At 35.5% G+C, this 64,369-nt stretch overlaps 6 protein-coding genes across 15 annotated transcripts; 3 read left to right on the top strand and 3 right to left on the bottom strand.

The window, feature by feature from the left end:
- Positions 1-33,951: 33,951 nt before the first annotated feature.
- Positions 33,952-36,852, bottom strand: LOC131666296 (ankyrin-2-like). 2 transcript variants are annotated; one of them, XM_058938830.1, is made up of 4 exons: positions 36,701-36,852; positions 36,524-36,623; positions 35,935-36,460; positions 33,952-35,803 (listed from the first exon to the last, which is right to left on the bottom strand). In XM_058938830.1, exons 3-4 carry the CDS (start codon positions 35,935-35,937, stop codon positions 34,280-34,282), a joined length of 1,527 nt encoding a protein of 508 aa, XP_058794813.1. In that variant the 5' UTR covers positions 35,938-36,460; positions 36,524-36,623; positions 36,701-36,852; the 3' UTR covers positions 33,952-34,279. The 2 variants fall into 2 exon arrangements, with proteins under 2 accessions (XP_058794813.1, XP_058794815.1); XM_058938832.1 differs by having other exon boundaries at positions 35,935-36,205.
- Positions 36,853-36,984: 132 nt separating this feature from the next.
- Positions 36,985-39,162, top strand: LOC131666297 (uncharacterized). Its single transcript, XM_058938833.1, has 2 exons — positions 36,985-37,285; positions 37,575-39,162. The coding sequence occupies exons 1-2, from the start codon at positions 37,229-37,231 to the stop codon at positions 38,019-38,021; spliced, it is 504 nt and encodes a 167-aa protein (XP_058794816.1). The 5' UTR covers positions 36,985-37,228; the 3' UTR covers positions 38,022-39,162.
- Positions 39,163-43,289: 4,127 nt separating this feature from the next.
- Positions 43,290-45,147, top strand: LOC131666344 (uncharacterized). Its single transcript, XM_058938945.1, has 2 exons — positions 43,290-43,470; positions 43,614-45,147. The coding sequence occupies exons 1-2, from the start codon at positions 43,468-43,470 to the stop codon at positions 45,006-45,008; spliced, it is 1,398 nt and encodes a 465-aa protein (XP_058794928.1). The 5' UTR covers positions 43,290-43,467; the 3' UTR covers positions 45,009-45,147.
- A 3,301-nt stretch (positions 45,148-48,448) lies between these two features.
- On the bottom strand, positions 48,449-56,261 carry LOC131666413 (putative ankyrin repeat protein RF_0381). 6 transcript variants are annotated; one of them, XM_058939068.1, is made up of 4 exons: positions 56,242-56,261; positions 53,408-53,633; positions 53,286-53,313; positions 48,449-53,034 (listed from the first exon to the last, which is right to left on the bottom strand). In XM_058939068.1, the coding sequence occupies exons 2-4, from the start codon at positions 53,425-53,427 to the stop codon at positions 51,799-51,801; spliced, it is 1,284 nt and encodes a 427-aa protein (XP_058795051.1). In that variant the 5' UTR covers positions 53,428-53,633; positions 56,242-56,261; the 3' UTR covers positions 48,449-51,798. The 6 variants fall into 6 exon arrangements, with proteins under 6 accessions (XP_058795051.1, XP_058795053.1, XP_058795048.1 ...); XM_058939070.1 differs by lacking the exon at positions 56,242-56,261 and adding an exon at positions 56,168-56,183; XM_058939065.1 differs by lacking the exon at positions 56,242-56,261 and adding an exon at positions 55,361-55,679.
- Positions 56,262-56,287: 26 nt separating this feature from the next.
- LOC131666414 (uncharacterized) lies at positions 56,288-57,541 on the top strand. 2 transcript variants are annotated; one of them, XM_058939073.1, is made up of 3 exons: positions 56,288-56,556; positions 57,238-57,256; positions 57,327-57,541. In XM_058939073.1, the coding sequence occupies exons 1-3, from the start codon at positions 56,354-56,356 to the stop codon at positions 57,342-57,344; spliced, it is 240 nt and encodes a 79-aa protein (XP_058795056.1). In that variant the 5' UTR covers positions 56,288-56,353; the 3' UTR covers positions 57,345-57,541. The 2 variants fall into 2 exon arrangements, with proteins under 2 accessions (XP_058795056.1, XP_058795055.1); XM_058939072.1 differs by having other exon boundaries at positions 57,238-57,541.
- A 3,145-nt stretch (positions 57,542-60,686) lies between these two features.
- Positions 60,687-64,159, bottom strand: LOC131666368 (ankyrin repeat domain-containing protein 1-like). 3 transcript variants are annotated; one of them, XM_058938991.1, is made up of 3 exons: positions 63,853-64,159; positions 62,141-63,389; positions 60,687-62,079 (listed from the first exon to the last, which is right to left on the bottom strand). In XM_058938991.1, exons 1-3 carry the CDS (start codon positions 63,853-63,855, stop codon positions 62,060-62,062), a joined length of 1,272 nt encoding a protein of 423 aa, XP_058794974.1. In that variant the 5' UTR covers positions 63,856-64,159; the 3' UTR covers positions 60,687-62,059. The 3 variants fall into 3 exon arrangements, with proteins under 3 accessions (XP_058794974.1, XP_058794972.1, XP_058794973.1); XM_058938989.1 differs by having other exon boundaries at positions 60,688-63,389; positions 63,853-64,154; XM_058938990.1 differs by having other exon boundaries at positions 60,688-63,377; positions 63,853-64,145.
- Positions 64,160-64,369: the final 210 nt, after the last annotated feature.

Genomic DNA, 64,369 nt, shown 5'->3' with positions numbered 1-64,369 from the left:
CTTGTCTTGCTGCTTCTGATAAACGGGGCCGACATCCACCCGGTGCTCTATCCGGAGGATCCGCAGTTTGATCCTTTCGGCGATACCTTCTGTCTTGTTCTACAGGAGCAAGTGATGGCCCACCTGGTGTTGAGCGAGGAGCTGGGCGAACCGATCGAACCAGAACTGCGCTATCGTATCGGCAGGAATAAAAGGTGCAGTGAGTTCTACGCGTGTTTCAAAATGCAAATTTCGGATATGTATCGCGTGCGATTAGCGGATTCATTATCACTCTACACTGCTATTACGGGCAGTATTGAACAGATTGCGCCACGCGTAATGCACGTGGACATAGGCGAGTTGCTGCGTGATATCCAGTGTCACCATCAGTTCCATTACTTCTTCACCTGTGCGCTGGAGGAACGATTGCGCAAGGCAGAGAAGTTGAATAACGTCCGTCGTGAATACTGGTCAATCAACCCCGAATGATATCGCCGTGATTTTAGAACTTTTTTTTGTTAGGATCGATTTTTTAAGCGTGTCGCGACTCGAGCTTCCGAGCTGTCGATCTTTATGTAACCTTTAGCTTAATGTTTTGTAAATGACAAGCGATTTAGTGCCTTATCTCAATATCTTATCCCGATCTGCGCAGATTTTTGTATATATAGATAATAAACTGTATTTTTATTTATTGTAATTTCATTTCGTTTTTTGTAAATAATATGTAAATATATGTCTGTAATTCGATTTTCCTTGTTGTTATTTAAACTTCAAAAACCCCCCTTCTGCGAATATCTCTGCCAAGGATGACTTCCAACGAATCTCAATGTTCGCTTTTGTAAGTAAGGTAAGTGCACCGGACACCGTTCGCTCGACGATTCCCCACGAGTGGAACTGGGCAACCGACAGCTGCATTCATCTTCCCGTTGCAGATCGAGGTGGCGGTGAGCCTCGCGCCGAGGGATTTCTCTTCCCGATCGTTACACGAGCAGTGGTAAGTGCGATACAATGCGTCCCACTTCAATTAGTTTGTCACCGAAGCAAGAAATGTCTACCAGAACATTGAAATTTACATTGCGCCACCTTCGCGGATCGAACGGTCAAAGATATCACAATGAAGTAATCGTTTTTAGTATTTTCGTTCGATTTCTAAACTACTTTCTCAAATTAATAAACTCAAATCTTCGTTCAATTTCCGGACGTTCTACTTTTAATTATATCCTCCATATAGAAACATCCGGGAGTCTCAATCAAAATTGTATTTAAATTTGAAAAATGTTTAGTAGAACTCGATTAGTTCGCATTTTAAACTGAATTGTTGCACGATAACTATTCAATTTTAGTAAAAAATGATGACGGTTTTCGAGGAGGGATTCTATATTACATTACAAACTAATTAAATAATTTTTCAATTACGATAGCTCAAACTAGATATTGTCAAATTGTTTGTATGAAAGCTTTGAAATGAAAACTCGTATAATAAAAAATCGATTTCAGTTGAAAGTTATAGCTGTTCATTTAAAGATCTTTATATGAAGGACATAGAATTGAAGAAATTTTTTTAAATGTTTTAAATTACGATAACTTAGGCTACATACGATGAAATTACTCATGCGCCAACTCATTTCAAATCTGTTATTGTCACCTGCAAATTGAATTGTTAAACGATAAACAATCGATTTGAGTCAAAAGTTCTTCTACTAAGGAAACTGATATTATTTTATATTTTTTTATGTTGATTATTTCAAATCTTATGTCATGAGAGGAAATTTCATAAATATGTCCCGCGTCTGAGTTACACTGCACTCAGTTTTAAGCATGCAAAAAATTTCCAATAATAGCCATCGCGCCATCGTACAAGAATTTACATGATTTTTACTCTCAGGCAAAGAATAGAAAATTTTTTATTCAAATACTAAAAAAGCAATAGAAATAAGTAAAAAAACAACTCTCAATAAATCTCTAGCTATCACTAATAATTGCTCTTCGTAAATTAATTTACCACACAATAAAGTACCTATTTACCTAGTATCTATATTTACCACGTAAATGAAACGGCAACGTTGCAACAGACGACGCCGATGTACGTAAACGCCGATGCAGTAATCGTCCGTAATATCAATTGATTAAACTCAAAGTAAAGATAATACGAGGAATCTTGGCTGAGAAAAAGCCGCTGGAATAATAAAATAATGAAACCATATATGAGGAAATAAGAAAGAAGCGCAATTTATTTAATCTGTCAATTATTATAAAATCTCTTGAATGGAGGCTTACCACCATCTCGATCCCGAACGCGAAGTTCAATACGGTTTCCAGTCATTCGCATTCAACATTCACAGTTGTATTTACGCAAAATCTTTGAGTAAACGGTGACCGCTACAATTACTTTATTTGTAAACAGGATTATTGAAATTCATTAGAAGTTATTTTTGACAGAAAGTTTCACAGAAATGTATTAGTTACTCAATAACGTTGCTGAAAGTTAGTTAAATAATAACACCGATTGTCAGACATATTTACATATAGTATATTACACAAAATGAAAAATACAATGTTTATCAGGCATACGAGAATCGGCGCATATTCGGATAAAAAATATGTCAACGAGCACTCATCGGTCGGCATTTACAATACATTACGCTAAAAATTATATTAAAACAGTCACCTCGGTAGTTCGATTCATAAGGGTAGTAAACAAATGGATCCCATAAAAAAAAATCTTGATACGGTAGCAACGTCAGTCGTTATGAATCGATCAGAGTCTGCCATAGGCGCTGTTTCACTCGGTTGCCTTGCGCCATTGCACTTTAAACGCAGAAGTTAAAAAGTAGTGGAAATTGGAAATCCATATATAGCATATGTTGCGTGATTTCCTCGATACTGCCACAATAGCAGTGAATAACGAGAACGAGTCTAACAACTACACGGGTTTGATATCCAATATTTACAAATTAAATCAACCGTAAAAGTCCCTACACCTATCATGGCTGTCCATACACTTGCGTACGGCTGGTTAAATAGGCACGTGCGATGCCTCACGCAACACCAAGTGCATAATTATTTGCTCTTGAACCTGCTTACTAAAAGACTTCGTGAACGGGTCGATAAGCTCATTTGCTGGTACTTAGCTTTAAAAGGTACATCCATTTGACAATCCAACGGAAACTGAACGACCTTTTGTTAGGATAATTGTTCCTTCAACGCACAGATAAAAAAGTAATGGTATCGATAGCGAGATTCGATATATTGTACCAATTCGTCTAGGTCCGCGTGCATTACGTGAGGCGCGATCTCTTCAATACTACCTGTAATAGTCGTGAATAAGGGCAATGAGTCTACTAATTGCACCGTCTTAATGTTTAAAACTCGATATGCTGGCATTTTAATTTAACTATAGCTCGTCCCGCTGAATCGGGCGCCCGCCGCTTCCGATATTCTGTTACCTAACTTGAATCGCGATATTTCAGGTTTTATTAAATATTTTGCAACTCTGAAAAACTCAGCAAATCCATTATAAAATAACGAGTACATGGCAGATTTTAAATTTTGTTAATGCTGCAAATGAACGATTTGTAACCGTTTAAACAATTCTTTTAACAAGCCACATACGAAATTTGAAGTCATTGGGTCTGCCAAACGCATTTTTTATTTGAAATAACATAAAGTTCGCTGACGAATGTCACGAATATTTTGATCTAGTCATTTTTCGCAGGTACTGGTCATTAGATGTACCTTGTCCTGTCTCGTCGATCTATCTTCCCGTAAGACGACAGACAGAAAGCTTATTTCACTGGAAATTACTTATACTTCAAGAATGCGTGTAATTTTTACCAAACATGTAAGCTACCAAATCTTGCTGGTACTTAGCTTTAAAGGGTACATCCATTTGACAATCCAACGGAATCTGAACAACCTTTTGTTAGGATAATTGTTCCTTCAGCGCACAGATAAAAAAGTAATGGAATCAATAGCGAAATTAGGTCCTGTAATAGTCGTGAATAAGGGCAATGAGTCTACTAATTGCACCGTCTTGATATTCTGTTACTTGACTTGAATCGCGATAGTTCAAGTTCTATTAAATTAATTATATTTTGTTAATCTAAAAAATTCTGGAAATATATTGTTAGGAAATGTGGATTTCCCAACAATATATTTGTAATAACGTCCGTTATCATATTTAAGGTAATATGATTTTCATCTCTTAAAGTCGCGATATTACTTTACAATCTGGTTCCTTTTTAATTACAAAGAGTGTAGTCAAATCTCTCACTTTTAATATAAACAGAATCTTCATCGTCGTAGTACGGTTATACTCCTTAGCTATTTTCAGTGGTTTAGAACCACTCAGCATATAATCTTTTTGTATGGGGCTATTAATAATTTCATTATTATTATGTATCGTAATAAAAACATCTCTATATCATTAGAATAACTAATTATAATATTGGCTTGGATAACGAATGATTCTTGAGGAATAACTATTCCATGAATAAGACAAATTACTACTATTCTACCTACTTATTCTAAAGACTAAGGCGCTTCATACCGTATTGGAATAGTACGTAGATGAACAATATGCAATAATGTTGTCGTCATCAGTTAATTCTTTAGTCAAGCTTTCATTAAATATATATCAAAAAGAATCTGGGTTATCCGGTGTTATCCGCCGATCGAAAGAACGGCTTTTGAATCAGCGTCTCTTTATTTCCGTTTCTTTTGTGTGAGCATCATACTCAAGTATATGTTATATAGTTGCTGCAAATTGCCCATAATTTTATAGGTTTTCTCAAACGTTTGTACGATTGAAACTTGAAATATGCTAATAAGACGCTTATGTATAATATACACAGGCGTGTGTGTATCTCATTTGAAGTTGACCGAAATTTAAGTTAACTGTTCATTCGTGTAGCCTTATTTCATTGTTTGTTAAACCTATTAATGTCCATACAAAATCTGTTAATTATAGCAGCAAAGTAACTACGCCATTTTTGCATAATAAAAAAATAAAATATACGTGTTATATCTTTTGTAATTTGCAATTATTTATAAAATATTATTTTAAAAAATTACAAAAAATTCATAGATCTGAAAAACAGAATTCAGTAATCATTTCTACGGGAAAAATCATGACGGAAACCTATGTAATATTTCTTGTCAGTCTAATTCGTCAGTATAAGATGAGTATAAACAATTGCATTCCGAGGAATGAAAGTGATTATGTCTAGTCCTAAGCAAAAACTGGATACGATAACAACGAAGTAACTACGCCATCCTTTGCATAGTCAAAAAATAAAATATACGTGTTTTTTCTGTTGTCATCTAAAATTGTTTATTTTTTAGTAATTTGTTTGAATAATTTTTTTTAAATAATTGTAAATAGCAAAAGAAGAAATATATATATTTTATTTTTTGACTATGCAAAGGATGGCGTAGTTACTTCGTTGTTATCGTATCCAGTTTTTTCTTGGGACTAGACATAGTCACTTTCATTCCTCGGAATGCAATTGTTTATACACATTTTATACTAACGAATTAGACTCTGACAAGAAATATTACATAGGTTTCCGTCATGATTTTTTCCGTAGAAACGATTACTGAATTCAGTTTTTCAGATTTTTGAATTTTTTGTATAATTTGGCTTGAATAACTATTCCATGAATAAGACAAATTACTACTATTCTATCTACTTATTCTAAAGACTAAGACGCTTCATACCGTATATTTGATACTAGCTGCAAATGCAGTCAGTACAGTGGTTTATTTATGCCACATCAATTAATCCTTATCACGATATTTTACATCTTCTTTAGCTTTTACTATACTACTTATTTGGGTTATCGGGTCATTTATCTGTGTCTGTAGATGTTAGAGAATTTGTAAGAATAAACCAATGCATTTATTTTATTAAATATTTATACTACATATAATATGTATACGCATGTACAGTCATGAATGAATAACTTCGTCATCGTCTTAGTTCGGTCGTATTCTTAAGCTATTTCTATAGGTGAAGACCCATTCAGCATGTAGTTCGGGTTTAGCGGACTAGCTACAACCTCAGTCACATTGATAACCTCGTTTCTGATTTTACTTTGGGCCAAGAACTCCCGAACGACTCGCCGGCTGCTAGAGGCGCATGCCACCATGAAACGTGACAGGCTGTGTCTGGAAATCGGAGCAAAATGTAAGAATTCGTTTGCAATACGCCAGTTGAAGAAAAGCGGAATAGCGGAACATAATCTCGGCTCGTATGATCAACTATGCCGAGGAATACACGGTGGAAAACATCAAATTACACACCTATTGTAGACATTGAGACGCTGGTTCTCGTAGTTCAGCAACAAGTCCACGATTTTTGCTTGCCCTCGTTCGAGGGCTATTTGCAGAGGTGTCGAACCTTCTGTATCTTGCATATAAATGTTGGCGCCTTTCTCTATAATTCTACCCGAATAAAATTATATTTGAAACAGTTGTATATAAACTTTGTGAGATGATGAAAGTTTTTTTTATTTAAGAGTTGAAGAGGATATATGATAATTGATGGCGAACATTAAAACTATTGTTGAAAAGAAATATCTATTGATTTTTTGTGTAAAAACTTCTATACCAAATTTACAAAGGTTTTTATAAGCATTTCAAAGTTTCGGATTATAATATTTTTTATTCCTGAAATACGGATTATGAATTTAAAATATTGACAAATTACCATTTACTTTCATACAACAAAAGGTATAAACGTATTCCTTAATAAATTTTAAGTATGCCTTGGCACCTCCACGTCATGATCAGTTTTATAACTATAATATCTTCTATTTAACATGAACTGCAGAGAAGAATATTATTTATAATGTACAGTTAATAGCTTCAACAGAATAATAGTTCTAGTAATGTTTTAGATTTATGAAAAATTATGTTTGGAAGACACCCATTGAGAACTTGTTTATTACATAATTTTAATGATAATAAATAATACTACATAAAAAATACTAGTATGTATAAATATTTCTTCTTATTTAACAAGCAAATACTTGCACATTTTTAATGTTCCCATAAAGCTCAAACTTTGTTTCAGTTCAAGCTATTAACTACACACTATAAATAATATTTGTCTCATTACGGTTATAAAACTAATAACGATGTGTCGGTGCCAAGGTATATTTAAAATTTGTTAAGTACGTTATGCTCCTCGCTATACGTAACAAAAATAAATAACAATTTGTCAGTATTTGAAAATTCGTAATGAATATTTCAGGAAAACTCAATTTTATACTCCAAAGCTACAGATTTCATGCATTCACGATGATTGAAAATTATATTAATACTGGCATGAACAAATTTATATAAATATATTGGAATTAAAATTATATTTCCTACATACTTAAATAATTACTAATTGAATGTCTAAGATCCAAATCAACTAAAAGAGGATTGATTAATTTAAATGTTACGCCTTATAATTATTCCTCCGAATAGATAAAATTAAGTTATTTATTATAATTTTTCCAAATCGATAAGTAATTCCGATAAACAGTTAATTGATCGATGTAAATTTTTTAAATCTATGAAACGAGAAAAATACAGAGTCACCGAAGTTAATATATTGTTCTATACTTAATGTTGATGTTGATATGATAAATAAAAAATTATCAGCTGCTCTTGTGAGATAGTGAATTAAACAAGTTTATTGTAAACTAATTTCTTTGTGCTACCTCTTTTAAAATTTTGATTTTTGTTTTCAGATATATTCTACATATAATTTATTGTTAACAAACTTTAAAAATGTTTAAGCATTATTACAATTTATCTATAACTAAATAATAGGAACAAATTAAATCTAAGCCAAAGGCAGTATTAATTAAATTAATAAGATTGTCACAAGCATATCGCTGGTTGATATGTTCGTATATGACGCGAAAAATTAACATGGGACGTTTCGAATCATAGCTTTTTATTTGTAAACGGGATTATCGAAATTCGTTGGAAGTCATCCTTGGAAAAATATTTGCAGAAATGTATAAGATTGTTACTTAATGTTTTTGAGGGTTAATGAAATAACAACACTGAATGTCAGAGATTTATATGTAGTATATATTACACAAAATGAAAAATACTATGGTTATCAAACATACAAGATTCGGGGCGTATTTGAATAAGAAATATGTCAAACGAGCACTCACCGGTTGGCATTTACAATACATTACGCTAAAAATTACATAAAAACAGACAGCTCGATAGCTCGAATCATAAGCGGGTAATAAAAAAAATCTTGTAACAACGTCAGTCGGTATGGATCGATCAGAGTCTGCGATTGGCGCGGTTCCACTTTTCTGCCTTGCGCAATCGCACTTTAAGCATAAAAGTGAAAAAGTAATGGAAATTGAACTTATTGCTATAGCGCTGAAATTCTTGAGCAAGCGATCAGTGTCCATACCCAGCTGAAACAATCACGTGATTTCGTGGAAAAACATGATTTGTCACATAACATGACGTTTTTCTCACGTGATTTCTCATGTAATTTATTACGTGATTTTTTTTCAGTTGATTATATGTAGCACATGTAGCGCGATCTCCCCGATACTGCCCGAATTAGCAGTAGATAGCAACAAGAAGTCTAACAACTAAACGCGATTCATGTCCTATATTTGTAAATTAAAGCGACCGTAAAAGTCCCTACAACTATCGAGTGCATGAGTATTTGCTAAAAGACTCCGTGTAAGGATCCAGAAGCGGATTCAGTACTGAGCTGATCAGTCGAAGAGATAACTTGTTTAATGTCGGCGCCGTGCTGTAAGCGTTCACATCGAATTACCGATCGCCCAACTTGACAATCCAAACTAAACGACCTCCTGTTGGGATAGTGACGAAAGGTAGAGCGGTAGAACCGCAGCGACTGTTTGTTCGCGAGGCTCCACGGCTGCAATCCTCCAGTTAGATTTTAGCAAATTGCAAATTGTGAAAAGAACCGACTTCCACGTAAAAAATCATAACTAGACAAATCTAACGCATGCTCCCCCCAATCGATTTAAGCCCGGACTTCAGAAGAGAACGAACCTTCCTCCGAGATTGAAGCTCTAAGAACTTTCTCTTGATTGCCTCATCCTTGAAATATATTTTGCCGTTGTTCATAGAGTATTGCAGAAGTTTCTCGCTGTCCGAAGTTACGAAAATATTCGCCGCATTCACATTGTTATTCCTGGCTGCTGCGAATAATGGCGTAGTGCGGATCGGATATTATCGGACCTTGCTCATGTAAGTTTTTCTACTCTTGGCAGCGCTGGAAATATACTACTCCGACGTAGCCAATGGCTAATAACGCGTGCGGAGCCGACGAGAAGGGGGCCGCGAGGGCGTGGCCACGCGACGTCCCACAGATTCCACTGAGATGGCTGAAGTTTATGATATACAGTATGATTAAAGACACGAATTTTCTGAAAGTAAAATTTATGTATTTAAACCAACACGTCATTTCCTCGCCAATGAAATATGTCATTGTAGTTGTGCTTTAAGGAGGTCTCATTTTGAAGCTGATATTGTCAACTTTAAATTGATTTCTTTAATGATAAACAATACGATTTCAGCGAAAAGTTATGACAGTTCTCGTTGAGAAATTCGATATTACATTACACTAAAAAAATCATTTCTTTCGTTTGCAATAGCTCTGACTAAATACAATCAAATAGCTCATGCAAGGTCTCATTATAGCTATTATTATGTTTTAAAATGAAACCTCGTATACTCAACAAATCGATTTTTGTTAGAAGTTATGGCTGTTTATTTAAACAACCCCATATTAACGGTATATCTAAAATATCCCAAAAATTCGTAATCCGACCAACCTATACAAACAACTCGCTTCATTGTTTCTTATAAACAATATTTTTACAAAATTTTAAACCGATTTGATTCAATTAACTCCTATTATCGTAAAAAAAGGTCTATTTCCAGATAAATGTTTTTTGCGGAAACTAATCCATATAAAGGCTTAAGCTTCACAGGATCTTTTACTAATAATATGAGACACCTTCAGTAAATTGTTGAAAAAGTTTCGTGCACTATTTTCAAAATATGATTTATTTTCAAACGTTTTGCAATGTAACTTTGAAACGGGAATAGCTAGAAATACGCCTTTTCTTTATATGAAAGGAAATTAAATTTATACAAAACTTGAGCATGAAACTGAACGAATATCAAATATCAGATCAAAGATTTTTGAAAAATCAAATGTCATCATTTTGTGACCCTCCGGCCGGAAAACAGGTACTCTTCACATACTCGGACAAAAGCGTGTGTTCAAAGTCCAGCTTCCACACATCGCTAGGAAAAATACCATTCCACACATTTTTGGGAAAGAGATTCACGTTTTGTGGGATGGTTATTCCCCAACGAAACGAGCTATTTTCCCTTGTATCGTAATGTACTATTTTTAAATCACGTAAATTTGTTTTTTACCAACTGCTCGATAGATTTGAATGCATCTTATTTTCGTACAAAGCAACCAGGAAGTCCGATTCCTAGCCTCTCTGTGCGAAAAAAAGTATACCCGCCACGGGAAGTAACATTGCATGCTCATAGCTCGTGTTTGCCATCCTCGGCTCGGCCTTGTGTGTCGATTTACACGAGCTATAGGCTTGCCAACACTTTATTTCCCTAGACGTGTAATAGACTTCGCACTTCCCGGACGCCTGATACGAAATGTACTACTCTCCCGTTGATGTGATGATAACACATCCAAAGCGCCTTTATGCCACAAATTTTACGGTATAAAACGTGTATCATTGACAAGGACATATATACATATCACAAACAGACATTTCGTAAAAATTCCATTTTTAGACCCCATATAACCTTAAGCAAATTTCTAAAGTATTTTTCGGTAGAAAAATATTTTTATCGGAACAAAGCTTCCACTTCGAGGAAGCGAGATAAGGGAAGTTTCCTACTTGATTTATCAATTCTTACTGCAAATTAAATCTTACTTGGATGAACTAAAAATCTTAAAACTTTATAATAAATTGCCATTTCAAACATTCACATGCCTACGATACAATAAATGTAAAAAAAGAAGTAAAATTTTATTCGAATGATCGGAGAAAAGTCAAATAAATAAAATGAAACGACGTCTAGGAATAAACAAATTAAATTTTCTAATTGTCGCGTTACGGCTATTAGGTTGAGGAGCTATGGCACGGCGCGTTTAACCAAGACTACCTGCGGAAAGTCATGATGGACCTTTCGACTTCTTCTCTGTTCTCTGCTAGTTATATTGTGTGGACTATCCGGTCTTTACCTGAACTTACTGCCTTGAATGCTTCCTTCATTACGGTTACCCAGACATTTCTTCCAGACATTAATTCAGATTATTTGCAAAGACGTTCTGATATTTATGTTAATTATAAGCGTACTAAATAAGTACATTTATTTCCACAGCATTAACGAAGAAAATTGACGGACAAATTTTTTATAGTGTTTCAATTTTCATACCATTTTGGCATTTACATCAGTGTGGCACCCCATATCTGCGATTGGCAATTACTTAGTTTTCTAAGCTTGAAATAATGACAATGATGATATCACTGTTCACGAGCAATGAATAACCACAGCTGACCTTAAAACACGTAAAATCCCCAGAAAGTTTGTAGTTTGGACTGAACTGAAATCTATTAAAAATGGTTCAGATGCTGGAAAGTATTTGCAGATCTCATACAAATTAAATAAATATGCATTGAATAAAGACACAACGATAAAAGCAGTCAGGTGTATTCAATATATAACGCTCATCTTTTGGAAATGGGTTAGTCTATGGCGATTAGTGAATTTTCGAAGGTAATAAAAAGACATAATATATTCTTGTTGGGCTTCATATAATCGAGTTAATCAATGCAAAAATGACCTAATGATCATAATAAAAATATCAATTTTTTACAAATTATATCTGAGACACAGTTACTATTATCGATAAACATTTCTAACAATCGATAATTCAAGTATTTCATAAAATAAATTATTATTCCTTTAGCTTATAAGAAATTACTTTAATAGAATGTAGTAAAAAGAATACACATAGAAATAACCGACACATTGATCTATACAAAACAACATCGCTAATAATTTATTAGAGTATCATAAAAATTATAAGCGTTGTTTCTTCACTTTTACGTGAATTGAGATACTTCAATATTTTAATTTTCTAAAAAGCAAATAGTTTTTCATATTTAGATCATCATTTTTCACTGGAAAGTAGAAACACGTATTATTCAAGATTTAAAAATGTGAATTTATAAAGATATAAAGAATACAAATAAAAGTGTACCTTTACAATTAATACAAGTCAATTGCTGGACGAAGAAGCCAAATGACTGCGAGACCGTAATTAAGTAAGCATTAAAAGGCAATAATATCAGGTCAAGACCGGTAACCCATACAACGTTAATTGCAGAGAACAAAGTAAGAGTCGACAGATCCATCATAACTTTTCGCAGGCAGCCTTCTTTAGACTACGCCGTGCCATATCTCCTCAATCTAATGGCCGTAAGACGACAGTTACATTGTATATATCTCTAGACGTCGTTTCGTTTTATTTATTTGACTTTTCTCCGATCATAATTGATTAATTTCATAATTGATCGTATATAAGAGTATTTACGTAAATAAAAATCAGGAAAATGTTTCTACTTAATTTTACACTTTTGATAATCCAATAACCGTAAATTAAATTTCACACAGAATAATTCTTAATAATTAAAAAAAAGTAAATCTTCTAATAATAAAAGCCTTAAGACTTGATAATCATTTGTTATTTCAAAAAATAACATACCTGCGATTAATTTAAAGTAGTAGAAAGAATAGGACATTTTGTTTGAGTGATGGAATAAAATTAAAAATGTAGACCAAACCTACGTCTGGAGCTTTACCAAGTTAGCTATCGAACTGTTGTTTTACAAAATTTTTTATTTATATGTAATAAATATATATAAAGCGTTCATACATACATAGATACCAATCGATAGTTTTCGACCCGAATTTTTCATTTGCTTCATGAGAATTCGAGAGAATATTGACTGTAATTAATTTTATTTGCTTAATAGCCATGTATGCGTTCTTTCGCAAAATCAGGAGAATTGTTCAAAGCTCTGTAGAGAGATAAAATAAAGGTTAAAACTATTGATTAGGATGCTAAATATACTTTAATGTGACTATTGGAAAATGTCTTTGTTGAAATAACCGTAAAAAATATCTCGAAATCATGGCAGTGTTATAAAGCTTGAAATAGTGTTGGAAATACCGTAAAAAGGCTTCGGAGACGAATGATATTGGTCCTTATTTTGAAAAATTGGAGATAACAAGTTCTAGAACTTTTTTCAAATAGTAATCATTTTTGATTAATAATTATCGTTATTTTCTAAGATGAAACTCTTCTGCAGAAACATGGTAGAGCGAAACTCTCATTTAGTCTTTAGAGTAGATCTGCCCATGTATCAAATACGTACATATTTTGTACATAACACATACAAAATATGGACCCTTATGAAAGATTCCTGCAGGGTTTAATAGACTATTAAGAGTGCAAAAATTAATCAAAGTACAGTTGATATGAATTTGATGGATCTGCTTTATGCAAAAGTTGTAGCTGCGGTCATACATGTCGAAGTAAATGGACCATTGCATCTTCCACTTTATCGAAACGAAGGAGGAGATAACGTGCCAGAGGGCCATTCGCGGAGGAACGCACGCGTCACTTGGCCCCCACCTGAGTTTCAGCCTCCTTTCAGAAGCCAGAGGGTGAACATCGCATGGCTACCCCCTCCCGGCTGGAGTAGGGGCCCTTCTCGGCGGCACCGCCCTCGCTATTGGCTATTGGCTGGGTCGGAGTCTTGGAGTTTCGGGGTTGCATCCGCGGAACTATATTTCCTGTTCATATTATCTGAAGCAAGCAGGAGAAAAGTCGTCATTTATAGTTTGACTTTCGAGCGCTACGGACTTCCTAAGTGGTTCGTGCCTTCGGTCGCCAGCATACTTTTGTGATTTTACCTGCACTCGCATCCGCAGAACCAGAGCTCGTCCGATCATGTCCGCCGGCACGCCGTTGCACGTTGCAGTCCAGGAAAACGACGTGAGTCTCCTGGAGGATCTTTTGGCTGCGGGAATATACGTGGACGGAAAGGACCAGGCCGGCGCCACTCCGCTCGTGCTGGCTCTCAATTCCGACCAATTCGACGCTGCGATCGTCCTGCTGGATCACGAGGCAGACGTGTACGCCATCGACCCCATCTCCAATATGACGATCTTGGAAATGATGTTCGACCGGTCATCCAGTTTGCCGCCTGCGATAGTTGCACGCGCTGTACATGCCTTGCGCGACAGCGATTTAAAGCCAAACGAGAAAGCTGTGCTTTTGGCCAGAGCGGAGTGTCACCTTGAAATCGTGACGTACTTCAGGAGCATCAGGCTAACAACAATGTTCTTGGATCTCAGGCCCATAGAACATGCCAAGGAACTACACGATGCGCTCAGGCATACAATGTTAAGTGGAGACATCAATACCGTTTGCCTTCTCGTGGACCGTGGGCTTAAGTGGGCTATGTTAGACCCGGCTGTGTTTTGTCAAATAGCCATGGATATGGCCAGTAGTAGATATCCTGAGTACAATAGTTTTGCTCTACAGTATTTGAAGAAACTGACCAAGTGGAAGCTGGTAACCGAGCAAACACGCGAATTTTTTCGTGCTGCTTTCAGTAGTTCTAGTGAAGATTGCGTAAGGACACTGCTAAATGCCAACGTCAACGAATCCTTTAGAGAAAAGTTCGGGGAGGATCTAGTGGCTCATGTGTTCGACAATACCAACTTCCGTGCGATACTCGTGTTGTTCAATCGGGACTTCGACGTCGATGGCCGAGGAGCATTCCAATACACCGGACTGCACTTCTCCGTGAAGGCCGACTCGGCCGACAATGCTCGTTTTTTGTTGGAAAGGGGCGCGAACATTGACCTGAAAAATAAACGCGGTCGAACGCCCCTCGTAGAGGCAGTCGTGCATTCACGACAAAGCCTTGTCTTGCTGCTTCTGATAAACGGGGCCGACATCCACCCGGTGCTCTATCCGGAGGATCCGCAGTTTGATCCTTTCGGCGATACCTTCTGTCTTGTTCTACAGGAGCAAGTGATGGCCCACCTGGTGTTGAGCGAGGAGCTGGGCGAACCGATCGAACCAGAACTGCGCTATCGTATCGGCAGGAATAAAAGGTGCAGTGAGTTCTACGCGTGTTTCAAAATGCAAATTTCGGATATGTATCGCGTGCGATTAGCGGATTCATTATCACTCTACACTGCTATTACGGGCAGTATTGAACAGATTGCGCCACGCGTAATGCACGTGGACATAGGCGAGTTGCTGCGTGATATCCAGTGTCACCATCAGTTCCATTACTTCTTCACCTGTGCGCTGGAGGAACGATTGCGCAAGGCAGAGAAGTTGAATAACGTCCGTCGTGAATACTGGTCAATCAACCCCGAATGATATCGCCGTGATTTTAGAACTTTTTTTTGTTAGGATCGATTTTTTAAGCGTGTCGCGACTCGAGCTTCCGAGCTGTCGATCTTTATGTAACCTTTAGCTTAATGTTTTGTAAATGACAAGCGATTTAGTGCCTTATCTCAATATCTTATCCCGATCTGCGCAGATTTTTGTATATATAGATAATAAACTGTATTTTTATTTATTGTAATTTCATTTCGTTTTTTGTAAATAATATGTAAATATATGTCTGTAATTCGATTTTCCTTGTTGTTATTTAAACTTCAAAAACCCCCCTTCTGCGAATATCTCTGCCAAGGATGACTTCCAACGAATCTCAATGTTCGCTTTTGTAAGTAAGGTAAGTGCACCGGACACCGTTCGCTCGACGATTCCCCACGAGTGGAACTGGGCAACCGACAGCTGCATTCATCTTCCCGTTGCAGATCGAGGTGGCGGTGAGCCTCGCGCCGAGGGATTTCTCTTCCCGATCGTTACACGAGCAGTGGTAAGTGCGATGCAATGCGTCCCACTTCAATTGGTTTGTTACCGAAGCAAGAAATGTCTACCAGAACATTGAATTTTACATTGCGCCACCTTCGCGGATCGAACGGTCAAAGATCAATAATTAACAAAGATATCACAATGAAGTAATCGTTTTTAGTCTTTTCGTTCGATTTCTAAACTATTTTTTCAAATTAATAAACGCAAATCTTCGTTCAATTTCCGGACGATCTACTTTTAATTATATCCTCCATATAGAAACATCCGGGAGTCTCAATCAAAATTGTATTTAAATTTGAAAAATGTTTAGTAGAACTCGATTAATTCGCATTTTAAACTGAATTGTTGCACGATAACTATTCGGTTTTAGTAAAAAATGATGGCGGTTTTGAGGAGGGATTCTATATTACATTACAAACAGATAAAATAATGCTTCAAGTGCGATAGGTCCAGCTAGATATTGTCAAATTGCTTGTATGAAAGCTTAAAAATGAAAACTCGTATAATAAAAAAATCGATTTCAGTTGAAAGTTATAGCTGTTCATTTAAAGATCCTTATATGAAGGACATAGATTTGAAGAAATTTTTTTAAATGTTTTAAATTACGATAACTTAGGCTACATACGATGAAATTACTCATGCGCCAACTCATTTCAAATCTGTTATTGTCACCTTCAAATTGAATTGTCAATCGATAAACAATTGATTTGAGTCAAAAGTTCCTATACTAAGGAAACCGATATTATTTTATATTTTTTTATGTTGATTATTTCAAATCTTATGTCATGAGAGGAAATTTCATAAATATGTCCCGCGTCTGAGTTACACTGCACTCAGTTTTAAGCATGCAAAAAATTTCCAACAATAGCCATCGCGCCATCGTACAAGAATTTGCATGATTTTTACTCTCACGCAAAGAATAGAAAATTTTTTATTAAATACTAAAAAAGCAATAGAAATAAGTAAAAAAATAACTCGCAATAAATCTCTAGCTATCACTAATAATTGCTCTTCGTAAATTGACTTACCACACAATACAGTACCATTTCTATATTTACCACGTAAATGAAACGGCAACATTGCAATAGAAGACGCCGATGTACGTAAACGCCGATGCAGTAATCGTCCGTAATATCAATTGATTAAACTCAAAGTACAGATAATACGAGGAATCTTGGCTGAGAAAAAGCCGGTGGAATAATAAAATAATGAAACCATATATGAGGAAATAAGAAAGAAGCTCAATTTATTTAATCTGTCAACTATTATAAAATCTCTTGAATGGAGGCTTACCACCATTTCGATCCCGAACGCGAAGTTCAATGCTGTTGCCAGTCATTCGCATTCAACATTCACAGTTGTATTTACGCAAAATCTTTGAGTAAGCGGTGACCGCTACAATTACTTTATTTGTAAACAGGATTATTGAAATTCATTAGAAGTTATTTTTGACAGAAAGTTTCACAGAAATGTATTAGTTACTCAATAACGTTGCTGAAAGTTAGTTAAATAATAACACTGATTGTCAGAGATATTTACATATAGTATATTACACAAAATGAAAAATACAATGTTTATCAGGCATACGAGAATCGGCCATATCCAATGGCTAATTCGCGCGCGGAGCCGACGAGAAGGGGACCGCGAGGGCGTGGCCACGCGACGTCCCACAGATTCCACTGAGATGGCTGAAGTGTATGATATACAGTATGATTAAAGATACGAATTTTCTGAAAGTAAAATTTATGTATTTAAACCAACACGTCATTTCCTCGCCAATGAAATATGTCATTGTAGTTGTGCTTTAAGGAGGTCTCATTTTGAAGCTGATATTGTCAACTTTAAAATGAATTGTTTAATGATAAACAATACGATTTCAGCGAAAAGTTATGACAGTTCTCGTTGAGAAATTCGATATTACATTACACTAAAAAAATCATTTCTTTCGTTTGCAATAGCTCTGACTAAATACAATCAAATAGCTCATGCAAGGTCTCATTATAGCTATTATTATGTTTTAAAATGAAACCTCGTATACTCAACAAATCGATTTTTGTTAGAATTTATGGCTGTTTATTTAAACAACCCCATATTAACGGTATATCTCAAATATCCCAAAAATTCGTAATCCGACCAACCTATACAAACAACTCGCTTCATTGTTTCTGATAAACAATATTTTTACAAAATTTCAAACCGATTTGATTCAATTGACTTCTATTATCGTAAAAAAAGGTCAATTTCCAGACAAATTGTTTTTTGCGGAAATTAACCCGTACAAAGGCTTAAACATTACCAGAATTTTATTACACCTTCAGTAAAATGTTGAAAAAGTTTCATGCATTATTTTTCAAAATACGATTTCTTTTTAAACGTTTTGCAATGTAACTTTAAAACGGGAATAGCTAGAGATACGCCTATTTTATGAATGAAAATTAAATTTATTCAAAATTTCGTCGCACTCACATTATTTTTGCTGGCTGTTGTGTATAATTGCGTTTCGCGGATCGAATATTGTCGGACCTTGCTAACGCACGTTCTTCTTCTCTTGATGCAGAGATGTAGAAAAGCATGAAAATTATAATGTACGACAGGACATTAAATGCTAATCCATCAACAAACGACTACTCATATGACAAAACCAATATGTCTACAAAAATATATATAACTTTTTGAATAACGAGTACGTTGTACTTTTATATTTATAACTAAAATCTTTGTATTTATATACCATCAGATTAGCAGTTATCAACAGTCAGCCATCAACGACGCAATTCTTTGCATAATCAAAAAATGAAATATATCTGTTTTTTCTTTTTCCATTTGCAATTGTTTGTAAAAAATTATTTAAACAAATTACTAAAAAATTCATAATTTTGAAAAACTGAATTTAGTAATCGATTCTACGGGAAAAATCATGACAAAAACCTGTGTAACATTTTTTGTTAGAGTCTAATTTGTTAAAATGATTAGTCTAATTAGTGTAAAATGAGGATAAACAATTACATTCCGGGGAATATATCTAGTCCCAAGCAAAAACTGGATACGATAGCAACGAAATAACTACGCCATCCTTCGCAGGGTCAAAAAAATACAATATACGTGTTTTTTCTGTTGCCATCTAAAATTGTTTATTTTTTAGTAATTTGTTTGAATAATTTTTTCTAAATAATTGTAAATAGCAAAAGAAGAAATATATATATTTTATTTTTTGTCTATGCAAAGGATGGCGTAGTTACTTCGTTGTTATCGTATCCAGTTTTTGCTTCGGACTAGACATAGTCACTTACATTCTTCGTAATGCAATTGTTTATACTCATCTTATACTGACGAATTAGGCTCTGACAAGAAATATTACATAGGTTTCCGTCATGATTTTTCCCGTAGAAATGATTACTGAATTCAGTTTTTCAGATCTATGAATTTTTTGTAATTTTTTAAAATAATATTTTATAAATAATTGCAAATTACAAAAGATATAACACGTATATATTTTTTTATTATACAAAGATGGCGTAGTTACGTTACTGATATAATTAACAGATTTTGTACGGACCTCTAGACTGCACTTCTCCGTGAAGGCCGACTCGGTAGACAACGCGCGTATTTTGCGCGAGCATCGATCTTAAAAACTTTTAGTCTTAAAAAATTAAATCTCTAAAGTCTTAAAGAAACCGAACGCCCCTCGTAGAGGCAGTCGTACATTCGCGACAAAGCCTCGTCATGATACTTCTGCAGAACGGGACCGACATCCACCCCGTGCTTCATCCGGACAGTGCAATTAGTAGACTCATTGCCGCTATTCACGGCTATTACGGGTAATATTCGAGAGATCACACATCACGTGATGCACGCGGACATAGACAAATTGATCCCATAGCTTGTGTTTGAATATCTTGCGTGAACTACTATTCCGGCGGTAACGCCGACCAGTTACCATGCGTTGGCGCACGTCGATAACTCGAGTCATCATTAGATGGCGGTAGCCCTCTAAGGTACTTTGGGGGACTTAGGCTGGAGAATTCTCATCATGGAGACTATATACAGGAGTTGAAGCACAATATATAAGCCGTCGGCGTTAGAAAGTGCCCAAAATACTCATCGTGTAACTATTGAAACGGGTGCCATCTTCCGGTGGAGCCGCAAATAATGTTACCGACGGTAGTCGATATGCACGATCGATAATATCGATCAGAATACATGTATACCTACATAACATAATATGACTTATTTTTATGTTTACGATGTAACGAGTGTTACAACGAATATCGTACTTTAAAATTAACTTAAACATGAGCTCTGGATAGATATATGAAAATGTGATTTTTATTTAAGTTATGAAATGAATTCATGATTGTTATTTTAGCGTCATGGGCTAAGGAAAAGTTCGCTTTTTTAATATTTATATAATTGCATTTTATACCACAGAAAAAATAATTTCATATCTCTGCATCAAGAGAAGAAGAACGTGCGTTAGCAAGGTCCGACAATATTCGATCCGCGAAACGCCATTATACACAACAGCCAGCAAAAACAATGTGAGTGCGACGAAATTTTGAATAAATTTAATTTTCATTCATAAAAAAGGCGTATCTCTAGCTATTCCCGTTTTAAAGTTACATTGCAAAACGTTTAAAAAGAAATCGTATTTTGAAAAATAATGCATGAAACTTTTTCAACATTTTACTGAAGGTGTAATTAAATTCTGGTAATGTTTAAGCCTTTGTATGGGTTAATTTCCGCAAAAAACAATTTGTCTGGAAATTGACCTTTTTTTACGATAATAGAAATCAATTGAATCAAATCGGTTTGAAATTTTGTAAAAATATTGTTTATCAGAAACAATGAAGCGAGTTGTTTGTATAGGTTGGTCGGATTACGAATTTTTGGGATATTTTAGACATACAGTTAATATGGGGTTGTTTAAATAAACAGCCATAACTTCTAACAAAAATCGATTTGTTGAGTATACGAGGTTTCATTTTAAAACATAATAATAACTATAATGAGACCTTGCATGAACTATTTGATTGTATTTAGTCAGAGCTATTGCAAACGAAAGAAATGATTTTTTTAGTGTAATGTAATATCGAATTTCTCAACGAGAACTGTCATAACTTTTCGCTGAAATCGTATTGTTTATCTTTTAACAATTCAATTTGAAGGTGACAATAACAGATTTGAAATGAGTTGGCGCATGAGTAATTTCATCGTATGTAGCCTAAGTTATCGTAATTTAAAACATTTAAAAAAATTTCTTCAAATCTATGTCCTTCATATAAGGATCTTTAAATGAACAGCTATAACTTTCAACTGAAATCGATTTTTTTATTATACGAGTTTTCATTTTTAAGCTTTCATACAAGCAATTTGACAATATCTAACTGGACCTATCGCACTTGAAGCATTATTTTATCTGTTTGTAATGTAATATAGAATCCCTCCTCAAAACCGCCATCATTTTTTACTAAAACCGAATAGTTATCGTGCAACAATTCAGCTTAAAATTTACAATAGCTTTAAAACGAAACCTCGCACGAATAATATGATGATATATAATCTAAGCTACTGCAATTTAAAATAGAAAAACACATTGTAAAAAAAACTAAATAAGCAAAAAAAAATTCAATTATCGTCGCTATCGTCATAACTCACACTTGCATAACTAATACTCTCGTTCATATATTCCAACACATCATCGTTATATCTCCCCGTTTCCTGTCTTCCGTAATTAAAAAAACATTATATCCAAGACCCAAGTATATCAAACTATAAAATATATGACAAATAATACCGTAGCCTCGAGATAACAGATTTGCACGGTAAAATTAAATTGAACACTAAGAAATTTCTAAACAATTTTTTAAAGCTTCTTTTTATAGATGTTTCATTATTCACAATATTTTGGCATTAACATTAATGCAGCATCCCATAGTTGCGATTTGCAATTAGTAACTTTTATACGCTTGAAGTAATGACAATGATCTGATTTTTTTGAGCACAAGCGTTATTTAGCACCCTTCGCAAGCTCTATTGCTTTTTTTCTATTATCTATATTATCTATTGGTGGAACGGTAACATTCCGTTATCATGCAATCATATCTAGTCAATATCAGTAGTTTTCTAAGACCTCGGTATTATATATAATAATATTAGTAATACATTTCAACGTCGAATATTCATTTGTTTCCTTTTTGAAAACACCCGTGAACTTTCTTCAAATTTAATATTCTAATAATTTGTTTCCCTTTCCCGTAAAACACTTACTTTACAAATGCAAAAGGTACGACTAATGACAAGTACCTGCGAAAAGTGAATAGATCAAAATATTCGAGACATTCGTCAGCGAACTATGTTATTTCAAATAAAAAAAGCGTTTGGCTGACCCTATGACTTCAAATTTCTTATGTGGCCTGTTAAAAGAATTGTTTAAACGGTTACAAAACGTTCATTTGCAGCGTCAAGAAAATTTAAAATCTGCCACGTACTCCTTATTTAAATTTTTTCAAATCAAAATACAATTTTGTTTGAGACTCCTCGAATGTTTCTATGTGGCGGATATAATTAAAAGTAGAACGTCCGGAAATTGAACGAAGATTTGCGTTTATTAATTTGAAAAAGCAGTTTAGAAATCGAACGAAAAGACTAAAAACGATTACTTCATTGTGATATCTTTGTTAATTATTGATCTTTGACCGTTCGATCCGCGAAGGTGGCGCAATGTAAATTTCAATGTTCTGGTAGACATTTCTTGCTTCGGTGACAAACCAATTGAAGTGGGACGCATTGCATCGCACTTACCTCTGCTCGTGTGACGATCGGGTAGAGAAATCCCTCGGCGCGAGGTTACTTACTTACCTTACTTACAAAAGCGAACATTGAGATTCGTTGGAAGTCATCCTTGGCAGAGATATTCGCAGAAGGGGTGTTTTTGAAGTTTAAATAACAACAAGGAAATTCGAATTACAGACATATATTTACATATTATTTACAAAAAACGAAATGAAATTACAATAAATAAAAATACAGTTTATTATCTATATATACAAAAATCTGCGCAGATCGGGATAAGATATTGAGATAAGGCATTAAGCACTAAATCGCTTGTCATTTACAAAACATTAAGCTAAAGGTTACATAAAAATCGACAGCTCGGAAGCTCGCGTCGCGGTACACTAAAGAAATTGTAAAATCACGGCGATATCATTTGGGGGTGATTGACCAGGCTCCGCGACAGCTCTTATTCAACTTGTCTGCCTTGCGCAATTGTTCCTTCAGCGCAAAGACAAAAAAATAATGGTACTGGTACCGAGACTCAACGTGTTGCACCAATTCGTCGATGTTCACGTGCAACACGTGTGGCGCGATTGCTTCAATACTGCCCGTAATGGCAGTAAATAGAGTCAAGGATCCTATTAATTGCGTGCACTTCATGTCCGTTATTTGCATGTGAAAACAGTGGTAGAAATCCATACACCTTTTATTGCTATCCATACGTTTGCGCACGGCTGGTTCAATCTGCACGCCCAACGCCTCGCTCAACACCAGCTGGGCAATTATTTGCTCTTGCAAAACCAAGCAGAAGGTGTTGCTGAAAGGATCAAAACGCGGATCCTCCGGATGGAGCACGGGTCGAATATCCGCCCCGTTCTGCAGAAGCAGCATCACTACTTTACGTCGCGAATGTCTGACTGCTTCTACAAGGGGCGTTCGACCGCGTCTGTTTTTAAAATCGACTCGCGCGCCCCTTTGCAACAAAAATCGCACGTTGTCTACCGAGTCTATTGTCACGGAGAAGTGCAGTCCGGTGTATCCGAATGCTCCTCGGGCATCCGCGTCGAAGTCCCGATTGAACATCACGAGTACCACGCGGATATTGGTATTACCAAAAACATGAGCTATCAGATCTTCCCCGTACTCTTTTTTAAAGGATTCATTAACCCTGCCATCTAACAGTGCTCCTAAGCAGTGTTCGTTACACTTATTGAATACAGCGCGAAAAAATTCGAATGTATTCTCGTTGACAAGGTTCCACGAGTATAGATTCTGCAAATAGTTTAAATTAATTTTACCGTGCATAGAAGATCCACTGGTTGCCATATCCACAGCTATCTGGCAAAACACAACCGCGTCTAACACAGCCCACTTAAGACCACGGTCCACGAGAAGGCAAACGGTATCGGTGTCTCCACTTAACATTGTATGCTTGAGCGCATCGTATAGTTCCTTGGCATGTTCTATGGGCCTGAGATCCAAGAACATTGTTGTTAGCGTGATGCTCTTGAAGTACGTCACAATTTCAAGGTGACACTCCGCTCTGGCCAAAAGCATAGCTTTCGCGTTTGTCTCTAAATTGCAGTTGCGCAAGGCATGTACAGCGCGTGCAACTATCGCAGGCGGCAGACTGGATGACCGGTCGAACATCATTTCCAAGACCGTCATATTGGAGATGGGGTCGACGGCGTACACGTCTGCCTCGTGATCCAGCAGGACGATCGCAGCGTCGAATTGGTCGGAATTGAGAGCCAGCACGAGCGGAGTGGCGCCGGCCTGGTCCTTTCCGTCCACGTATATTCCCGCAGCCAAAAGATCCTCCAGGAGACTCACGTCGTTTTCCTGGACTGCAACGTGCAACGGCGTGCCGGCGGACATGATCGGACGAGCTCTGGTTCTGCGGATGCGAGTGCAGGTAAAATCACAAAAGTATGCTGGCGACCGAAGGCACGAACCACTTAGGAAGTCCGTAGCGCTCGAAAGTCAAACTACAAATGACGACTTTTCTCCTGCTTGCTTCAGATAATATGAACAGGAAATATAGTTCCGCGGATGCAACCCAGAAAGTCCAAGACTCCGACCCAGCCAATAGCCAATAGCGAGGGCGGTGCCTCCGAGAAGGGCCCCCACTCCAGCCCGGAGGGGTAACCATGCGATGTTCACCCTCTGGCTTCTCGACTCGTCCATCGCTTTTCTGTTTCTCTCACTTCAGGAGGCTGAAGTTCAGGTGGGGATCAAGTGACGCGTGCGTTCCTCCGCGAATGGCCCTCTGGGATATTATCTCCTTCGTTTCGATAAAGTGGAAGATTCAATGGTCCATTTGCTTCGACATGTATGACCGCAGCTACAACTTTTGCATAAAGCAGATCCATCGGATTCATATAAACTGTACTTTGATTAATTTTTGAACTCTTAATAATCTGTTAAACCCTGCAGGAATCTTTCATAAGGGTCCTTATTTTGTATGTGTTATGTACAAAATATGTACGTATTTGATACATGGGCAGATCTACTCTAAAGGCTAAATCAGAGTTTCGCTCTACCATGTATTCTGCAGAAGAATTTCATCTTAGAAAATAACGATAATTATTAATAAAAAATGATTACTATTTGAAAAAAATTCTAGAACTTATCTCTAATTTTTCAAAATAAGGACCAATATCATTTGTCTCCGAAGCATTTTTTCGGTGTTTCCAACACTATTTCAAGCTTTATAACACTGTCATGATTTCGAGATATTTTTTACGGTTATTTTAACAAAGACATTTTCAGATAGTCACATTAAAGTATATTTAGCATCCTAATCAATAGTTTTAACCTTTATTTTATCTCTCTACAGAGCTTTGAACAATTCTCCTGATGTTGCGAAAGAACGCATACATGGCTATTAAGCAAATAAAATCAATTACAGTCAATATTCTCTCGAATTCTCATGAAGCAAATGAAAAATTCGGGTCGAAAACTATCGATTGGTATCTATGTATGTATGAACTCTTTATATATATTTATTACATATAAATAAAAAATTTTGTAAAACAACAGTTCGACAGCTTACTTGGTAAAGCTCCAGACGTAGGTTTGTTCTACATTTTGAATTTTATTCCATCACTCAAACAAAATGTCCTATTCTTTCTACTACTTTAAATTGATCGCAGGTATGTTATTTTTTGAAATAACAAATGATTACCAAGTCTTAAGACTTTTATTATTAGAAGATTTACTTTTTTTAAATTATTAAGAATTATTCTGTGTGAAATGTAATTTACGGTTATTGGGTTATCAAAAGTGTAAAATTAAGTAGAAACATTTTCCTTATTTTTATTTACGTAACTACTCTTATATTCGATCAATTATGAAATTAGTTTTTCAAAGGTTTCCCTAATTAAAAGGCTCACAAGCCATTGTATGATATATGGGATGATTAAAGATACAAATTTCCTGAAAGTACAATTTATGTACAGTAAAGCTGTTAATGTCAACTTAAAATTGAAAAAAACACATCCGAAACGCCTTTACGCCACAAATTTTACGGTATAAAACGTGTATCATTGACAAGGACATATATACATATCACAAACAGACATTTCGTAAAAATTCCATTTTTAGACCCCATATATCCTTAAGCAAACTTCTGAAGTATTTTTCGGTAAAAAATTATTTTTATCAAATCAAAGCTTCGTCTACGAGAAAGCAAGATATGGAAAGTTTCCTACTTGGTCTATCAATTCTTGATGCAAATTAAATCTTACTCGGATGAAATAAAAATCTTATAACTTTATAATAAATTGCCATTTCAGACATTCATATGCCTACGATACAATAAATGTAGAAAAAGAAGTAACATTTTATTCGAATGATCGGAGAAAAGTCAAATAAATAAAACGAAACGACGACTAGGGATATACAATGTAACTGTCGCCTTACGGCTATTAGATTGAGGAGATTTGGCACGGCGCAGTCTAAAGAAGGCTGCCTGCGAAAAGTTATGATGGATCTGTCCACTCCTACTTTATTCTCTGCAATTAACGTTGTATGGGTTACCCGGTCTTGACCTGATATTATTGCCTTTTAATGCTTACTTAATTACGGTCTCGCAGTCATTTGGCTTCTTCGTCCAGCAATTGACTTGTATTAATTGTAAAGGTACACTTTTATTTGTATTCTTTATATCTTTATAAATTCACATTTTTAAATCTTGAATAATACGTGTTTCTACTTTCCAGTGAAAAATGATGCTCTAAAATATGAAAAACTATTTGCTTTTTAGAAAATTAAAATATTGAAGTATCTCAATTCACGAAAAGTGAAGAAACAACGCTTATAATTTTTATGATACTCTAATAAATTATTAGCGATGTTATTTTGTATAGATCAATGTGTCGGTTATTTCTATGTGTATTCTTTTTACTACATTCTATTAAAGTAATTTCTTATAAGCTAAAGGAATAATAATTTATTTTATGAAATACTTGAATTATCGATTGTTAGAAATGTTTATCGATAATAGTAAATGTGTGTCAGATATAATTTGTAAAAAATTGATATTTTTATTATGATCATTAGGTCATTTTTGCATTGATGAACTCGATTATATCAAGCCCAACAAGAATATATTATGTCTTTTTATTACCTTCGAAAATTCACTAATCGCCATAGACTAACACATTTCCAAAAGATGAGCGTTATATATTGAATACACCTGACTGCTTTTATCGTTGTGTCTTTATTCAATGCATATTTATTTAATTTGTATGAGATCTGCAAATACTTTCCAGCATCTGAGCCAGTTTTAATAGATTTCAGTTCTGTCCAAACTACAAACTTTCTGGGGATTTTACGTGTTTTAAGGTCAGCTGTGGTTATTCATTGCTCGTGAACAGTGATATCATCATTGTCATTAATTCAAGCTTAGAAAACTAAGTAATTGCCAATCGCAGATATGGGGTGCCACACTGATTTAAATGCCAAAATGGTATGAAAATTGAAAAACTAAAAAATTTGTCCGTCGATTTTCTTCGACAATGCTGTGGAAATAAATGTACTTATTTAGTACGCTTAGAATTGACATAAATATCAGAACGTCTTTGCAAATAATCTGAATTAATGTCTGGAAGAAATGTCTGGGTAACCGTAATGAAGGAAGCATTCAAGGCAGTAAGTTCAGGTAAAGACCGGATAGTCCACACAATATAACTAGCAGAGAACAGAGAAGAAGTCGAAAGGTCCATCATGACTTTCCGCAGGTAGTCTTGGTTAAACGCGCCGTGCCATAGCTCCTCAACCTAATAGCCGTAACGCGACAATTAGAAAATTTAATTTGTTTATTCCTAGACGTCGTTTCATTTTATTTATTTGACTTTTCTCCGATCATTCGAATAAAATTTTACTTCTTTTTTTACATTTATTGTATCGTAGGCATGTGAATGTTTGAAATGGCAATTTATTATAAAGTTATAAGATTTTTAGTTGATCCGAGTAAGATTTAATTTGCATTAAGAATTGATAGACCAAGTAGGAAACTTTTGATATCTTGCTTCCTCGTAGAGGAAGCTTTGATTAGATAAAAATAATTTTTTACCGAAAAATACTTCAGAAGTTTGCTTAAGGATATATGGGGTCTAAAAATGGAATTTTTACGAAATGTCTGTTTGTGATATGTATATATGTCCTTATCAATGATACGCGTTTTATACCGTAAAATTTGTAGCATAAAGGCGCTTTGGGTGTGTTTTTATCACATCAGCGGGAGAGTACATTTCGTATCAGACGTCCGGGAAGTGCGAAATCTATTACACGTCTAGGGAAATAAAGTGTTGGCAAGCCTATAGCTCGTGTAAATCGACACACAAGGCCGAGCCGAGGATGGCAAACACGAGCTATCATTGTGATATCTTTGATCGTTCGATCCGCGAAGGTGGCGCAATGTAAATTTCCATGTTCTTGTAGACATTTCTTGCTTCGGTAACAAACCAATTGAAGTGGGACGCATTGTATCGCACTTACCTCGATCTGCAAAGGGAAGATGAATGCAGCTGTCGATCGCCCAGTTGCACTCGCGCGGAATTGCCGGGCGAACGGTAACTTGTTCTTTTATTTTTTAATTTTTTTACTTACAAAAGCGAACATTGAGATTCGTTGGAAGTCATCCTTGGCAGAGATATTCGCAGAAGGGGTGTTTTTGGAGTTTAAATAACAACAAGGAAAGTCGAATTACAGACATATATTTACATATTAATTACAAAAAACGAAATGAAATTACAATAAATAAAAATACAGTTTATTATCTATATATACAAAAATCTGCGCAGATCGGGATAAGATATTGAGATATGTCAATAAGCACTAAATCGCTTGTCATTTACAAAACATTAAGCTAAAGGTTACATAAAAATCGACAGTTTGGCAGCTCGAGTCGCGACACGCTTAAAAAATCGATCCTATCAAAAAAAGTTCTAAACCACGGCGATATCATCCGGGGCAGATTGACCAGTATCCGCGACGGATGTCATTCAACTTGGCTGCCTTGCGAAATTGTTCCTTCAACGTACAAACGAAATAGTAGTGGAACTTATAGCGAGACTCCACACGTTGCACTAATTTGCCTATGTCCACGTGCATTAAGTGTGGCGCGATCTCTCGAAAACTACCCGTAATAGCTGTGTATAGTGTTAATGAATCCACTAATCGCACGCGATGCATATCCGAAATTTGCAGTCTGAAACATGCGTAGAACTCACTACACCTTTTATTCCTGTCTATACGATAGCGCAGTTCTGGTTCGATCGGTTCACCCAATATCTCGCTCAACACCATCTGGCCAATTATTTGCTCTTGTAAAACCAAATTGAAGGTGGAGCTGAAAGGATCAAGACATGGAGTCTCCGATAGGAGCACTGTTGTAATGTCGGCCCCGTTTTGCAGAAGTAACATAACGAGGGTATGTCGCGAATGCAGTATCGCTTCTACCAGAGGCGTTCGATGGCTGTTGTTTTCAAGTTCAATGTTGGCGCCCCTGTCCAGCAAAAACCGCACGTTATCTGGCGAGTTGGCCATCACGGAGAAGTGCAGTCCGGTGCATCCGGCTGCTCCTCGAGCATCCACGTCGAAGTCCCGATTGAACATCACGAGTACCGCGCAGAAGTTAGTATTGCCGAACACATGGGCTAATAGATCTTCCCCGTACTTTTTTCTAAAGGGTAGGTTGACGTTGCTATTTGCCAGTGTCCTTACGCAATTTTCGCTAGAATTATTAAATGCAGCACGGAAAAATTCTAACGTGTCCTCGTTTACGAGTTTCCACGATTCAAGTTTCTCCAAATAGCGCAGAGCAAGACTATTGTATACGGAAGATCGACTACTCGCCAATTCCACCGCGATGTGGAAAAACACAACCGCCGCTAACATAGTCCACTTTATACCTTTGTTCAGAATAGCGCGAACGGTATCGCTGTCTCCATTTATCATTGTATGTTTGAGCGCCGCTTCTATTTCTTTAATGTCTGTTATTGGCTTGAGCTCCAAGAACGTTCTCGTTACCTCGATGCTCCTGAAGTACGTTACAATTTCAAGGTGGCAATCAGCTCTAGCCAAAAGCACAGCTTTCTCGTTTGGCTTTAAGTCGCTGTCGCGCAAGGCATGTACAGCGCGTGCAACTATCGCAGGCGGCAGACTGGATGACCGGTTGAACATCATTTCCAAGACCGTCATATTGGAGATGGGGTCGACGGCGTACACGTCTGCCTCGTGATCCAGCAGGACGATCGCAGCGTCGAATTGGTCAGAATTGAGAGCCAGCACAAGCGGAGTGGTGCCGGCCTCGTCCTTCCCGTCCACGTATATTCCCGCAGCCAAAAGATCCTCCAGGAGACTCACGTTGTTGTCCTGGACTGCAGCGTGTAACGGCATCTCGGCGTCGTCACCCTCGTTCTGTCGTTGGAACTCGCTGGCGGGAGCTTGTGCAGTCTCGTTGAGAAGCTGAAAAAAGACATGAAAAATATAAAAACAGATGATCATTTAACAAATGCCAATGCACCGAGATTCAACTGATTTTCATTACAAATGATATAAGTGTAAGCAAAAAATACGCCCATACATTTTTGGCCATGTTGAAGATAAAGGATTCGGACTGGAGATAGAAGCCTCTACTTTGCTATCAGATACAATTGCGGTGCTCGAGCGTAATATTGGACGAGCTCGGATTCTGTGGATGCAATCGCAAAAGTCTGCTGGTAACCGAAGGCACAAGCCACTTAGGAAGTCCGTAGCGTTTGGAAGTCAAACTACTAATGTCGCCTTTGCTCCTGCTTGCTTCAGATAAAATGAACAGGAAATATAGTTCCGCGGATGCAACCCCGAAACTCCAAGACTCCGACCCAGCCAATAACCAATAGCGAGCGCGGTGCCGCCGAGAAGGGGCCCCTACTCCAGCCAGGAGGGCGTAGCTATGCGACGTCCACGCCTCTGGCTTCTCGTCTCGTCCATCGCTTTTCTGTCTCTCTCCCTTCAGATGGCCGATGCTCTGGTGGGGGCCAAGCGACGTGTGCGTTCCCCCACCAACGGTCCTCTGGCATACTGTCACCTCCGTCGTTTCAATGAAGTGGAAGATGCAATGATCAATTTGCTTTGACCGTAGCTATAATTTTTGCAAAAAGCAAATCCATCAAATCATATTAAATTCATATAAACTATATCGATAAATTTTTAAACTCTTAATAATGTATTGAACCCTGCAGTAATCTTTCACAAACGTACATATCATATAGATACTCTCTAGAGAACCCGTTATTTCCAAAATTTTCAAAATGAGGACTAATATCATTCATCTCCGAAACCTTTTTTTGGAAATCAAATTTGTTATGTCATTATAATGGGCATAATAATGGTGCAGAATTTGGTGCAACTCGGGAATCTTCTATTTAACCATATTAAATGCTGAGGGCTGCAATGGCTCGATCAGTAGGGCGACGGGCTCGCATCCGGTGGGCCCGGGTTCAATTCCCAGTCTGAAAAAAATTTTCATATTCTTTTTTCTCAAACACATTGCAAGCCTCCGTCGCTGATTAGCACTGATAGAGCATAAATAGAGCGACTTTAAACAAAATAAAAAAAAAATATTAAATACTATTTATAGAAAACAAGCGTCAAAGGTGTTAATTTATTATGTTGCAAAAAATTTAATAATATTGTGCTTTGTCAGTAGAACTACCTTGATATTATGTACAAAATACGTGCAATATAATATGAAGTAAATTTAAATAATATAAAGTTAATTTAAATCCGAAATCATCTCTGAAAATAAAATGTTCTTAATATCTCTAACGACAATCGAATATTGATATCATTCCAACGCCAAATTATTTGTTATAAAAAGGCAGTTTTTTAAGAAATATTTGTACCGTAAAGGATTGCAACCCCTAATGTTTTAAGTAAAAACATGGCTTTAATATTGTAAAAATTAATTTAAATATCCATATTATTGTAATACTAACTTTATTCCATATATAGTCTGTCTCACGAAGATTATTTGTGAATTAAGGGGTTGAAACTTATGCATTTGTTAGTAAAAATATTTTTTCACATGGTATCATTATTTCCTTCTGTATTATCATTGTCTGAATTATTTGACTGAGGTTCAAAAGAATCATTTTTGTGCATAAGATGGATATTTCCTTGTATTTTACGTTGAATTTTAGATTTTTTTTTTCATATCATTGCAGTTGCTCGAGGGAAATTCGTTAAATTCACATCTCTTGCTTGCTGATATTAGTCTGGATAAGAAAATATAAATAACGCCATTTTTAATGAGAAGATAAAATATCTAGTAAAATAAAATGTATTATTGTGCCATATCTTACAGAGATAGTCGGCGTTAACACTAGCAATGTAAGTCTTAACTTCATTTTGAATTAATCGGTTCTTTTGCTTGCGTTATCTATTATTTGTTTTTCTTTTTCATTTTTTAGCTTGTCCATTATACTTTTATAAAATAAATATAAATGACTTCCGCTTATATAATGCTGATATTTGTGTGATTTTAACCTATCACTTAAGCTACACAAAATACAGTTGCTTAAACCGATATTTACTTCGAAAAAAAAAGAAATACTGACGAGAACCTTATCAGAAAATCTTTGCAAATATGTAGGACGTATCGCTGTTTACTGGAGTGCCGATTTGGGTTCTAATCAGCATTTCTTATCTCTGAGAAAACAGGTACAGTCTGTACAACTTCCTCATTGAATAGTGCTCAGAAAAACCTATTTTCTACGTATTTTTTAATAACTATCAGTTTTTTGTTTGATTTATTACAATTTATAACCAGAATTAATAAAACTAGAATGGCTACAAACGAACGATGAATTCTCATGATAAAATAGTTAGGATAATTATTTTGGTTTCTAGAACAATATACTTTACGAAAGCTAGAATAACAGGGAATATGCAATCCAGCAATTGATTACCGATTTATAGTTTATAAATCATACATATTTTGTGCATATTTCATACATATTTTGTATGTGTTATGTACGAAAGGCATACGAATTTCATGCATATGTATATTGTGTAGAAAATAAACACAATTATTTATTGAATACTTGTAATTAACAAGTGAATGGTCAACAACTTTTCAAGTTTAATGAAATATGTTCCATACGTTATCAATTTAGAAAATTATATGATTTCTTTATAATTCAATATTTATTTTATTTTGATGACGGTCATTTTGGTTTCACCACTCCAGAGTATGATACTGAATCTGCCTCTGATGCATCAGAAACAGAAGAGTTTTGAAAAGCGCCGGGACAAAAACAATTTTTCATACTTTTTAAAAAAAATGAAAAACGAAAATTTATATTAGGCCAAATCCGTTGACGTAAGTGCAAGTCAGCAGAAATGCTTTGTGCTGTCGAAAATTACTATACTCTCTTCAATTTAACAACGACTGGTATGAAATTGATGTGCAAAATGTTCAATAGTTTTATGAATGTTCCAGTGCTACTCGATACACCATTGATACCATATTAATAATTTAGTTATAAGGAACCCTTCGGAGTTGTTCGTCTCCAATTTTCATGTGACTGTAATATGTTGTAGAACATAACAAATAAGAGACACGTATTTTTTATTATCGAGAAGCATTTTTAGAGGTTGAAAAGAATTCTTAAACATCATCTCTGCAAATGAACTTTTCTTAATATCTCTAACAATAATTGAATATTGACATCATTCATAACAACACGGAAAGTCGGATTGCACACATATATTTACATATTAATTACAAAAAATTAAATAAAAATATAATAAATAAAAATACAGTTCATGAAGCATTAAAAAATCTACGTATAGTCGGATAAGATATTGAGATATGTCAATAAGCACTAAATCGGTCGTAATTTACAAAACATCAGTCTAACAGTTACATAATATTCGACAGCTTGGAAGCTCGAGTCACGATACGCTTAAAAAATTGATCCCATCAAAAAAACAAAATCTAAAATCACGGCGATATCATTCGGGGCAGATTGACCAGTATCCGCGACGGATGTCATTCAACTTATCTGCCTGATGCAATTGTTCCTTTAGCGCACAGTTGAAAAAGTAATGGAATTGAAAGTTCGATTCAAAATTTTTGACCAATTCATCTATGTCGACGTGCATGACGTGTGGCGCAATCTCTTCAATACTGCCCGTAATGGCAGTAAATAGCGACAAGGATCCTACTAATTGCGTGCACTTGATGTCCGAAATTTGCATATGAAAACAATGGTAGAAATCCATACACCTTTTATTGCTATCCATACGTTTGCGCACGGCTGGTTCAATCTGCACGCCCAGTACCTCGCTCAACACCAGCTGGGCAATTATTTGCTCTTGCAAAACCAAGCAGAAGGTGTTGCTGAAAGGATCAAAACGCGGCGTCTTCGGATGGAGCACGGCTCTAATGTCGGCCCCGTTCTGCAAGAGCAGCATGACGAGATTCTGTCGATAATGAACTACAGCTTCTACAAGGGGGGTTCGATCGCGCTCGTTTTTAAGATCAATGCTGGCGCCCCTTTCCAGCAGAAAACGCACGTTGTCTGCCGAGTTGGATCTGACGGCAAAGTGCAGTCCGGTGTATCCGGCTGCTCCTCGAGCATTCGCGTCGAATTGTCGATTGAACATCACGAGTACCGCGCGGAAGTGGGTATTGCCAAACACATGAGCTACCAGATCTTCCCCGTACTTATCTCTAAAAGGTTCGTTAACCTTGCAATTTAGCAGTGTTCTTATGCAGTCTTCGCTAGAATCACTAAATGCAGCGCGAAAAAATTCGAATGTATGCTTGTTTACAAGGTGCCACGGGCTCAATTTCTCCAAATAGATGACAGCAAGCCTATTTAGCATTGAAGATGCGCTATTTGCATAATGGAGCACGATTCGATAAAACACAACCGCTGCCAGCGCAGCCCATTTAAAGCCGTACTTGAGAAGAACGTAAACATTATCGATGTCTGTTTTCATCATTGTATGCTGAAGCGCCGCGTACAATTCGTCACCGTCACCATCGGGCTTAAGTTTCAAGAACATCGCTGTTAGCGGGCTGTTCTTGAAGTACGTCACAAGCTCAAGGTGACACTCTGCTCTAACCAAAAGCGCAGCTTTTACATTTGGAGCTATATTGCAGTCGCGCAAGGCATGTACAGCGCGTGCAACTATCGCAGGCGGCAGACTGGATGGCCGGTCGAATATAATTCCCAAAACCGTTTTCTGGGATTTCGGGTCGACGGCATACATGTCGGCCTCGTAATCCATCAGAATGGTCGCCACGTTGAAGTGATTCAAATTGATAGCCAGCACGAGCGGAGTGACACCGGATTCGTCCTTCGCGTCCACGTAGTGTCCCGAAGCCAAGAAACTCTCCGCCAGACTCGCATCGTTGTCCCTGGCTGCTGCGTGTAATGGCGTGCCATCAAACGGGTTATCGCCGCCGGCGTCACCCCGGTTCAACGGTTGGCATTTGCTGGCGGGCGCTTGTGGGATCTCGTCGGGGAGCTCAAAAAAAGCATGGAAAATGTAAAAACGCACGATCATTTAATATTGCCAATGCACCGAGATGCATTATGCTATATTTTTCATTATAGATTGCATAATCGCAAGTAAAGCAAGTAAATACTCGCCCATACCATTTTGGCGATGTCAAAAGTGAAGATTTCGGTCTGGAGATCGAAGTCTCTATTCCGCTATGAGATTCAATTACGGTGCTCGCTCGGTCGGGAGATCGGACGAACTTCGATTTTGCGGATGTGCTCTAAAGTCAAAGTGCTATTGATAGATAAAATATACAGGAAATATAGGGCTGCGGATGCTAGGCCGATCAACGGTGCTGCTGAGAAGGAGTCCCACTCCAGTTATACGTTCCTCTGCGAATCGCCCTCTGTCAAGCTATCACGTCCTCTGTGTGAATAAAGTCAAGCAATAGTCGGCGATTTGTGCGATTTATTGCGTCGACATGTATAATCGGCGATCGTCCGGTGTAAGTACTCAGGCCACAACAGAGTAGCACTATGTCCGTCGTTGCATTTAAATGTCAATCACTAACGCCGTACAATAAAGCGAATAGGTGACGCATACGAAAGTTTTGGCTCGCTAATTCGGATTCAATTATGCACATCGTATTAATTAAACCAGGTAGCAGAGATCGTCAATGAGCTGGTGAATTTAATGAAATAATTATAGAAAAAAAGGTCTAGGATACAATACCACGGTACGTACATCTTGTGAGAATCGGTGTCTCGATTGAGCGGATATGTCATGAAAAAATACTGTACTTTTCCAAATCGCATGCAAGTTGTTATTTAGCGGTTGCAGCCACCTTCCAAACACAAACGTTTGACTTTGTATTAAAATCTTTATATTTGCCATATAATGCAATAATAACAAATCACTTACTGGCTATGGTGGTTAATGTATCTTCCGCTAAAATGACACGTAATGCTCCTATGGAAATGAACAAGGCGTCGATGAAAGTTTTAGAAAATTATCGCACATGCTGCTCGTCTCGTCAGTTGATTTACAGCACTGAAGGTATACGATGCGATTTAGGCAAGGCGACGGCAAACTGGGACGCGAACGCAGGTTTATCGAGTGCCTTAAGAGGATTATTTCTTAGGGCTCTCTAAGCCCGCGACTCCGCTTGCCGGGAGATTCGCTTTTCGTGGGGTCGTTAGTGTAAATTGGATCGTTGCTTGATATTGCCAATTACATGTTTAACGCAATCGATCGATCTGCTGAATGAAAAGAAAAACGCACTCTGACGCGCTCTTTTTAAGGGACATTACGTTGCGAAGTGAGCTTTCACAAAAACTTTTCGTCGGATAGCGCATGTTGCGCAACTAAGACAATTCGTCGCTTTCCGCTCGAATCTACATCTTATTGTTTCGCAGTGCTTTGTTGATTTCGAGTTACGGACGCTGGGCAATGGACTTTGATGAAGACTTTTCGTCCGAAGCAAATAACGCATTAACGTCAGGCTTGGTATGTTTGTGTATTCTAGCTCTCTCTCTCTCTCACTCTCTCTCTCTCTCTCTCTCTCTCTCTCTCTCTCTTGGTATGAATATTTTTTCGTTGTGCCGTGTTTGCTGCTACGAATTGACCACTGTCAATAATGTGATATTTCTATATGTCTAATGTTCGAAATGAGTATCGTTGAGAGATGATTTTGTGGCAATGCAATTGCAATCTTCATCGCACTGTTCGCGTCATTGTTTGTGTCGTGCATCGACAAAAATGATAAGATGCGCTACAGAATGGTTGTCTTTTGCAGGCTTTCACTGCAACCGACTTCCCTTCTCAGCAAGACGACAGAGAATTGAACGACCGTGTTGCCGAAAGGTTTTTCGTCAAACGAACGCGACGTTCCTTCGACTTGTCCACCATTTCCAACAGTACGTGGATGATCAAGTTGAGACTGATGTCCGCGAAACTCGAGCAAGCGATGAAACGCAAAGGGTTCATCAAGAATCCTGACTTTTTCCTGGGCCCGAAAGTACCCAGCAACGCCGAAGACCGTCAAATTTTCGCAACTCCAAAGCACTACATCTGCGAGTGCTGCAAGACAAAGTTGTTCGAAATCAGCGCATACATCAAGCATCTGAAGAAACACAAGGTGAACAACAGATGCTCCGGATGCCAGCGAATTTTCGACCATGTTTTCATGAAGAAACGTCACGAGCTGACTTGTTCGAAGAAATGGAAATTGAAATTTTCGTAATTTGCAAAATTCCTTTAGAGGAATCGACCTGACACGTCCTGACTGAATTTATTTGATCTAAAAATACTTTGTGACCTGTGCTAGTTTCAGTTGAGTGTTCAAGCACATTGTTTTCCGATTTATAATTTCTGACTACAAGAAATACGTGATTTCGATGGAGTTCTGAAATCTTGTTATTTTCGACTTTAGCATCATTTCAAGCCACGAGTCTATTAGATTTCATCGTAACGTTCGACGCCGTGCAGATTTCAACGAATATCGTTACTGAATATACTTAAAAGTATATCTTTGTTCGATCACTGACCGACCGAATCAATAAATCACATTATTATTGACTATTATACGCCGAGTATAATATTTGATTAGTGCCTTGAAGTATAATCAGAAGCCGAAATAAAAAATACGCACTTTAACCTGACTACATATGAAAATTCAAATAAAAGGAAGCTCAGTATCGTCAAGTTATGTACTGTAATGATTTTCCGCTTTTGAATTCTAAATTATTTCATGCTGCGTAAACGTGTGAGCCTCGGTGATCGACTACTCGAACACGTCTCCCAGTAATAGAGGGCAGTCGTTTTCTTTATCCAGAGGCCCGAAAGTGGCATTATCCAGCCGCGCTGGGCAAAAAAGTCGCGTGCGACTCGTGGCCGCGACGTTAGCAAGCCCATAGCGCGCGTTTCACAATTTACGTGCGCTATGGATTGCCAATACTTTCGTAGCCTTGGCTTGTGACCTACCATGCCCTTCGCAAAACGTCAACCAGATAAAAATGTAATATTTTTATTCGAGCTGTGATTGGCTGTTGTATATAAATGCGTTGTGTACGCTCATAAAACATTACTGCATATTCTTGCATACGATTAAAAGTTCGAAAAGTGTATCAGTATAGTTAACATGAATTTAATATAGATTGTTTGAGTAATTTATTCAGTAATTAAGAATATTTATAGAAGTCTGTTATTTACGTTGCGAAGGATACACAATATAATTACAGAAAACTACGAGAACTTGTTTACAATCTTTGTTGTGTTTTTAAAACTGTTTGGATTATAAAAAATTGAATTTTCATTGATAGCGCTTTGAAATCATGATCATCAACTGTCTATGTTACTGCATATTTATTAATCAATAAATGACATCGTTTATATATCATTTTCAATTATGGGACTACTTAATGTATAACTGAATTTTCAGTTTTGACAATTGAAATATATTCATCACAGGGTATGAAAATGAATACAAGAAAATAAACGAAAAAGATTACAGTGAGGCATTCATTAGTTGAAGAATAATAAGATTCGAAAAGGAAACTTTCTCGTCCATTTCGTTGTGCTGCTCTTTGTCATTGTTGCCAAAGAAACGCCGAGGCATCGCAGCTATTAACAGTCGTCGGTGCTAATCGGCTAAATAGGAGCATGAATGGCGTCTGCCTATGCAAATGAAAATTCATTTCTGTTTTGTGTACGTTCAGTTTTATTGTTCAGTTCAACAGCGCCTTTTATGAATTGTGGCAAATTGTCCAGTCGATTTCATCCTATCTGCACTGGCACAATGCGCTAATTTCCGGGTTTCCCCAATATTTCTTTGTTTCCCTTCCTCGCACCGGCTCAAGTTACATCTAGCCACTCAACTGTGCACTTCTAAATTACTCAACGTCTATTTATAGAAAGTTATCGCTCCGTTGGGGGCAATCGAAAAATAATACATTTTTGAACGGCTCCTCCTCTGTATCTCTCATTGCTGGCCACTATAACACAATTAAATTGAGGGAATCCCTACTCGTCTTAAGGTCTCAATTTACTTAATGACATCATGATAAATCAATATTATTTGACATGAATAGCAGCAGTGCACTATGTATTTGAAAAAAATTCTCGTCTCGTTTCGCTGGAGCATCAATGCTACACGAGACAAGAATCTACATTTCGACTCTCCGCGGAGAAAGTGTGGTTTTCCCGCACGCTCGGCAGGAAAAGTGCATTGAAAATAGCACGTTCCACGCGATTTTTCTATTTAAGAAATTTCAGTTTTTTTTTTCCTGTTTTAGTTATGCACAGTTTCAAATCAGTTGCGATAGAAGAGTCTGAGCTATTTTTACGAAAGTTTGCATTTATGTTTATCCTATTTAAATCTAGAACTGGTTTGATTTTAAGTCGATTGATCGTAATTTTATAAAAAGCATTCCATTTTTCACGATTTTTCCGTACTACGTTTACTGTGTCCAAGCCTTTTCAAACCGTTTAAAGTACAGGTGGATCACTTTGCAAATAAAATTACCTTACAATTGGATTAATTCTATCGATAATTAACCGATATTTATTGAATTTACAAAGTTTTATCGATTATTCGTAATTCTTATATTTTGAGTAATATTTATCTTGCATGATCTTATCCGAGACAAGTCGGTTCAAATCTTTTGACCTTCACATTTTTTCAGTCTAATAATAAAATACTTGATATTCTAAATAATAGAATAAAATGTAACTGAATTTGTCAAATTTCTTACAAACAAAATTTACTTTCAATATGTAAACAATTTTATACACTTCGAGAAAGCATACTACTGTCATAAACAGCAGATCTGTTAGCTTGGTATTCTATTATACATACATATACTCGTACACAGGGAAGGAGGGTTTACGAACGAGATAATTTATATAATTATGATTGAACTACACTTGAGGTGAGTTAGTTTGATTACTAATTATATTTTGTTATATATTTTATTATATTATGTTATATAAGATATTGCTCAGAGATTGTGTGGTGCAATTCAAAGGGACAATATTTGAGGAAAATAAATTGCCTAGACATATTGTTACAAACGGTAACGGTCAGCAAAACACATTTACCGTAACTTTCGAATTTCGGGTTCAATCCTCAGATTTACAAATATTATCAATAGCCAAATCTTTATAGAAGGCCGCTAGAGTTAAAAGCACTATAATTTATTGGTGCATTGTTCAACTAGCTAGCCCGACAATGTCTGTACGAAATACGGAAGGTGTGGTCAGATTTTTGAAAAATTGAAAGGAACACAATCTTTTCTTATTTAGTTCCTGTGTCTCGCCTTAATCTGTTTTTCTCTTTAGTCTTAAGTGTCCTTATTGTCTTGATTGATCGATCTATTTCTCTTGACTCTTCACTGAAAAAGAAACTTCGCAAAAATTATTACCGATGTTAATATACATTTATATAACCATTTAGTTAATAACTAATAATTAATGAATATTGAGAAAATAGTAAATATATAACTACACAACTAACGTCTAACTAAATAAATCAAATAATTTTCATTTACAAATACAATTAAAAGTTATAATCAATTTACATTAAAAACGAGTATAATATCCTGCGAATATTTTTTTATCGGCAATAAATTGTTTATTTTCCATGCATGTTATTAATATATATATAGTTTTTAGGTGATGGTAGCAAGCAAACAGTAGTAAAATTGCATTCAGCAGGTTGAATAATTTATTTAGTTAAGATTAATTACACGTTGAGCAGATAATAAATGTGATTGATTATACTTGAATGGAATGCTTAATTGGAATCTATGATATCTCTGTAATAAAAAAAACTAAAATCTAAGATATTGGTTTTAAAGGGTAGTTTAGCAAAATAACCCAATAGGGTTCAATTTGATTAAATAAATTAAAAAAAAAGGGTAGTTGGTTTTCAGAAAAAAAATTTTATATTACAGAACCTCAAATATATCAAAAAATCACTTTTTTCTCCCTTTCAAATAAATAAAAAATGAAAGAAAACTAAAATTAAAAAGGGACAAATCGAAGTAAAAAATGCATCAAAAAAAGAATCAAGCTAAGCAATCAAAAAGCATATATCTTTATTTATATATGATAAGAGAATTTTGATTCCTCAGCCGTGCTCTTTGTTGCTTCATCTGTCTTAATGCTCGAGCTTTGTAACCTGCGATACTCCCCAAGTCCTTGAACCTCAATATCAAAAAGTTTTGATCGATATTCGTGAATTGAAATGAATGCGAAAAAAAAATGAAAAAGAGAGCGCGGAACGCACTAATCAACACAAAAAATTGGAGGTATTTCTCGAAATCTATAGTTTCAGATAGTTTTTCCGAAACTTGACATAAACTGGTTTACTTATAAATATTCCCTTGAACATATGTATCGATTTAGAGATATTAATATGTATTAGAACGAATTATCCAAGAATTTAAGCGAATTAGTCTTGCGCGTGGGTATCAATTTTTGGCACTTTTTAGCGATATTTTTATTTATAACTTGTAGTTTATAACACAGCTATCTATGCTTTGCTACATACCAATTGAAAACATAAGTTTTTGTCTATAAAATGTTACTTTTTTATCATGTAACTACTTCATTGAGAGATAATAAAATATCAATTCCAAAGCTTTCTCGCTTCGCTACATAAGTGTCTGTGTATTATCTGTAAAAGTATGCAAACTTTACCATGAAATATTTAGAAATTTTACATGGCTACAAAGATAAACAATACAAATATTCATAAATAATCTCTGAACTTCGTGCACTGAATCGCCTTAATTTTAAAAAAGCGTACATGCAGTTTTGAAGAAATACTACGAAAATGCGATTTGTAAAGGAGAAAAGATCTGATAACTAATCATAAAAAACTTCATTATGATGTAAGTTCAAGGACGATGCGCCGCTCTCGCTCTCTTGTGTAATCGGACACGGACAGTAAGTGTTCGTGACTATCATTCGCACGACGGAGCATCTATTAAATAACCAATTTAACACTATTTTGAAAGATCAAGATTAATGCACCTAATTTGGGTTAATGTCTGTGCAGGTACGGCGATGGGATGATCGGTTGAATCAAACCGGGGCAACGTTCATTGTCCCCTGCTGCTTCTTACGCGATGCCCGCTTTATTTATTTTAATGTTGATTCGTACATGAAAGATCCAAAGGAATCTGACGGAGAAAGAATTTTTAAAATAAAAAGCACACTTTTTGAGATATAGCCCCATTTGTTTCTAGCCAAATTTGATAACTTGTTGAATATTGTTGAAAAGACATGTTTGCAGTGATACCCTGATAGTTTATGGTTTGACAAGTGTTTAAAATGAAATTGATCATTGAACGTTTGGTGAAACCCACTCGAGAGTCTCCTATTCTCAATAACATGTAAATCATGAGAAGAGTAGGTGACGACCGAAGAGATGAAACGCATGACTATTCGTGCTTAATCCAGCACGCCTCGCAACTATAATCCCATATCCCTAAGTGCCTCGTTCGCTTTCATCGCGATTGACCGAGCTGTTTCGGATTTGCCACGGAACTGTAAGTACATCGATGCCGCAGCACAGTAGCTGATTGCAGGCTCTTGGTGGCAGTCAGGTAAACACATCTATACGATTGACGTGCGACGCTCAACCTCTCACGTCTCGTTGCCACAGTTTTCCCATCAGCATCAAAATGGTACGTTAAAAATTATTTCCAAATAACGCTACTCGCAATTTGCCAATACACAATGGATTTTCTGCGAAAGGCAAAATCGCGAGATACAATTGCATGCCTAGCGGAAACTAAAAAAACTAAAAAAAACTTTCCTCGATCGACAGCCTCGCAGGAGAAGGCACGTAAGGAACCTGACAAAGCGGTTAGAAAACGTGGCAATATCCGATTCGGACGAAGATCAGGATGAAAAAACATTTGGTTGGGTGGACGATCTGATTCGCAATCGTGATGTCTTGGAGGTGGATCACATCCAGCAATTCTTGGACTTGTTGAGGAAAAGAAAAATCTCCTGCGATAACTTAGTTAGAATTATTGTGAAAGCCAAGTGTGCATTGGAATTTGTACTGATCATGGAGATGGCCGATGTGACAGCTAAGGTCCTCGATCAGACGAGAGCGATTCCGCACAATGAGTCTCATCTCCTCGTCGATTTGGCCATAAAATCGATGTACGCGGAAAATACCAAGTCATTGTTGATGCATGGTCCTGATGCAAGCTTTAGACGCTCGATATTTATATTTAAAATGGTGGCTTTAATCAACGATCCGAACACAAACTTGGCATCGTTGAAGCATTACGTCAAGCAGCTAATGGCCGCTAATTTCATTGATGATGTTTCCGTGAGAATTTTGGAAAACACGTTGCAAAAGGGCAGATCCCAAGCTATTAGAATGCTATTAGATTGCAACGTAGATGAACATCTGACAGCGAAATACCGAGAAAATATACTCGCGCATCTGTTTGCTAATAGCAAAGTGGATGTTAGGGAACTGCTTCAAGGAAAAGTAGTGGACGTGAATGGTTTGTGTCGTGATATGACCCCACTGCACTTCGCCACCCACTATCACGCTGTTAACAACGTTCGATACTTGCTAGAATCTGGCGCCGATCCGAATGTCAGAGGTCTGTTCAAATATACGCCATTGTTTTCTCTTGGCAATCAAAAGTGTGTCGAGTTGTTATTAGAGTACGGCGCTGACGTGCAATTGTTGGATAATCAAGGTCGTACGGCCATGGATCAATTGGGCGACTTCAGACCGACATCCATTATGTTAGCGAAGTTGGCTCTTTACGAAGCTCAAAGTTTGCCTATTTTCGAGCAAACATTGGATCGCATAACTGCAGACATGGTTCTTTCTAGCTATTTCACACTTTTACGGGACCACGTGAAATTAATGAAAAGGTTTATGATCTTCGATGGCTGCTCAGCGCTTGACATTATTATTAGCGAGCCTAAAGATATCGCGCATTATTTCAATAATGAAAACATTCTTCACAACAAGGTAAAGGAAAGTCGACAGCTTCCGCTACTTTGGTATTATCTTACTTTGGCGCAAAGAAACATGACGAAAGCGTTTATCATGAATAACAATTTAAGATGCGCGGCGTTTGAGCAACTTTTGCAGATTTTCGAGCACGTGAATTTTAACATGAACCTCGTTCAAATGATCGAGGATTACTTGACTTACGAAGATCTATTATCTTTTGAAACTAATTAAATGATGACCTCGATATTATTTACGTAATCATGTGTTGTTCTGTGTAATCATTGCTTTTATAAATGACTTTGGCTCAATGTGAAATTTGTCAAAATTGTCTCTGAAATAAATTTTACAAAGATACTTTTCTGTCTGTTTTCTTTGTGTACTCGTCGATAAGTTCGCCCGATGATTTTTCGAGAATTACAAGAATTTTTGTTCACTTAGGTAAATCAAATCATGAACGACCTAACATCTTTGCAAACACGAATGAAAATCTATCAGATTTAATTGGAGGTAAAAATGCACTGTCAGTTTGGGCATCAATAAATTTCAGTTACCAATAACCCGACAAAAAGTCGTATAATAAACTCTGTACTCGGAAATCAGGTAAATTTGTATGTATTATTATTTTAGGATCTCCATAGTATAATGGAGTCGAAACACACCCCAAGTATCGTCGTCACTGTAGATGAGTCATGAACGCATTACAGACGATAGTGGCGGCAAATTGCAAAGTTTTTTATTGAAAAATTCACTGTTATTGCTTCGATGAAATATTCGCATGTTCATTGCCGATATTCTTAAATTCGAATCAGCTATATTCGTAATCGTATATTTATGTGAAATTCACTCGAGACACATCTTTAGTTGTTCTGTTACGACCTTAACAAAAATACCTTGTAAATTTGATGGCATCATTTATTACTTTAATTTTTTTCATTGCGATTAATATAAATTTGCTGATGTATATTCTTCCTAATATTTTTTAATGTGCATTAAGTTATTTATCTACTTCACTTAATTTTTCTTTTGAAACCATATATATTGGTTATTAGTTTTGAATTTTTCAAATTATTTCACATAAAGTTAGTTTATGTGAAATCTATGAAAGTTAAATAAATATTGGATTTACTTAAAGAAATTACCAATAAAAATGAGATTACTGTTTCTCAAGTTCAAAGTATCATTTATCATAAGTCGCTGTGCTGTAGAAACAATTTGTGTTACGTATGTATATGGATTTTAATAACCTTTCTGTTTATAAACAGATTGAAAGATATGATTATCTCGGAAATCAAATTAAACAAGTTATATATTACGAAGAAAAACTAACAATGGGTGAAATTTTCAACGGAACGAATATGAGTTAATACTTTCAACTTTTTGTCTAACAATAAATATGACGTTTAGTTTTTTAATGTTTCCAAACATCAATTTTTAATACCATACTTAAAAAAATTTAGAGTTGATCGATATCTAATTGACATTTATTTAAAAAAAAATTTATTAAATTATACATCCTCTTATGTAGCTGGAAATGAGTACATCCCTCATCCACACACTTTTCATAATAAATTAATTTTTGTCATCATTTGCCGATGTTGCAGAGGACCATGAATTATTTTTTAATAGATGCCATTCTTGACTTGAATTTTTTGTGCTAGCAGTGATCTTAAATTTCTGAAAATGTTCCGATTCCGAAACTACGTTGAGTTCAATTTAGACAAGTTTTGAGAGCGTGGAGAGCGCATAGTAACTATTTTCTGAAGTATAAAAATTAATAAAAAAAAGTATTAATGTTGTTCATCAATAAAATGTCGTCACCCATCGACAATGCATTATGAACGAACGTTTTAAATTTGAATACTCAAATTAAAATTAATATAACTTCCAGAGTTACCAACAGTTACCTTCGTAAAATGTTGTTGATCGTAAAAAGAAAAAAAAATTCATATTTACGAATTAAAATCTGTCAGCTTATGAAATAAAGTTAAGTACGATTAAAAAAACGGATTAATTATTTCATAAATTAATAATATTATTTAAGAATAATAATAATATTATTAATAATATTATTAATAATAATAATAATTAATTAATAATATTATTTTATTTTTTCTAGTTCAATATGCTAATTAGAACTTAAGAATCAAGTTAAGGAAGAGAAAACGCATAAGTTAGATTGGTTTTAAATATGATTAAGGTATATCTATATGTAAAATAGAGTCTTGTTCTGCAGCTTTTTTAGCTCTTTATCAGCATAATCTTTGCCCAAAATGCCTTCATGAGAAAGAATCCATATAAGATTGATACTTTTGTGTAATTTTCTACAATGTAATAATTTTGTTCTGAGCTAATAAACGAGTGGAGAGGAAAAACCTGAATTGTATTGTGTAGTGCTCTGAGAGAGCTTTCACTAAATAATCAGTAAATATTCTAAAATTTCTTTCTTTATCGTGAGAAATTTTATAGCTTTTATAAATTCAGTGCTAAAATTTCTGCTATAAAAATCGAAGCGAACTCTGAAATTGTATAAGAAAATAGGAATTGAGACTTAGTGCTCTAAGCGGCTAAGCCAACGTGATACAAATCTATTTAATAAATTTAAAAATACTATTGTATTGTTCACTAAGATATCCTCTTGTCTGTTAATAGTATTACCGTATGTACTAATAAATATCATTTCGAAAATTAATCTTTTTTTCTTACTTCTTAATCTATTTGTCTAACATTTAAACATCGTTAAAATCGAAATGGTGTCGGATTATCAGTAAGATGTTTAGGATCGTTAGTAATTCGTTCATTAAACTATTTTCATCTTCTTTAATTCTTTGTTCGTTTCCTTTTTGTCTACGCTATATAAACAGTCGGACATTCGGTACAATGCAAATCTCTGATCACTTTTCACTTCTGTCCTTACTAAGTTTGATAATAATATTTAATTTACAACTCATATATGTGGAGCAACACGCATATTGTACGTTTTTAAGGCAAATTTCCAAGAGTTAAAAATCGCTTCGCTCGGGCGTAAACGCCACACGAGACAAGAATCTATTTTCCCGCACTTGTATCGTAATGTACTATATTATCAAGGATGGAAACCTTGTCGATAACTTTGGAACCTATATTTATTTTAACTTGAGTAGTCAAATTCAAAGTATTCGTATATAATGCATAGCCGGTGGGTATACCTATGCGTTATACTATGATCGCGAAACTTTTATACAGTACGAAAAAAATCAATAGTTGTTACAAGTTCACAGCAGATAATTTTCACGTTCGGTTTTATACTATTTAACATAAAAAACAAAAATGTTCGCATGACAATAATTTGGCTCAGGTTACAAGACAAAATAAAAATAAATGTTTCACATGGTTTTATCAGACCGCAAACAAATCTTTAATAAGATAATGACAAACAATTAATTTGATTTTTTTACCTCTGTATTCGTCCAACATCCGAGGTTCGATTTCCGATAGCTCTTATGTAGAAAGTCTCTTATCATTTTATCATCAAAGTCTATTGTAGATTCGAAGATATAGAAAGTAGCGGTGAACGATCGATTTTGTTAAATTTTTAATACTGGATTTCCTTAAAAACCAATGAGCCATTTGTATAACGAATAATTAATAATACTTATGGATAGGTGAATAAAAAGCATTGTCAATCCAAGTTAATTAGTTTTTATTGAAATTGCGTAATCAAACACGTTCTGTTTTTGATCGACTAATTCGAAAGTACTTGCAAAATGGAAAAAATGCGCTTTTTTCACTCGAACCAATTTCTCGTAGAAAAAGATTCATTGCTAACTCAAAACAATCATCAAATTAAATAGAAAAAAGAATAATAAAAATAAACAGGTTAATTTTTTCTGGGCATAGTCGTAACTAGTAATAGTGACAATTCGTTAACAATCAAAGTGATCTATCATCACAATTGAGTATCGCGCATACGCAATAATTTATAACAAACAACAACCCGACTCCTAAGGGCTAGACGTAGTTTTTTTATTCTTTTTTTCTTTGAGGCGTATTCTGCGCTTTTCTTGCTTCCCCCTCCCACCTCGTATTATTACTCATCCAAGTTAATCGTTGTTGTTCACTTGTCAATATACCATGTGCTGACTTTAAGTTGTTTTCTTCTCGCATTAATCGTGCATGTAGGTATAACATCCCATGAGTCTATATTATCTCGGTAGGAGAAAGGAATCATGCTGACCTTACTTGTTTAGTTTTTCTGGGTGTTTCACGGTGCAAATCGAAAATCTAGCAGCCTATTTACATAATTAAAAAATCTAGTTCAATTGATTCAACTTTTTGTTTTGGCGTATAGAATTTCGAATGTCTAATTTCTAATTTTTTTTACGTTTTTGTTTCTCTATCGACATCTTATCGATTATATTTGATGTACTATTTTCAGATCGTACATTGATTAAAAATCAACCAGTTATATATACTCGTACAAATGACAATGTGTTTTTTATGTTTTTCTGCTTTTTTTCAGCTAATGCACGAGACGCTTAGTTTACGTTTATATATTCGTACGCAATTATCTCGCCTGTTACATTCAACTTGTTTTCACATCCCTTATGTTTATTTATTTCTTACTTACGTTAAAACAACGTACATGGTAATTCTGATTTATTCTCAATCTTACGTCTTTTAAATGTTGTTTTCTTTCTCACAGTTGATTCGATTTAATTTATTTTGTTCCTTTTTTATTTTGGCTAGCTTAAAACTCTAATTAAAAATTGTAAATTTATCACGAGAACGATACTCTGCCATAGAATGCACCAACGCATTTCACATGATTATTCATGTCTCCAATAGAACACTTTTAATTGAGTTTATGCACTCGGCTACAAGAAGGACGGAAGGCCCTTGGCGGCAGTGGTACGTCGATATTTATTGCTTGGTATGCCAAGATATAGACCGGCTCCCGAGTGAATGTTTTGCGATCGTAGGTCTTCTTTTCGTGTGTTATTTATAATTTTTTTGCCAGCTGTTTACAAGATATACAAATAGTTTTTCCCTTTTTTCATATCCGCATGCGAGCAATGTCTGTCAAATAATAATGAAATTCCCTTTGAAAATATTTATAAAACATTTCCCTTATTAATTTTTGTTACGTTCACACATGCAGAAAAAAAGAAAGAAAAGTCATCACATCAAATGACGTCGTATGACAATGTATGGGCTTTCGAGTTATCGTTTCATTTTTCATTTTTTTTTTGTTTATTCATTAACGGGGCTGACAAACCCTTTTCGCATGTACAAAAATTTATTATACAATATGTACAAGTTAAACTTAAAAATACATAAAAAGTAATAAACCTTCCGATGATAAAAATGACACATAGAAAGATTAGTTATAAGTATAGATGAAAAAACTCTGAGGAGAGTCTATCAACATATACGGCACAAAGAGTGATTTGAACAAATTTCTAATTCTTTTTTAACCGTTATACATCGATTCTACAGGAGATTAAAAAAAGTTCATAGCTACTGCATCTACAGCTAATAGCTATAGACTGATAGCATCGTTTCTAATGATATTATATAATATATAATATCGCAACTCACGATAGTGAAAGAGGAAGTAAAATTACTATTTTTGATATTCGTATTGTCTAAGACTTTATAGAAACCTAAATTATGAGTAATTTTCGTAATAGCATAATACACACGACTCTTCCACAGATTTAGAATATACGGATTTACCAAATCAATAATTATTTTAAAATTGAAATACCGAATAAGCAACTTATCATATTTCAAATTATCAGTTAGAAACATCGCATGTGGGGCCTAAATTCTTCTTTTTCCGTGTTTTTAAGTTTTTTTTTTGGCAATTGATACATGGAAACGTTAAATATGTTACATAAGAAAATGAAATAACAAAAAAGGACTGATAATGAAATATCACTTTCGCCGTGCTGCATGTAAAAATTTCATCGTTTTGTATTACTCATAACTTATTTTCTTTCCATTTAGAACATTTAAGCAATCTTCATGTAGATAATTCTGGTATAATAGTTATTGGACTAATCGATCTGGTTTGGTAGATACGAATAAATAATAATTATTTCAAGATGCCGCATCAACATTCAGTACTACGTAGCCACAAATTTCTTTCTCGACAATTTAGGCCTACATAGATGTTGCTTTTTTTATATACCCTTTTTCGCTCTCTTCAGAGCGTCTGTCAACCCTCAAGTATATTTGATTTCATTTATACATACATAAAAATTTATTATTTTGTCGAAATTTGATTGGTTTATATGTATAGGTATTTCTCAAATATCTATAAGCATGTAATTATGATATTATTATGTATATATGTATATTTAAATTTTCTACCGGATTCTGACTAATTTTCTACCGTTGACATTAGATTTATGAACTTTAATATTTTATTTGAGTTACATTGTTATTGAAAACTTATATAATTGTTAAAAAGGATACTCAAACACAAACTAACGAAATTGCACTCGTGATGTTCTCAAATTTTACGGAATATAAATATTTTGAACAAAATTTTTTAACAAATACCATGTAAAGCATGTATACTAATATCACTGGCAATAAAAATACAATTAATATAGAACATTAAAATACCTATTAAGGTATTTGATAGAAGAATAACATTTGTGTACAATGAGAGCACACATTTATGGTTTTCAATAACCCAATAAGCCAAATGAAAGTAAATGCACGCTTAACACAAAGCGAATACAAAATGTTGTCATCCAAATAGAATTTAATAAAAAAAAATAATTAAACTAGTATTTTTATAGATATAGAGAGAATGATAACAACTGTAGGCCTAAAATGATGCACGAGTTAATAACCGTATTTTTTCTTTTTGAAGCTTTCCAAATTTAGTTTAATTACGAATGAACATTAGAATACGTTTAGAAACGTTTTTTCTGTGACATTTGAAAACTCGAAAGATACTTCCTCCGAGCTTCGTGAAACCTACTCTGACGCTTAGCGCTAAAGAGGATGATCTTGGTAAAAAATTATGTCAAATCGACGCACCTTGAGCGTCGAGTATAGCGAGGTGAGCTAACATAAAATCAAGTTCGCTATATAAATCACCATTTCTTTCAAGGGTAGCACGTTTTTCAGCATGAATTAATTGTGGATCAGCTCCATGACTCAGTAGACGTTGAACACATTCCTCGTCTTTGGCGTAAAACAATGGTGGATTGCCGAATTCATCGGGACAATTGGGATTTGCGCCTCTATCAAGAAGGAACTGAATGCTCGTCAAGGATTGGCGCATCACGGAGAAATGTAGCGCCGTTCTGCCGAACTTGCCTGGTGCGTCGATGACGAATGGTATTTTTTGCATCAATGCTGTTGGGTCAACCATTGGATTCTCGAATATATTCACAGCCAATTCACGACCAAACTTGTCCCAGACGTGCTCGTCGAGACCGTAATTCAACCACATACGTATTATATGCTTATTCCCAGCGACGAATGTCTCCTCAAGAAACTGCACGAATTCTTCGTCGATGACGTCCCAGTCGACTAGATTCTCAATGTAAGGCCTCATACTAAAGTCCTCACTGTCAGCCATTAATTTGTTTAGAAAAATTCGTCTCCTGGCATTGGCACCGACACCATGATGTAGCAGCACCTCGACATTCTCCAATGTACCAGATTCCATGGCATGCTGCAATACAAGACGTGCCTCGTTCTCACCAATCAAATCTGTCAGATTCAGCATGACTCGTGTCACCTCGGGGTCGTTCATCAGCAAAACTCGATCGATTGTACAGCCTGCTTGTATCAGCACTTCCGCAATCTTATCAGGTCCAAGAACACTTTTTTTCAGTCTTGCGAAGACACTTGCAATCACGTATTCAGGTACACCTCGGTTCTCCTGCAGTAATACTTGCAGAGTTGTTTTACCCGAGGCATCGGGTATCAAAATATCAGCATTGGCTCCTAAAAGAAGTTGTACTGACTCGAAATTATTGTGTAATGCTGCTGTAAGCAGAGGCGTTGTACCCCGCGACGTTTTCGCGTCAATATCACATTCTGAAGTCAATAAATACTCTATTACTTCGACATTGTTGCACTTTGCTGCTACGTGCAATAACGTCGTGCCTCGAATGTCGACGAGGTCCGATGCTCTGATATTTTTCACCATAGACTTAAAATCTGCATTTTCTCCTTGCTTTATCAGACTGTGTAATTCTGAAATGTTCAAAGTCTTATTGTTCTTGTTGCTCTTTTCTTTAGCGAGAACCTAAAAACGCACAAATTATTCGGTTAATTAGTATTGGTATACACTTCATCAAATAAACGACAAATTAATTGTTTACACTACAAAAAGAGTTCTTTCAAAAACATCCTTCTTATTAGAAAAAGTGTTAATTTAGAATTTCCTTTTATTATTACAATAAAAATGTTCTATATCCGAGAAAAATTTATTTAAGTATGTAGCACATCAAAAACATTTTTTGTAGTGTTTAAGATAAATAAAAAAATTCATCATACCATTTCGAGGAGAATGAAGTCGGAAATCCTGCAAAGATAAATGAAAGGAAATCAGTACTATTAAGCGATGTATACGTCCATTAGAGCGTCGAAGGTAAAGCAAGCGTGAAAGAAAGCATTACCTCATAGTGTCAGACTTCATTAGGATTCCCTTGATGTCTATCCTAAAAATTAGCCTTGATATTGTATCCTGAGTTGACTCAAGACTGAAGCGAGATATATCATTGTAAAAATACTCGATCAAATCCCAAACTCGGTGGATTTCGTACCACGTACGATTAGTTGTTGATTTACTTCAAAATCGTCCAAAACAATGATAGTCACATCCACGTGTTTCCGTTACGTCGACTGTAAACAAACAAATTCAATTAGTTTCCTTTCGTGAAAACTGAAAGCAGCAATCAACTATACTTGGTTAACTGTACTAAACGCGATTGTCGAATATAATTTTTCGCGAGAACCCCCCTTACTCATATTTTTATGTGGGCTATACCTTTCACTTAGGAAAGTCTAATCAATTGAAATCATGTGTGCGTTATAAACTTCGAAATTATGCAACATCGATCTACATCTTATCCAAAATAAGTTTCCTTCGAACAAAATGAGGTCAACATATCAATGTAAGAGATATTCGAGGTTTGCACTAAAAGAATAAGTAGTTTTAATAAAGAAAAAAAGATGTAGATCAGAAAACAAGCGACCTATGCGTTACCACACAGTGGCGAAAGTACGTTTTCGTCGTAGAAAAAAAATGGGGTTAATCGCTAGTATATCGCCAGTGTAACTAACTTACTTTCACTTCGCGTGTCTTATTATTAGATTTGAATATAGAATATTTTCATTGTAAACGGAGCATGATATTATCTAGACGTATTTAGACGCTCAGAAAGCTGATATATATATGATCAAAATCACAATTGCAACGAGGGATAGAAAGAGCGAGAGCGAATACGAAAGAGGGGAGGAAGCAAGCAAATAGAGAGACAGACAAGGAGAACGCGAGTGAAAAAGAGAGAGAAGCAGAGCGTACGCGAGTGAGAGAGACAGCAACTGCTTCGCAAGCGAATAAGAGAGGAAGGGAGACATCAAGAGAAACCCGAGCGTATGAGCGTATATGTGTGTGCGTGTATACGCCAGTAAAGCCAGCGAAAAAAGAGAATCTTTATATATATATAAAGAATATAAAGATATTTTTGTACATGGAGTGATGTTGACTCATCTGTGTGCCATACACATATGCACATTTGTCAATTTATATGCGACACGCACACCCACATCCACCTACACACGCGCACGCGCGTGCGCTCACTGTGGATGCAAGTACTGACGTACGCACACGAACAAACACGTTGACATTCATTCATGGTTAATATAAATGGAGATTTTCTTTCACATTTCTTGCCGTTGGGTATAATAAAAAAAGAAACAGTAAGATAAACTGTGTGTCTGACCTCAGATTCTCCCACTGTCTATGTAATGTATTGTGAACTTGAAAAATCACAATTAATTTTTATTTCTAGAGCTGAGCTCATTTTCATAGGAAAGAAAACCACGTTTCACTGCACAGTATGCTAAATAGTGCACATGTACGACACGACACATAATAAAAAAAGATAACAGTTATTAGAAAGCAACACCCACGACATTCACTTTGTTACAAAAAGAGACGTCGAGCACACACTTGAACTCTCGCTTGCTCAGGAGGCTTTTACACAGCAGCACACATATACAGTAGCGGTTATATCCCGCTATTGACCATGAAAAATTTTTGTCGCTATTCACCGAGAACGTAAACAAAGCACACAACACTGTTGATTAAAGAAAAACGATTATTTAACAACGCCGTTAAGCACGTGCTCGAAGCTTCCAGTTAATAAGCATTTTGACGGGCAAAGCAGTACGAAGAGTATATATGTATACGTGTGTATGTGTGTGTGGAGCGGACAGACTCTTGCTCGCTCGCTCTCTCTCTCTCTCGCGCGATCAATAAAACCGAGCGTCGGCGATGGGCGCGTTGAACGCTTTCCAACGTTCAATGACAAAAACGAACCAATTGACAAAGCTGTCAAACTTACAACAAAATCTTTCAGAATCTGCCTTTACCAAATATACCGTTGCACACGTATATAGTCCAAGTCGCTCGGTAGAAATAATCAAAGTTCTTACCGAGAGCGCGAGAGATCACCTTAGTTTGTCACTCATCACGCACCGGCACTCGCGTTTATATATAACCCGTAAGGATCTTACATGAACTTTTTAGCGAGGATTAATATGCGCACGACACATTCGCTATTAATTGTGTATTTATCAATGATCAGTGCGTGTACAAAATTGATTAATAGTCGAAAAATCGTCCGGTTTTTCTCGTACACGTGGTTACTCGTGTGAGCGCGAAACCGGAGTACCGGCCATATTGGACAACCATCGATACGATACTAGTGCGCTTGCGCGTGACGGCGACTTGTTGATGTGTGTGATAGGGTTATTGGTTACTACTACATTTAATAGCGTGACCGCGCTGTGTGCGCGCGCTGTTTTTTCAAGCAATAAAGTATAATACATCAGTTTTTACGCCAATGACATGGTATATAAAATGTATATGTCGTCCGTCTCGTACGGTTGGATATTAATTAGCACTTTTATCGTATGCAATGTTATAAACAAGGACGTTTCGATAAAGCACGAGTTTCAATTATCGTAAAGACATTTTAGTTTAATAATAATTCAATTTCTAATTCAATATTTCTAATGATGTTTAATGGCTTATAATTCAATTTTTCTAATAATGTTTTTTATTCATTCAAGAATAAGTAAATTAAAAATTTTATGAAACGATGAAACAATGAAAAAAAAAAATAATTTTCAGTATTCATATTACGTACGTTAAAATATATGATTGTTACTGACGTCATTCCCATAACTTCGTCATGCTATATATATTCTTAAAGACCCTTACCCGGATATTTAGATTAAAACAGGTAGACTTTGTAATCCCTCAAACGGCTCGTGATGTACTACGCGATGTACAGTGGGGATATAGTAGCCGTTTCTATCTCACGGAAGACACAATGGTGTGCATATCCCCCTATACATGTCGCTGCGAGCAGCTGGAACAACCGCGCTGTGTTACGTTCGCCGTTACGAACTGTCAATTGCAGAGCTGCTTCTCTAAGCAACTTTATTTTTCTCTTCGAGGTTTAGGGGCTTTTTATGTAAGGAGACATCTGACGTCGGGTAACATGGACATCGGACGTGTGTCGAGATCACCAAGGTAAAATACTAATTGTTTGTTTAATATCTGATTGTGTCCGTGATTGCGAGCGATGCGAGCAGTACGGAGGATAACAAATACAGAACATTATTAGCACAATAATACATCTTTTGACTCTCCGGACTATCCTTTTGACTATCATAATATATTCTTTAACCATGGGTGTGTATACGTCTAATGACTCTGATGGCCAACGCCCGACGTCCAATGTTTGCTTATGCATATAACAAGAGAACTTAGATGTAAAAACATATTTGAATATTGTTTAGTTTTTGTCGTGACGTTACCTCAATACTTACTATTTTTTCTAATTTAGGCGTTAACATTGTTTCATTTAGAAAAATATATCAAACATAACAGCAGCGCGAATGAAAGCTATAATTATGTATTATACAATATCACATTCAAGTCAATAATTTTATTTAGACTGCGTCTTTTTGTTACATGACATTTTTTCATGTAATTTACGTAATTATGCGTGCATAAAAAACTTTAATTGTACGTATACTATGGGTATATCGACTTTGTAACATTTAACATTAATTTTAAAAATTTTTCACTTCTCACGAGAAATGCTCTAATGTTTGTAAATTTATTTTCATGGAATATCGTGGAAAATTAGACCTTTCTGCAGACAGGCTTATAATCACATAAATGATAATGACATGTTTATATTTGCAGTGCAACCATCATCAACACTGTAAGAGTAAACAAATATGACAAAAAAGTAGCTCCAAACAATCAGGCTGATGATTTCAAACTTCCTGTAGCAGACGACGTTTGGATAGCGTAGCAGAAAGGAAACTAGAATTATATATGCTGCGAATTGCCTCCGCTCCGCTCCCCCATTCTTTGAACCTCGACCTGGATGGACCAATGCGAAAACAGCCCGACACAAATAACATTTTATTAAAAAAAATGATCACATCTCACGTATGTATAATTGTACTTCTCGAAAAAATAATTATTTGTTATTGTACCATTATATTTCTCCTAAAAAATAAAAAATATCGTTATCGATAATTCACCTCCTATTTATTCACATAAAAGACATAATTAAGCAAAAATAAATTCACAGAAAAATTGTACCTTCTGTAGTCTAAATTGTACCATCAGTACAGTTCTATAAATTTGTTTCTAAAAGAAATAATAGGACAATTACAAAGCTCTACGCCTGCGCAAAGTGCATTTCCGGATGACATCCTTGTAAGTTGTAACAATTAGTGGTAATTTTTAATTGTCCTATCATTTCTTTTAGAAACAAATTTATAGAATTGTACTGATGGTACAATTTAGACTACAGGAGGTACAATTTTTCTGTGAATTTATTTTTGCTTAATTATGTCTTTTATGTGAATAAATAACAATTATTATCGATAACGATGTTTTTTATTTTTTCTCAGAAATATAATGGTACAATAACAAATAATTATTTTTTCGAGAAGTACAATTAGACATACGTGAGATGTGATCATTTTTTTTTATAAAATGTTATTTGTGTCGAGCTGTTTTCGCATCGGTGATGGACGGTCCTCCCGAGGAACTCATATTCCATGTCATGAGTCTTAACTATATATATGTACGTCAAAAAATTAATTGACTCGTAAAAATTAGAGAGTAAATTAGAGTTTGACGTTTTTTTGGAACATCTCCCGATACTCAATTCATTAAGTTTTTATTCGCTTATTAATTATTTTATCTAAATTCTTTGTTCCTCTCACATTATATCAAACTATTTTTAAGAAGACTTGTGCGTTTTTTCTAACATTTTAAAATATACATTCGGTTATATCTCTAGATGGAGATATTAGCAATAGGTTAATGCATAATTATAATTACAACTTATTTAGTCGTCCGATGTTGGTAAGAAGTACATTTTATATTTAAAAATCTATAACGGCGAATTTATAAGTACAAACAGAAACAGCAATATATTGCGCGAAGGTAAAATATCACTGTTTTCACCTTTACTGATTTATTATTTTTAATCAAGAATCACATGTACAGTCTTTCATAATTAAAAAAACTAGATTTACAAATATAAAGGGGAAATAGTATAAATGGTTGAAGTGAAGGTTAGATTATTATGGATTATGGAGACTATAGGGATATATATACTCTCCAATTTCCATGGGTTAAAGCAGCGAATATACAAATCTTTATATAAAAATATCTACATCATAGAGACTGTGTCTAATTGATTGGCTAAAACATGGAATTATATAGATATATATATATATATAAACATACACGCGCACGCACACATCCATACAGATTATTTAGACATAGACTATATAGGTATATAGACATCATATAACTAGTAGCATTTGTGCTATTCATGCGTCTGCTGAGCATTTTGGAACCACGTCGTCAGGCGTCAGTAGTAGTCTAGTTTTTATGTGTCTATGGTCGCAGCTTAATTTGGAAATCGTTTTTTATTTAAATCATAAATGAACGTTCAAAATCATTTGTTTTTTCTATAGAGATTTTAATTTCTTCATGCAAAAAAACCAACGATTTTCATTTATCCTACCTCTAGTATATATCGGTTTTTTACCTCTAAAGGGCGGAGTGGGAGGGAGGGCTATCAAAATGTACGCAGAATCAAAAATTTGAAAAATGACACGAAAATTTATATGATTATAAAGTCACTTAAGAAATTAGTCACGTTAGTATCAATTTTTATTCTAGGTTATATGCCTTTCATTTCTTTAAATTTTTTCTTGAAATCTACTATTTTTATTACATTTTAGTTTCTTTTTCTGGTAACAGCATTTCTATGCATCGATTATCAAGTTTCCCTTTAAAGCAAAGTTCTTAAATGCAATGGGTAATTGTAATTGGAATCAATAGGAGTCTAAAACGAAATCCTTCAGTTGAAAAAAAAGTTGGTAAAAATGTTTAATGGCCTACAAGTTAGGCTACAACGAAATTGTTCATGAGTTAATTGAAAAGTTTCATGAGTTAATTGAAAAGTAATATCTCTATATAGTGCTATATATCATTTTTTATCTAATTGTAATTAATTTGTTGTTTGGTTTAGGTATATTGACAAAGCCGCGAAAAGTGCGTGTGAATGTATGTGCGAACCGATAATAATGCTACTAAGGAATCTACTAAGGAAACTTTATTGAAAATATTATTTTATAAATTAATGTTATAAAATAGTCACATGTGCATTATTTGCATCATAAATCTTATACAGGTATTATAACAGAGCGAAATGACCGCCTATCAAAAGAATATTTAAAAGTCAATTAAGCAAAATGTGTTCGAATTGCTTTTCGCATAGCCTACATCTAAAACATGGATTAAAAAATTATATACATTATTCAATTCGGTAATGTCTTCTTTCTTGTTAATACTAATGCGTATTCTTCTAAAAGAATCATTCCGATTCGGATATCAAGCATTTTTTTCCAACAATATTCAAAAACAAAAGTTTTTATATACATTATCTCATTTGTATAGATATTTATCATTCTTGATGTGTTCGTTAACTTGGATCTCTAATGGTCGCTTTGTTTTTTCCACATGAGCCACCTCGTAGTCTTTACGAGTCAAATTGTTTACTACATTGGTTCTATTCATTTTTGGAGTTATATCTTATCTTAATGTTATAATTGTACGAATATTATGACGCTTTGACCTCGAAACAATATAACAATATAAAAAAATGGTGGCATGCCGATTGAATGAAGTCATTTTATTCGTGATCGGACCGATCGCTACGTAGTCACGCGGAGTATTATTGTAGGTACGACCACAAATACGCGTTCAAATACGTTAACACGCGTACAACTGCGTAAAAATCATTAGAAGTGTTTAGTTATATCTTATAATGCCACCTTATATAGAAAAGTCACTGTGTTAGTTTTGCCTCGTACGATCAAAACGATCATACCGCGTTAAGTGAATATAACTTAATACGACCCTCTAAAATTAATAAAATGACTATTTACACTGGAGTTGATCTTAAAACTGTTTTACAATCAATAATCATTTTATTAATTTTAGAGGGTCGTATTAGGTTATAGTCAATTAAAGCGGTATATTCGTTTTGATCATTCGAAACAAAACTAATATAATGACTTTTTTTTACAAGGTGGCATTATAATAAGATATAACTAAGTACTTTTAGTAATTTTTACGCGGTTGCATTAACGCGTCTGAACGCGCATATGTGGCCGTATCTTATGTGACAGCATGCATTATTTGTATGTAACTAGTGTCGTCAAGCGCGCTTCGCACGCTAATCTCTTATTTTTCTGTTAAATAATATTTAGTTTCATGCTTGAATCAAGTCCAAATTATTATACACAAAATATAATAATTATAAAATGCAGTACAAACATAAAACAACTGTATGCTTTGAATTGCCAATCTAGCGATAATTTCAAAATTAATTACAACAGACTTTTAAATGATTAGCTATGTAAGTAACGTGTAGCGCATAAAGTTAATTTTACTTTTTTTCTTTTTCAAATGCGCCTGACAGTTTAACTCAACATATTTTTGATATCTACTACAAAATTTAACTTCGAATACACGTCATCAATATTGAAGAGAATTATAAATTTATTGAATTATAAAATACTATGAGTAATTTTGACTCATTCGTTGCAATATAATTTAATAAAAAACAATTTTTAATTAAACTTATAATCTAATAAAAACTTCGAAATATTCACGGTTAATCAGTTGAGAAGTTGATAGTTATGTTGATTGTTGAAAGTAGAAATTTCGACTGACAATATTTTTCATGAATAATATAACTATATCAATATAAATATATACTACAAAAAGTTTGAGATCATAAACAAATATATTAGAACAAAGAACAAAGAAAGTTCAATTGTCAGGCACAACTGCTAATTCGATTTATTTAAAAGAGAAGCGGAATCCAACCTGGTATACCATCCATTATCTATATAGCTAAACACCCTGTATGTACCTGTATAATAACTTGATAAGACAGAGACTTGCAATTATAATGAAGATAGATTTAGAAAAAGTGTTTGGTTCACTTAAATGAAAGGAGATACGTAAAATTAGCGACAATGTGACATATTATTATACATTTACTATGCCAAATGCAAATCTTTGGAAATTAACGCTGTATATCCAAAAGTCAATAAATATTAATTAACAAATATTGTTAAATGAATGATAATAAATTCATTACTTGCACATAATAATACAATGTGATTCATAAATTCTTATAAAACTCGTAGGAATAAGAAGACAGTTTTTAAGGGAAATGAAATCACAGAGTATTAACAATATCATGATCATGCAGCAATACGTCAACGTATAATCATATTCAGGGTTCTATTTAGATTATACTCCACTGTAGACACATAAAAAGGTGGTAATCTAAGTTTTCTGGCGCAGTCCAATATCGAAATAACAGTTTCACGATGTCGCACGTGTTTAATCAAATTTTCAGGTTTTTGAACCAAACACATATAAAGTGTCAGAGCTGTTCTAATCTCCTGCATCTTCATCCGCTCGATCTGCATCCTACACTTATCAAAACATTGTCTGAAATCATCATGATAATTAATTTGATTGAATATCTTACGTTTAATCTTAACCCCGCAATCTTCGACGATCGCCAGATGGCCGAGTAAAAGACATATCGGTTCGGAAAGTTTACTGCTCTTTTCGAAAACTGTGAGACCACTGTGATCGATAATTTGAACGTCAGCGCCAGCTCGTAATAGCAGTTTAATACACTTGGTATCCCAAGCTAAAATCAACGGCGATTGGCCTCTTTTATCAAGGACATTCGGATTCGCGCCTCTGTCTAACAAATATTGCACTCTATCGGGGTACCCGTGAATCGTCGCGATGTGCAATCCAGTTTGTCCACTCTGGTCACGCGCGTCGACGTGGAAATTCTCATCGCGCAACAGCTCGATCACGTTGTCGTTACGATTCACAACCGCATGCACCAACAGCTCCATTTCAAATTTGCGCCTCACGTAATCATCGACTTTGCACTCTAGCAGCTTGTCCAGCACTGGCTTCTCCAACTTCTCGAACACCTTCTGCAGAAACTCAATGAAGTTCGCATCGACGACATCCCAATCGGGTAGCTTGAGCAAAAACGGCCTTATAGATTCCAGTTCGAACGCCGAACCTTTGATACGCTCCGCGAGAATTTCCAGAAACTTGCCCTTCCTGAAGGCAGCCTTAGAGCCATGCTGTAAAAGTACCGGGACGTTCTCCAGATATGTAGAATTCATCGCGGCGAGTAAAAGATCACGTGTGTGGTGTCCAGACAGCTCTTCGGTGTGTTGCAGCATGGCTTCGGTCACGTCTGCTCTCTCCAACATCAACGCCAATTCGAGCGAACAATGAGCGTCCACTAGCGTTCGCGCCGTGTCTCTGGCGTTTCCACGGCAGTTCTTCAATCGGTTCAACAGGTTTTCCGTCACGCTCGCTGGTAACTCATTTTTCTTATCGCCCAGCAGTTGCAGCGGTGTCTGCCCGGTTGCATTAGGGACGAAAATATCCGCTTTTGCGTCGAGCAATAATTTTACAACTTCCAAGTTGTTGTGGTGGATCGCCGTCAGTAGCGGCGTCGTTCCTTGCGTATCGCGTACGTTTATGTCGTAGCCGCAGCTCAACAGGATATTAATCAAATCGACATTACTGTACTGGGCGGCCAAGTGGAAGATCGTCGTGCCTTTGCAGTCTATCAAGTCTGACGAATTGTATGTTTTGATGATGGATATGATTTTCTCATTTTTCTTTTGTTTCACTAGCTTGCGAACTTCGCGGTCGAGTCTTTTCTTAGATGATCTGAACCTAAACTGTAACAGAATCTTACGTTCATCGCGTTGGCGACCGCATGCTTTTGTTATCTTATTTCAAACGCAAAACTTATCAATGCGCAGTCAACGTCGAGATTAATGCCTAGCAATAGTTTTCAAACATTTTTAAAAATTTACGTATTACTGAGAATCAACAATGAAAAATCTTGCGCTGAACGCAATGCGGCATTGCTGTACAATCGATGTTTCTTACTATAAGCTTCATTTTATTTTACGAAAAACCACTCTCTTAACATATGAAAATATTAAATCTGACAAAATTTATCATAACAGATAACTCAGCAATGCACTAATCAATAATTCTGCAGTTGTATCGTGCCAACAAAGTCCATCTCAATAGGTAACATAGTAAGAAAACTTGAATGATTGGAGTTTTCTCGGCGCGTGTCAAAGTAAAACTGAGAACGATATATTTTCTCAGCATGCACTCAAATTCAAATAAAAAAAGTCATACCATCTCGCCAAAAACAAGGAATGACAATCAGCTGTGACGAGGGCGACGTGCGCTTCGGCAATGCTTCCTCTCCAATTCAAGACTATCTAAATGGTTGGACCGTCACTCGACAAATTTATGTAGCTCATCTTAGAAACTGCGTAAGTACGCTCAAATTTGCATCAGCATTCAAGGGCTAAGCAAAGTTGGGCCTACTGCGAATGGGAAAGCCACCTTATAGAGGATTACGAAAGGCCTTAGTAAATACCCTCATTTGGTATGTTTTCGGTGCGCTAATCCTTTATCGAGTGAGTTCGATTGGTTTTATACGAACGGATGAATTGTTTGATACTCAGATGAGCTATTATTTCAATGTCGGAAGGCGATTAAACTAAGCAATATAGTATAAAGCTGGCTGTAACAATGAACTTTATTGTAAATTTTGGAAAAAAACAACGTGTGATTTGTTGATAAATTTAATCTTAGAATTTTCTTTCAAGTTTGTCACAGGCATCGTTAATTCTAGTTTTTAAAATGA

This window comes from Phymastichus coffea, unplaced genomic scaffold (assembly GCF_024137745.1).
Source record: "Phymastichus coffea isolate CEN01 unplaced genomic scaffold, Cenicafe_Pcof_1.1 PCOF00058, whole genome shotgun sequence".
Classification (NCBI taxonomy): domain Eukaryota; kingdom Metazoa; phylum Arthropoda; class Insecta; order Hymenoptera; family Eulophidae; genus Phymastichus; species Phymastichus coffea.
This window is presented reverse-complemented; position numbering and strand designations above follow the sequence as displayed.

Excerpts from the sequence above, each read along its gene's own strand:
- LOC131666414 (XM_058939072.1), top strand. The coding sequence starts at position 56,354 with ATGGTGTGCATATCCCCCTATACATGTCGCTGCGAGCAGCTGGAACAA. Across the intron at positions 56,557-57,237 it reads CGTGTGTCGAGATCACCAAG|TGCAACCATCATCAACACTG; the intron begins GTAAAATACTAA and ends TTATATTTGCAG.
- LOC131666413 (XM_058939068.1), bottom strand. The coding sequence starts at position 53,427 with ATGAAGTCTGACACTATGAG. Across the intron at positions 53,314-53,407 it reads ATGAAGTCTGACACTATGAG|GATTTCCGACTTCATTCTCC; the intron begins GTAATGCTTTCT and ends TTATCTTTGCAG. Across the intron at positions 53,035-53,285 it reads ACTTCATTCTCCTCGAAATG|GTTCTCGCTAAAGAAAAGAG; the intron begins GTATGATGAATT and ends GTGCGTTTTTAG.
- LOC131666297 (XM_058938833.1), top strand. The coding sequence starts at position 37,229 with ATGGACTTTGATGAAGACTTTTCGTCCGAAGCAAATAACGCATTAACG. Across the intron at positions 37,286-37,574 it reads ACGCATTAACGTCAGGCTTG|GCTTTCACTGCAACCGACTT; the intron begins GTATGTTTGTGT and ends TGTCTTTTGCAG.